This window comes from Brachypodium distachyon, chromosome 1 (genome assembly GCF_000005505.3).
Source record: "Brachypodium distachyon strain Bd21 chromosome 1, Brachypodium_distachyon_v3.0, whole genome shotgun sequence".
Taxonomy (NCBI): domain Eukaryota; kingdom Viridiplantae; phylum Streptophyta; class Magnoliopsida; order Poales; family Poaceae; genus Brachypodium; species Brachypodium distachyon.
This window is the reverse complement of record NC_016131.3, coordinates 43342168-43411818: the sequence shown is the minus strand read 5'-3', so window position 1 is coordinate 43411818 and position 69651 is coordinate 43342168. Positions and strand designations below refer to the sequence as shown.

Genomic DNA, 69651 nt, shown 5'->3' with positions numbered 1-69651 from the left:
AGGTGTGAAATCATCCTTCCATAGGTCAGAAGTGAGCTTTCTTTTCTTAGGATTGCTGCTTGAGGGGCCTACATCATGACAAAGGAAGCATATATTATCAGCAAGGTATTAGTACTAAAGTACTAGCCCAATTTATGAATATATATACATAAAAAACTAAAGAGAAATTACCTTCTGGAGCTTCAACTGAATTTTGTGGACTTGTTGGAGATATCACAGTAGATGGAGACCCCCTTTGCCTTACAGATGAAGACCCCCTTAAACCCCTTTGCCTTATAGATGAAGACACCATTTCCCTTATAGATGGAGACCCCCTCAAACCGCTTTGTCTTGTAGATGGAGACACCCTTTGCCTTATAGACGGAGACCCCCTTTGCCTTGTAGTCATAGATCTTGACAATGATGGTGACAAGTACCTTCTAATCACTGGAGAGCTAACAATTGGCAGCACCCGCGACTTGAAATGTTGGTGTGTTTGAACATCCATAGAAACATGTTCCTGAGGGTCTGACATAATTGATCCTGCAAATTAGATACTAAATAAGCAAGGCAGCAATAAGGTGGCAACAACATATCATGTGCTAATAAGTGCTTGAACAATTTACTAGAAAAAAAATTGCCGATGCTTCCATTTGTGCTCCCATGTGACGTGCTTCACTCTCCGGTCAATACTCAAAATTGTTGCACTTGTTATTGTCTTCAACTTTTGCTGTTACTCGAACTGCAATTACTCGTAAACATTTTCAATTTATTTTGAGCACGTGTTGGCTCAGAGTGACGCCTCTCTTGTGAAGTCTTGTTAGTATTCATTGGCTCGGCATACATACATGTAACTCATGAAATCTCTTTTCGCAAAAAAAGAGAGTATCTTTGGCTCCTATCACATCAAATACAACTGTAGGTACAATACTTGCGAGTGAATTGAAGTCTGCCTTGATCTCCCGTACTTCTGGGTATTAATCACTCATGGGTACGTAATTCTACGTAGAGAGGAGCAGTTGTCGCAAATCGCAATCGCCAGCAACCTCATTATTGACGCCGAGGTCGCTTGTCTCTATATGTCTTCAGCTCTGGTGGAAAGGGCAGACCGTTTTCAAACGGTCTTGTAGTGATGACAAAGCAACGACACCAAAAACTAAGTGCAGTGACAATGGATAATGCAAAAAAAAAAAATACATTGATGTCGACTTTGGACTGTCAGTATTTTCGGGTCTCTTAGGAGTTTCATAACAGCGGAAGGTCTTTCCTTGGATTGACCGAGGTTAAGAATGTGTGTTGTTATTTCCTTCTTCTCCTTCAAGAGCAATCTGGTAGAAGAATTAAGAAGAGTCTCATTGTCCCAAACAATATCAATGCAATTGTCTGTTGTAGTAGTATTGCTAGATATTGCAAGACCAATTAAAGTTTGTTGAAACTGTGAGTTTAGATTTAAAAGAAACCATGAACAAGCAAACCCCAATGCTAAGGAGACATGGACCATAACCTAGCCACCACAAGAAAACCCCAGATCTCATCTCTCCTCTCTGCCGACCATCAAGCAACGACGGGTCCCTACCTCCTCTACTTGTTGCTCCATTGGTAGGAGGGGGGTGGGGACCCTGGATCTGTGCTTGGCACTATAGTTGTTCACTAAAATTAAGGTTTTGATCAATCGGCAGCGTCGCTATGGTGGCGATGGCGGCATTGTGCGGGTTAAGAATAAGGTTTCCTCAACTCCTCTTCCACCTCGTCGACGGCAATCTATCCCGTCATGGCGTTGAGGAGTGTGGGGTGTTTGGTCGTTGTTTTTTTGGAGTGGTGAATCTAGTTTTGTCTTCGTATTTTGCAGGTAATCTGTATATCTTGATTTGTTGGTTCCTTCTCTGATCGGGGAGGCTCGATCAGCTTCGACTTTGTCACGGATTTAGTGACGCTATGTCTTCCCAAATCTGTTTGGTCGGATCTGGAATGGTCATCCAACCCTCTTTGTTGCTTTCTTTTTCGGGACGGTGGTATGTTTCTCATAGCACTATCGCCGGCGTCTTCTGGCTCTAACGGTGACTTCCTGACTGTTCAGACGTCCAAAGGTAGTATTGAACTTCGCTAACAATGTACCAACGCGAGTGCAAGAGGAAGACGACGACATTTACCCTCAAAGACTTGCGTGTAATTTTATTTTATTTTTACTTTAAAGATGATCCTTGTAAGAGTTGGTTGATCTAATATATGGCAATGGCGTTCTTGCAAGAAAAAAAAATCATATTTAAAGAAAGTATAAAATAATTACCGCATTTATTTAAAGAAAGTATAAAATAATTACCGCATTAAAGTCTTAAAAACAAGGTCATATGGATGTAAAACTAGGATTTAGTATAGCTAAAAAACAAAATTATAGGTCATGCAACCAATTTTCATCCATATTAATTCAAAACGTTGAAAGTTAGATTCGTGCTTGTAGTCCGCTTGCTAACTTCACAAATAACAAAATTTTTATTTGAGTTCCAAATTCGACATATAGTTTGTGCATTGAAGAAACGTGTATTGCACTCCGTAACAAAAAGAAAGCTGAATCTCGATACAAAACAGAACGCCCACGCCTTGACCGCCGCCGCCAGCGCTTCCAGATCGATCTCATCCCGTCCGGTCAGCAAGGAACGACATCCCTGCCTTCTCTATGCTTCGTGCTATTGTAGGTTTTCATAAATTAGGGTTTGGTCAACCGTCGGCGTCACTATGGTGGTGATGGTGGCACTGTGCGGTGCAAGAATAAGGTTTTCCCGATTCCTCGTCCACCTCGTCGACGACGATCCTGCCGGTGGCATTGAGGAGTGCAGGACAATTGATCGCTGCTCTTCTGGAGTTGTGGATCTGGTCTTGTGTTTGTGTTTTGCAGGTTGTCTGCGTGTTTCAGATTTTTGGTTTGTTTTCCGATCAGCAAGGCGAACTCATTGTGGAGTTAGTATGGCTAGATCTTCTCGGATCCGTCTGGGATGGTCATCCAACTCTCTTCATCGTTTTCTCATATCACTGTCGTCGGCATCTTCTGGTTCCGACCGGCGACTTTTCGGCTGCTAAGTCAACAACGTTTTCCTGGTTCCGACGTGGTTCGGAGATGCAGAGGCATCCTCGAGCTTTGCTCATGGCGCGCCACCAGCAAGTGTAGGAGAAAGACAACGAATTACATATAAGAATTTACGTGTAATCTTCTTTTACTTTAAAGATGGTTCTGTAAGTTTTGATTCGTTTAATATATGTCTCGGAAAAAAAAAGTTGCATGGCCGCTCGTTTTTTACGAACAGTTTTTGTTCTTCGAAAAAAAAAACTTTGTTGACATCATCGTTGTAGTTCCAAACTCGCTTTCTTTTGGAGATCGAAAGATGCAAATTCAAGTAGACACCGTGTCCGATGCTAATTCAAATCATGTCGACCCTCCAGGAATCTTCGAGACCAGACTGGGCGGCCGTGGAAGTCTCGCTTTAAAAGAAATCCCCTCATCAGATCGCCTGCCTCCAAGCCTCCAAGGCACCGCCGTCCCCAAACCCTCATCTTCTTCCCGTCCCCGTACTGCAGCCGCCTCCCATCCCGATCCAAAAGAACCGAAACCCAACCCGAAGTCGAAATCCGGCCATGGCGATCATCTCCGACATTCAGGAGGACGAGCCCACGTCGCAGCAGCCGGCAGCGTCGGCCCCGGCGGCCGTTGACGTAGACCTGGAGGTCCTGGAGGCGGTGCTCGAGCGGAAGGGAGGCGCGCTCCCTTTCCTCCATGCGGCCATCGACGTCGCGCGGCGGCGCTCCGATCTCTTCCGGGATCCCTCTGCGGTCAGCAAGGTCACCGCGATGGCCTCGGCGGCCAGGGCAGAGGTGGAGGCGGAGGAGAGGAAGACGAGGGAGGCGAAGAGGAAAGCAGAGGATTCGGCGAAGGCCGCGGCGGCCGAGAAGGAGAGGGCGGCGAAGGCTGCCGCGACCGAGAAGGAGAAGGCGGCGAAGGCTGCGGCGGCCGCGGCGGCTGAGAAGGAGAGGAGCTCGGTTGTGACGGAGGAGCGGGAGTCTGGCAGCCCGGCGGAGAAGGATAATAGCACCGAAGTGGTGGAGGAGGGGAACAAAGGGAAACGTAAGTACACTGCTGCCGTTGCTGCTCTGTTTTAAGGTTATGATTATACTTAGTTTTGTTACATCTAATAATGTCCAGTTCTAGTTCGGAGGATTTAGGATCTTGTACGGCGATGCTAACTTTGAATTAAAGCTTATAAGATCTTAGGATGGTTAACCAATGATTCACCACTTGCGTCCTAGCTTTGTTGGTTTCTTTCACATTATGTAATTAGTTGGTGTGTATAATCGATTATCGGTTAAATGACACTTGGTTAGGTTAGGACGGGTTTGGATTTATTTAATGCATTGGCCGATATATTACTTGGGGTCTGTTCCTTCCAACGGAGCTAGGATCCTGAATGAGGTGAATCTATCTGTTTCAATTGATGAGATGAATGATAGAATTAGTTAAGCTATAGCAGTTCTCTAGTTGTTTTCTGTCCTTTTTGTGGTTTGGTATATTTTGAGACAAATAGTTTTTATCATTATGTTCATGATGTTACTAGGATTGGAGTTATATATGATAAATTTAAATCTGTGGTTCCATCCTAGGTAAAGCATCTTGGCATCTTGCCATTGGAGGATGATTTTGTTGGACATTTTGCTATGCACTTAAGGAATTAATCTCATTTACTTATTGGCAGCATTGTATGTAGAAAAATAAAGCACTTGTGTTTGGAGTCTGCCTGGTTAGGATGAAATCATACTTATCATCATTTATCTGTGTATGCTAAAAATTTCTCGTCACTTTACATTGAACTCCATGTGGAAACACTTATGTCAATTGCTGACACTTGGTTTGTGCAATGCCACATCCAATGAAAATATTGCTCTTGATTTGCTATTACCCTCATCTTATTTGTGATATCCAAAATATTTCATTTCAGTTGTCTATGAAAAAGTCGCCCCAGACTCCAGTTATCCATTTCACTCATGTACCTCGAGATCAACTAATGGTGTCACATCCCATTCTTGTCTTATTGAACAGAACCAAATGCTGGAAATGGTCTTGATCTGGAGAAGTATTCTTGGACTCAGCAGTTGCCAGAGGTTAATATCACTGTTCCTGTTCCTGAAGGAACAAAGTCAAGGTTTGTTGTCTGTGAGATTAAGAAGAATCATCTCAAGGTTGGGTTGAAGGGCCAGCCTCCTATCATTGATGTAAGTAATATCAACTGTACAGTGATTTATTCTTTCCTGTGAAACATTTTCCTGAAAAGAATCATGTAGATTTTAAGGCTAAGTTTTCGGTTCCTGAACTGTGCTTCTTTCGCTATGTTTTGTAATTATGACTTGCTTTCTTGCCAGGGCGAGCTTCACAAACCAGTTAAAGTTGATGACTGCTTCTGGAGCATAGGTATAAATTACAAACCCTTTGGATTGTGTCAAGTGCCCACTTGAAATCATATCTCATTAAGCCCCTTGCTGATGAAAATATCATTTCCTTGTGATGATATCTTCAGAGGATGGAAAATCATTGTCTATATTGCTGACAAAGCATAATCAAATGGAATGGTGGAAATCTGTGATAAAAGGTGATCCTGAAGTCGATACCCAGCGGGTGGAACCAGAGAACAGCAAACTTTCTGATTTGGATCCTGAGACTAGACAAACTGTGGAGAAGATGATGGTAAGAGATATGTAAAACCTAATTTGTAAACCACATACTTCCTCTGTCCCATATTAAGTGACTTTCTATTACATGTATCTAGACGTTTTCTAGGCATAGATACATCCATATTTGGACAAATTTTTGTCACTTAATATGGGACGGAGGGAGTATTAAAATTTATCCCAACCCTACAAAACCGATACCACCTGTGGTCTAATTTTATCTCTGCACTTCATAGTTTGACCAGCGACAGAAGCAGATGGGTCTCCCAACAAGTGATGAAATGCAGAAGCAAGAAATCCTCAAGAAATTCATGTCTGAGGTATGTTACTGTTCATCCTACTGTATGCATCTGGTAACTTTCCAGTGGTGTAGTAACCGATTGAGCTTTTTCATTGCAGCACCCGGAAATGGACTTCTCAAGGGCGAAAATAGCTTGATGATTCGATCCAACAGTGGATTGGAAAGTGTTGAATGGAGAAATTTAGTACCCTGTCTGTCTCCCACCAAGCATATTTGCAGCACAGTTTTTGCAGTGAACTTTGTTTTCTTCCATGAACGAATGAGCTGCTGGAATTCGTTGAATTTGTGGGGTTTGTTGGTAATCTGATGCTTGCTAGTGACTGAGCACTTCGTCTATCTCTGTCAGTGCACTTTGTGACTACTTCTATCCATCCTGTAGTGCAGAAAGACGCATTACATATGCTTGGTGTTTTGATTTGGGCGGCTCTACGCTGCGTCGTCCGAGGGTCTTCTGATGACACGTAGTGGATTGATGGGTTCTCAAGTCTTCGCAGTGTGTGGTTAGACGGGTCCTGTAGCTGGAGGCTTGGGATCTGCCCGCCAGGCGCAGTCTCATTGTTGCCTTCTCCGGTTCTCTCCACGAGTAACATTGGATCTATCCGCTTTTATCTGAGCACAGCCCATCTAGATGCTCGGGGCTCTCGTTCCTGTCATTCCTGGATGACTTGAAAAACTCGTGCTCTTCTTCCAGCCATGAGCTTGGATGTCTTTTTAGCGAATCCGTCTGTCAACGACGGTCATTCCCTTCAAACTGTTGCCTATTTCTCCTCTAGGTTGCCGGGTCCGCAGAGTGCCTCGAGCGAGCCCTCCACATACTGCCTCCTCGCGACGTTCTTTTTGTGCTTTGCTATCGTACAAGTCAATACGTGGAGGAGTAATTCGCAGTAAGAACATTTTTTTCAACGGATATGGAATGGAGTGAGTACTTCACTAAGCTGGTTTATATCTGTTCTACTCACCAATAATCTCGACACGAACAAGTCCCGTCTTTGAAATGATGGAACCGGTTCCTGTCCCTCACAACAATCTCACGCTCGAACACGCGAGATATAAACTTGGTCGCCTCGTGGCAGTCTCGACAAACTCGCAGGTTCTTTGTGATGCGCACCGTGTCACCAGGTCTCGTGCGCAGCAGCCCAAAGGCTATGGCCAGCTTCTCGCTGTGGTACTGTAGTGGCACCTCTTTCTCTTCCTCCGTGATGTCGTGCAGGACGTCGCTTGTGTCAGGCATGTAACCCTCTAGCCTGATCTTCCTCATCATATCCTTGACTGCAGCGAATATCTCCTTCTCCTGGGCATGGCACAGGCTCCCGCACTGGAACTCGCAGACCTCGCCATCGATTTCGATCACAGAACGCCCTGCCTCCTTGCTCACGTTCCGTTCGTCCATCAATCGACGTACTTTGGCCACGTCCACCCACTGGCCAGCGCTGGCAAGGAGGTTTGCCAGCAGCACATACCGTCCACTGTTCTGGGGATCCAACTCGATGACACGCCATCCAATTGCCTCGCCTAAATCAAGGTCCCTGTGAATCTTGCATGCTCCGAAGAGTGCTCCAAGGACACCAATGTCTGGCTCCATTGGCATATCATCGATCACCTTCTTGGCTTCATCGAGTAGCCCTGCCCTCCCAAACAGGTCGACCATGCAGCCGTAATGCTCCATCTTGGGCTCAATGCCATATCTCTGCACGATGTAGTTGAAATAGTTGTGACCGTCGCTGACCATGCCGGTGTGAGCGCAAGCGGTGAGCACATTGACAAGCGTGACATCATCCGGTGCTACATCCTCCCTCTCCATTTCGTGGAACAGCTCAATTGCATCCTTGCACCTCCCATGGACCGCTAGCCCACCGATCATACAGTTCCACGACGTGAGTCCCTTTGTTGGCAGCACCTTGAAAACGTGCCATGCCTCCTCGACAGACCCACACTTGCAGTACATGTCAACCACTGCAGTCGCCAGCTTCTCATCCATCGTTATCCCGCTCTGCTCCACCCACCGGTGCACCTCCCTCCCCCGGGCCAGTACGCCAGCCCCTGTGCAAGCCACCACCGCGCTCGCTGCAACGAACCCATTCCCCTCTATTCCCAGTGCCCGCATTTGGTCAAACACCTCTAATGCGTCCAAGAATCGCCCAGCCTTGACATACCCTGAGATCATCGCGTTCCAGGAAATCAGATTCCTCTCAGGCATTCCGTCGAACAGTTTCCGGGCGTCGTCCACGAGGCCCAGCCTGCACAACCCGCCCACCATGGTGGTCCACGACACGACGTCGAGGTCTCCAGGGGAGGAGCAGCTGCCGAAGAGGCGGGAGGCGAGGTCCGCTCGGCCGTTGGCGAGGTAGGCGGCGAGGAGCGCGTTGAAGGAGTGAGCGTGGGAGTGGAAGTTGAGCTTGAGGAGGAGCGCGTGGAGCTGGGCGGCGAGCGGGAGCGGCGCCGCGGGCAGGAGGCGCGGCAAGGTAAAGTGGTCGGGGTGCAGGGGCAGGGAGAGCATGAGGGCGAGGAAGGCCGCGGCGTGGTGTGGCGGGAGGGAGGCGAAGAGCGGGTTGAAGAGGGCCGGGTGCGGGTCCGGGTGATGCGCGAGGAGGCGCGCGGCGTAGGGGACGCCGGCTGGGTCGCGCGCGAGGAAGGCCAGGAGGCGGCGTACGTGCTCAGGGCGGGAGGCGAGGCCGAGGCGGACGAGTTGCGAGTGGTGCTGCTTAAGCTCGGAGATGGTAGTGATGGGGATTGGGGTCACGCTGGGAGCGGACATGGCCGGAACTCGGATGAAGGAGGAGGGAGGAACTCCAGTTTCCGGTGTGATAAGGTCGCGGCTGCCTGACTCTCAAGAAGTATCTAGTCGATAATTCCAGAAGTGAAACGGTTGCATTCGCGCTTCACCCGCTTCAAAACGTTGTGATTTCCGGACTACATTTTTCTAGGTGTAATCATCTTGACATGATATGTACACTTGTAAAGTGTGGTCAAAGATATGTATGCATTTTCTTTTTGAAACAATGAAAGTTATGTATGCCTGTACAGAGCAGATCATCGTCATCGTCTGACAATTTGTGTTTGAGGTAATAGCACCAGTCATATAAGAACTTGTATTGCATAAGCAATTTAGTACAACATCTCGCAAAATGGGATCAAATGATACATCAACTTGTATGTGTATTCGTATCTCGTACAAGGGGTGCTCTGGTGAGGACAAGCGTCCTCTCGTGATGGAATATGACATGCACCCGTCATTTGAAATTTTGCAGAACCCCTTAGACACCAAATTCCTTTCCTTTTATTTTGTAATCCCTTCCCGTCTCAATTCCTAATTCCCCAAATCCCAATGAGCACCCAGACGACAATGGCAACGTCTGTTGCAACGACATAGATTCCTAAGCGTGATAGGTTGAGTCGACGAGTCGATGGCGGCAGATGCATCGATACCACAACTGCACCCAAACTGGGGTGACTGACGGCGAGAAGCACAAACTGACGGAGATGAAAACATACCGTACCGCAGGTAGCCTTGGTCCCATCGTCGAAGCTATGGTTCATATGGCATTGTCTCCGCCGTCGTGCTCGTGGTGAGAGAGCAGACGAAACGATCAACGAAGGAGAGACGAAGGGGGTACGAAAGAAATTTGAAATATGAAGAAAACATGGTCGCTTTTGCATATTTCCGTTTCCTGTAGTCGCTAGGGACCAAAAAAAAAGTCCAAAGGAGGAAAACACCAAAAAACACCTAAAGATGCAGTGTGGCACCCACATGACAGATTCAGACTAATCGTCATCTAATCACACAATTAACAAGTTGACGTACCACTTGAACCAATTTTGTAAGATGTATTAAACTGTTCGAGCAATACAATTTCTTGTATGGCTTGTGTTATTGTCTGTTTCTTTTTCCTCACATAAAACCATATTTTGCATCAGGGTCTACAAGTTGTTCTAGCTTTATGTAAGACAAACTTTCTCGCATAAAACCATATCGTGCACAAAAATTATCAACTTTAAGACAAAAAATGGAACATACAGATAATGTTTTTGGAAAGAACCAAAACTGGAACCATACGAATATACGATGCAGAGGAGACTAGAATGGCTTGTGGCAGTAGATATTACCATGTGCTGACAGAGCTGAAGTTAGCTTGTCTGTTGAGAGGGAGTGACCGACGACTGCTTATCAACTGCAAATCAACATAATCTTTACCAGGTACATACGGTTAATAAAACTGGGACACTGCACTGAGATCATAATGCACAGCCAGAAATTCAGATATAAGTATAACCGGTCAGCAGAACAAACATATGTCACTTTCACATCCCAACTGGGTAAGAAAAAAACATGATCCTCAGAATATCTTATGTACATGGCCGTCTTATTTCCAACGTACAAACAACATGCAAGGCTTAATTTACACTGCTATTTATTAGCTTTCTATATATCATGAGAACAGATACTTTACACAGGTATGGCGAACTGATAACTACGGAGTACATCCTAAGAAGAGAACACAGAATGAAGGTCATCTATCTACACATCTTGCCTACATACAGGGCATGAACCATGGCCAATGAGCCATTTGTCCACACAAGGTTGGTGGAAAGAGTGAGAACACTTCGGCAACCTCCTTGCGGTCTCTCCTGTCACAATATCCTAGGACAAGAGAAGACTGTCAGGGTGTTGAAAACAAAGTTAAAAATAAGAAAGAAATACAGAAGCTGATTCATCATGTAACAAATGAGCACAGATTCTGCTCCCACACATTCATAAACTAACACAGGCTTTCTAAAAAAACAGAGAGAAGGTTTCCTTAGTTACACCAAAAGGATCTATAATTTAAAAATAACATGTAATGTGAGAATGATATGGGGAGCATACAGCAACAGGTCAATGACACGTCGGTGTTATTCTTAAACTCGGATGACCTTTGTCGCGTGTTACTAATCAATTTGACCCCAAGAGCTGGTCACTAAATTTCCTAAATCTTCAGAACTAACATATAGCTGTGTGTAAGCAGAAATCAAGCAAGGAAGAGGAACTCCAACTATGACTTCCATCATGTGTTAGTTGCAGCTATCTACTGAGTTCCAACCAGATAATATATACCTTTCAGACTATATTTGTTAAGAGTTTAAGACTATAACGGGGAAATCATTTTTGGTAATTGGTTGAATGGCATAGGTAGCAAGTTTACAGCTAAGATTTTGGTGGGGGCGACCGCTCTTTGTTGGTCGATACGGCTATGCAGGAACGATATTGTTTTTAACAATCGACAATCTCCTTCTCTTATGCAGGTCATTTAACAGTGTACACATTGGCGTCATTCGTGGGCTTTGCTGCAGCAGGAGGACGACAGACCAATGAGTTTGGCTGCTTGTACGCAGGTGGAGCTGGTGGTCATGAAGGTTTTTACATGCAATGGGTGGCAGCTTAATCGCATATGCAAGCTCCATAGTGTGTGTGTTGTCTGGTTGTAATAAGCTACTATGAGTTGGTTTTTCCTTTCGTTCTTTGGTTGTGTGCGTCCCATTATGCGGAGGCGGGGTGCCAACTATATTTGGATGTATCCCCTTGACGCGATATTTCAGTTCAATAAAAGCTCTATTTACTGAAAAATAACGGGAAAATTATTTCAATACCAGGTAATTGCAAATAAAATATTTGAAGTAATGTTACACCTGTACCTGTAGGCAAATAGGGCAAGACAAGTTTTCATCAACTGGCTCTTGCTTCTGATCAGTCACCACATGGCATGGCAACTTCTTCAAGGAATCTTGTGAGAGTCCATATGATGAAGCTTCTCCAAGGATACCATGCAGATCATCATTGCCAAACTCTGCAACACCAACCTGCTGAATATCTTAAAATTCAGTACAAATATTACTTGTGCCACTAAGGGTAGAAATTTCATTTACTATACAATTAAATTTTGTTTTAGCAAGCATAAAGACAGTAACTATCAGTTGAGCACTTTCCCATATAGAATAACTGACCTGCCAGCGATATGCCATATATACTGATGGCTCATATTGCTCTTGCACAAACCGCGCATGAATGAGCTGATCCACAAAATCCCCCTGGAAACCGAACAGACAAATTTTAAGAACCTTATCCACGGATGATGGGTCAACAATTGCTAGTGTTGTCCACTGAATGACATAAACATTGGACCCCAAACTCAGTGTAGTAATAAGGGTAGTCATAGTGGGGAGTAACATAAACTAGTAACATCTATATCTTAATAGTCTATGTTACTACCTTAATAGTGGGTAGTAACATATTTGTGGTAACATAGAAAACCCTATTTATTATCTTATAGACTCATTCCACATTAAAAGGTGTGATGTGATGGTAACATATCTAGTTACTCCAAAACTCTCTCATCATTTAATAAATGCCACATCACCAAATTGCTTAGTTGGCACTCTTTGTTACCACCTGTGTTACTCCCAATATTAGTAGTCTAATATTAGGAACCTTACATTGAACATTGAAGAATATTTGATGTAATCCAGGCTAAAAAAGTCAAGCACTACTAATTTAAGACACCAACAAATTGATGAACGGTAGTAACAATATTATTATCCGAAGGTAGTATTGGAAAAGAAAAATGAAACATTATATACTACTTACTCGGTTAGATGACAATATACTTTACAAACTGAATTGTTGAACAAGCTCAGGATACGGACCATGGATGATGTACTCTGCGGGCTTGATCGGTCAGCGCACCAATAAGCACGAGAAGCCTCTAGGACTTCAATGGAGAGGACAGCGCCAGCAAATGCCCCCAATCCAGCTCCTCGTAGAACGCCGCTATCAGAAGCTCTCCCAGCCAATGCGCCGGTGATCGCCCCCGTCAAGCCTCCAGCTTCAGACATCACAGATACACATCAAAATCAGATCAGAAAAACTGAAAGCTTAGGCTGCTAAGGAAATGGAAATCAAATCTGCTATTTCTATCAAAACTTTAGGCTCGACGACTGTGTGTGTCCAAGGAAGAAATGGCAAAACCAGTCCTATCCCATCTCCACCAACCAAGAAGCGCTTGGAATCACCAACAAGAACTCAGGAGGCAGGGCACGTACCAACAGCGAAGAGGCCGGTGAGCACGCCGGAGAGTACGCCGGCGACGAGCCTGGGGAGACACGTCGCGGCCCGGTGCTCCTCCTCCGACGCCGCCCCCGGGGATCGCGGCGAGACCCCCTCTGCTGACGCCACTTCCATCCCGGTCCAAGGGGGCACCTCACCGCACCGCAGCTTAGCGCGGTGCCGGGAGTTGCGTGCGTGGTAGTTGGCGCATAGAGAAGGAGGCTCGCCGGTGGTAGAGAGGGGAAGGGAATGAAGCGTGACGCAACCTCAGAAACGAGTCGCCGCTTGGGTGGTGCCTGCTGCTTAAAGATCCAGTTTTCTGCGCTTTACTTCCATCCGGAGTAGTATTTTGATCGCGAATAATCATTCATGGATTCGGTCCAATTTAGGGCTGCCCAGCAGGCAGCAGTAACGTGCAGGCAGATAGCCCCTCCTTTCTCTTCGGACGCGGTTTGTCTGCTCCGGATTTGCGCGTGTAGAAAAAAACTGTTATTTTCTTCAAAGACATACGGAGCATGTGTAATTTTCTTTTCTGCAAAAAATGGTTATATAAGGGATGGTTGATTTAATACTTGCGCTGCCCTTCTCAAGAGGACAATATGAGAACGAACGGAAGGCGCGAGGACCGTCGCGTCTATGAGAACCGAAGAGATGTGCCGTAGGTGATCCGAAGGATCCGAAATCTTAACCGATTAATAAGAGCAAGCACAGATGGGAGCAATAAGCTGGAGCGGGACGGGTCTCCAGTGAACATCCAAGAGGAAGCACAGAACGGAATCACGTTTCAGACAATCCAGTCAACAGTGGCACCATCTGAAGCATACAAACAAGGTATAACGCAGTTCTTTTGGTCCAATTGAAATATATAAACCACACCCACAAGGACAAGTACATTAAAGAGGAATGATCCAGTGTCCGGAAGGGAAAGAGATCATCCTTATTCATGCAGTAGCTGGATATGGGGGCGATCGCAGCAGATCAAGACCGCGCTGCATGCTTAATCATCATAGTCGTGGTGGCGACGGTTGTGGTGCTTCTCATATCGTTTCTTCTTTTCATCATCAGAGTCGTCGTCGTCATCCTGTAGAATAGCAGCAGGAATTTAGTAGGGTTGACGAGAAAGATCTAATTTTAATACAGCACTTCTACGGTATTTGTCAGCATAGGAAACAGAATGTTTGGATGCTTCAAGAAATGCAGTAAAATTGCTCTTGCAAAAAAGAGAGAACTATACAGGAAAAACAAATGATACGAGAAAAATACTAACGGTACAAGAGAATAGAGGGAACATATTCCTGTTGCCATTGTTTTTGGCACCCTAATTTACTTGGTTCAACATTTACAGACCTTAATATACTCAGAATACGGGGAGGACAAATTATCAAATGTAAAACAATAGTAGATGATGATTGTATCACTCGTTCTTAAGACTGCATTCTTCTAACCGAGTATTCAATCTAGTGGAACTACCATTACACCTCATTTGGCACCCATCATTTGGGAAACCAACTTGTTTGGTTGGCACAGAATTGACCAAAGGATTCAATCTCAAATTCCATGGAATCATATTATAACTAAACCCAATTCCTCTCTAGAAGCCATCATTTCTCTGGAATTGTCTCTCACTCTACAAATCCATGTGGTAGACAAACATCATTTTTGAATCCGAAATTCAAATTCAACCAAATGAAGTCCAATCCAAAATTGGATTCAATTTTTATTTCTATCAAATGAAATTAAAAGATGGATGGCAAACGACCTGTTAACTGTAATTTTCCCTGTTTTGTTAAGCTACACTGTTCTCACAAATTATCGAGGGTGAGACTATGCCACATGTCTAACTGTTTAAAAGTATGCCAGTATTCAAGTGCATTTGCACAACACAGAAGCATCTATAGATGATCAGTATTTCAAATAACCAAAATAAATGCTATGTAATTATGTTGTCAATACTCAAAAGAAACATAAGCATTGCATATAATAAATCAGTTTCATTAAACTCATATTGATATAGAACAGAAACACGTTTATGTGGTAATAGATTGTATTCCAGTGAACTAAGCAATAAGTACTCCACTAACCAGCTGAATAGAACATGTAACTAACAGTCTACTATTTAGCTAGTGAGGTTTTCAACATCTAAACCTACATTATATCAGCAACTATCTTTTTCTTAACCAGGCATGATTTTTGAAATTTGCTTGGCATGCAAACTCTATGCTCTACTAAATTCTACTCCAAGGCCTAACGATTATCAGCTAGGTACCATCAGCTAACGATCATGTATCCATCAGCTAGAGTATAAGATACCATCATCTAACGATCATCAGCTAGGTACCATCAGCTAGAGGATAAGATACCATCAGCTGAGGATCATATATAATCGAAATGGCAAAAATGTCCATATCCATCACACCCCTCCTATGCCAAGGCTGCTTCAACCTTTCCTCAGCCCATTCACTAAAGCAAGTTAATCACTAGAACATCCATAGGCACAAAGTAAACAAACACAGTGAGGAACTTACATGCTTCTTACGGCCGTGGCTCCCCTGGTACTCCTCACCCCCGCCATAGCTCGGCTTCTCATACCCACCACTCTGATATCTGGGCTTCTCCTCTCCATAGCCATATGAACCCTGAGTCTCCTCTCCATACGGCTTCGGCTTCTGGTACCCAGAGCCATATGCACCTTCGTCCTCCACTTGCGCCTTCTTCCCGTATCCATACCCAGAACCACCGTAGCTGTCATCCTCAGTCTTCCTGCCATAGCCATGCTCCGAGGAACCATAGCTGTCTTCCTGCTTCTTTCTTCCACCATACCCACCACTACCGTACTCCTCTCCCCCCTGCGGCCTGTTTCCGTACCCCGACCCATAGCTCTCCTCCCCCTGTGGCTTCCTTCCGTACCCAGAACCATACTCCGATCCGTAGCTCTGCTCCACCTGCGGCTTAGATCCGTACCCAGAGCCGTAGCTCTCCTCCTGCTGCGGCCTGGTCCCGTACCCAGATCCATAGCTCTCCTCCGCCTGCGGCTTGCTGCCGTACCCAGAGCCGTAGCTCACCTCCTCCTGCGGCTTCCTGCCATATCCAGATCCGTAGGTGTCCTCCTCCGTGCGCTGGGGCTTGGATCCATAGCCGGATCCGTAGGACTGCTCCTCCTCTTGCTGTGGGCGGAAGCCATAGGCGGGCTGGGGCTTGGATCCATAACCGGAGCCGTAGGACTGCTGCTCCTCCTCCTGGGGGCGGAAGCCATAGGCGGCCTGGGGCTTGGATCCGTAACCGGAGTCGTCACCGTAGGACGGCTGCTGATGCTGCTGCTTCTGCTCTTGCTGGGGGCGGAAGCCGTAGGCGGGCTGGGGCTTCTGGTGGTGCGCGTAGGGGGATGGATCCTCGGAGGCGTAGTGGGGCGCGTCGTAGGAGGTGGAGGGCGCGGAGCAGGGGTAGCAGGTCTCGTCGGAGGGCGGGAGCGGGCGGCCGAAGGTGACGAAGAGGTCGTAGCCGCCGCCGTAGGGCGTGGAGTCGAACTCGTCGAAGTCGTCCGGCTCGTCGGTCGGGGCGTCGCGGGACCTGGAGCTGCCATAGTACGCGGTCGCCATGGCGGTGGTTCTCGTGAGGCGATCGGGGAGAGGGGAAAGGGGGAGCAAGATCAAGAGTGGTGTGACTTGGGAGGAGAGAATCAAGGAGGAGGCGCGTGCTTAATACTCTGCGATTAAACGCGTCGAGGTCGTGTGGGGATGGATGGATGCCAGATCTGGCGGGAGGAGACGCGGGGGTGCACGTGGTGGCAGATCCGTGGCTGGGCGGCTCCGGAAAGACAGACAGCCGACAAGCGATACGGAGATGCTGGATGCGCGGCGCTGGCAACGGGTGAACGGACCAGGTAGGACGAAAAGATCGAGTTCGATGTTATCGGACGTTTGCTAACTCGAGATTCGTTAATCGTTTGGTTGGTTAACTAAAAAACATAACCAAACTTCTTTCGATCTCAAACAGCGTAAGCTCGCTAACGAGCTCGTCTCGTACATCACTTGTGAGTGTTCATTAAAAATTATTTTGCTGCTTGAAGTGTGTTGTTATTTCTCTTTTATTGTGTTATTTTCAATTTTTATAGACCGTTCATTTTCTGACATATTTTGTTTGCTATAAAAATTTATCCTAAACGACTCTGGTGCTTGGTCCTAGCGTTGGCTAACGAGCGCGCTTGGTTCGTTAAGATCGTTATTGTTAAGAGACCATTGTTCGGTTCGGTTCATTAAGAGCTCGCGAGCGTTCGTTAAGTCGTCGCTCGGCTGCCGTGGAGGGTAAACAATGCGACTCTGTGTACGGGAGTTTTTGGAAAAAATTCTTCCATCCGTTACATACTAGGTGACGAAATATTACATGTATTTAGAACATTTTATTACATGTATCTAGCACATTTTGAGTCAATTAATACGGAAGCATGTGGTTTGTTGGCGCATGTTGCGGCGTTTACTGTGATTTTTACTGCATGATTTGGCTAAACACGGAAATGTTAAGCTGGAGCAAGTGTGTACTGTGTAGTGTACAGCGGCGCATTCGCTATCCCGCGGTTGCCGCCATGAATCATGACAAAGACATGCTTCCCTGCCTTTATTTCTCCTGTGCCCCCTCTCCCTGTAACTCAATGTCGGAGTACAGTTTTCTTCAAGAAAATCATGACAAAGACATGACAAGAGGAGCAACTCAACTAGAACGACTCAAATTGCGATAGAGAAAGGGGAAATATGGGAACTTGTTCAACTGTTCCTAGGGCGTGTACATTTGAAGGGGTTAGTTTCATGTGAAGCAAACAGTCAATTACTCCCTCCGTTCCATATTAAGTGACAAAATATTACATGTATCTAGACGTTTTTTAGATACAGATACATTCATATTCACTTAATATGGGACGGAGGAAGTACCATTCTAATCTCTCAGGATATTTCTTGTACACATGTACACCCACAAATAAATAAGGAATAAAAGAACGAACGCTGTCAAAAAAAAAGAAATAAAAGAACGAACAGTCAAAACTGCTGCAGCAAAAAATGGCCATCAAGTACAACGAACAGATTTTCTTTTGCAATCTAACTGCCAATTCTGACAAATTTGCCCAGGTGTGATATACATAAGGAGCTGCCACAGTGGTTCAAGCCTGATGCAAAAGGTGAAACGACATTTCTGTTGAATAACATCAAAACTGATGATCCTAAACATGAATACTCCACCTTTGGGTGGAGGACTGAAAAACAGAAAACATGACTAGAGAAAGGAGGATCCCATTCTACCTGACACGCCGAGTTCCAAGTCTGAACTCAGACGTGTTATTGCCCAATATCGTTGTGCAGTAATTTTCCTTCAAAATTCTTCTTTGCTTGATGCATGGATTTATACTTGGATTGTCTTCCATCCGACTGACCAAAGCAGTAATGCTATGCAGATCTTTGCCAGCTTCAGTGGAAACTTTACAGCTGTACTTGGAGAACAGAAAGAACAAAATCTCATCTCAGCTGTTCTATCCCTGACATCCATTTGATGTTGCTATACAAAATAATGGTATAGTTACAGATGGGCAGCTGCTGGAAGGCATGAAAGACCAATCCACCATTGTTTTTTTCCGTATGTTGTCAGCTGATGTTGATCTACAGTTTTTCTTAGTCGTCTGTTTGCTGTACCCGCTGTCTTCTTGGTTGGTTGGCAGACAAATTTTTCAATACCCGTTTTAAGGCAGCCATGATCTCAGAAAATGATGGCCGCATCTTTGGGTCTCTACAATAACACAAGATACAAAATACAACTGAGGCCCTAAGCATATATAAGTTGGACATATAAAAGATTGATGGAGGCAGAGAAGAAAAGGTCCTTTAAGACATAAAAAGGTAATGCATATAAGAGTACGACTAATCTATACCTAGGTATGGTAACACATCTCACTAGTTTTGTACATGAAACTGCAGCATACTAATTTCCACTTTGTTAAAAGCATGAATATGGTAACCTGTTACGATTTTAGTATCAACCATCAGATGGTGATCAATGGTAATAAGTGTATGCGTTAAAAGTAATTACTAGCACATCAATTGTGTTATAGAGTAAGGTAATCCATATTTAGGCATCGGTAATATGTTTAATCCTTTTGTATAAAGCAAATTAATTACTTTCTCATGTTCACGCACAATGAGACAACAAGTTCTTTGCTCAAATGCCAAGACATAGAAATGAAAGACAAATTCAGAGAAATTGCCTTTACTTTCACCTTTATGAAAAATAGAAATATGATAAGAACTTTAACAAATTATCATTCAAGTAAAATAACTACTAATCTGATATCTGAACAACAAACAAGATTTTGACTTCGAAGCAGGACACTAGCAACTTCTCCTATAACGGAATTGAAAATACAAATATCCCGGTAAAAATGTCATCGAGAACTCTGATATATGTAAATAATAGAGAAAAACATAATGTAGTAAGAGATTAGTCATAACATGCCCTCTTTCTCCAGCATAAAAAAGACGACGAGATTTTCGCTAGATGGTGCCCTTTCTAGAAATTAAAAGGTTAAGTAAAGTTGGTCAGATTCAAAATTCTGACTTCTCCTTGTATCGTGTGAAAAATGGGACTTTATAACTAGGATTTGATGTTGACTAGTAAAATGCAGAAGGCCTTCAAACAGAACAGCATCTCGCAGCAAAATACTCCATAAAAAGGTTTTGCATAGTAGAGAAAATAACATAAAAATTTCAGATAATGATGTACTGTATATGTTTATAAAACAACCAATTGACCAGCACAAAGTTAAAGCATACTAACGTCTGCCAGCATCTCTGTATTATCTCTGCTACAGCAGGATCCACGTCCGCCGGAATGTCAAGGCGCCGTTGCTGAAAACCAACAGCTCCAACAACTTGCATGGGATTCATACCTTCCCATGGCTGCAGTAATGTACACAGTTCCCATAATATAACCCCATAGCTGAAAACATCACATCTGCCAAAATGCATAACTTAGTAAGTATTATATTGAAACATTTGTCAAAGAAAATAAGGTAAAACAAACAAATGGGATTAACACGAAAAACTACTTCTCATCTGATGGTTCATTTCGAAGTACTTCTGGCGCCATCCACTCCGCCTGCAATTTATGCAGGTGGTCAGTATTATCTTAGAACCAACTGCACAACACAAATAAGTTTTTGACTAACATTCGATAGCTCACGAGTTAAAAAGGAGTACACAGATATGAGATCGCCAAACTTCTATGTTTCTACAAGACACAATGCTAACTTGACTATACTACGACAAACACACAGCCAGGACAACTCAGGAACAAGCTAAATCAGTCGTGCCTAAGTACTTATTTGAAATGGTCACATCAAGTCTACTGTTAATATGCTGATATTCAACCATCCTTTCAATCTGCAGGAGCTCCAAGATAGGATGTAGACTAACTATGCATGATCAAAAGATAAATCAATATGCAAGTTCACAGAAGACACAAGTATGAGCTGTAAATATTCTTATGGGTCTGACCAAACAACCTTCTCAAAACCCCTCAGGCCTTGTTTTGGCACTAGTATTTTTCTAGGGTTTGTAGTGTATTATCCCCTCCAAATGCAGAAACGCTAAAACCCCGAATGAGCTGTTTGTTACTTGGTAGGCTTGGATTAGAGGGGAGGATTTCGAGATATCCCCCACAAAACACCTCATTTTTTTGACAATTAAATACACTACACCATACTAGTGTTTTTGGGTGGAAGGGGGTTTGAGAGTATTGGGTGAACATCCAATCCCCTCAGATACCCAATCCACTTGGGGCTAAAAATACACCCGTACCAAACAAGGACCCAAGCTACTTGCACCAATCATCCTCGCAAATTAAAATCAAGGCGGCTAGCATCTCAACTTTTCCTACACAATGGAGTCATGCATGGCATTATCCCCTACGTATCCATATCATAGTGAGCATAAGTTGCATATATTCTCGCTGTTCTTCAAACAAAAAGGTTTCTCATATACAAGTGAAAATGTTTGATTAAACACAACCATAAGAAGGCTTACTGTTCCAGCTGTAGATCTTGAGGAGAGGAAGGTACTATGCTTTATACGTGATAAACCAAAATCACAGACCTAAATAATAACAAGACAAGTGAAAATGGTTATACAGCTAGAAATGCCACACGAAAATCCAAAGCATGTCACTGCTGATGGGACCTGTTTTGTTACCTTCACAACCCAGTTCTTGTCAACAAGTAGATTTGGAGACTTCAAATCTCGATGGACTACAACAGGGGTGCAATTATGCAAATAGTTCATACCACGGGCCTGTGACAAACAAGAACCAAGTAGGCAAGTATAAAAATAAATTCTCAAATTTAGTCCGATGTTCTACACATAAGTTAACTAAGAGAACAATAACTTTCAGGCATACCACATCAAGTGCCATCCTTATACGTTTTCTTTCATCCAACTGGTTGTTTGGCCGACGGATCAGCCGAAACAAACTACCTCTGCATTGCCAATATCACAGTGAGTTATTATGCTAGCCAGTGAGTCTAGAAATTTACTTAGATAAAACATTGAGACCACGACAATATAAACCAGAAGAAAGTTTAAATACACCCTCAGATACATAATACAAGTCCTTTTGGACACTGAACAGTCTTCAAAATGGCACTTTGACCATAAAATTATATGTTCTTAAATATGCTGCCTCGCATAAAATAGCATATCATTATGAAAGTATTTCACAGCAATCTAGCCATATGAATTTGACATTGTCGATGGTAGTAATTATTTCTTTTGAGATTCAAAGATAAAATTGTTTGACTGGTGCATATTCTGATCGCATATATTGTGGCTCAGAGGGAATATATATATGCAGCTATATGGCTATATCTTGTTGTCTCACCCAGGTCATGTGACATACTCTTCAGATTATGGGGTATATCATTCTTCAGATTATTATTTTCTAGCATCTTCTGTATTTGTTGTTACCTACTTTGAATTTACTGCTCCTATGGGCACATATCCCCATTTTTCAAAGCACATAATGTACGGTCCCCAAAAAACACAAATTTAGTAAATTAACACTATGCACACATGCAAATTTTAAATATCCAATTCATTCATGCGATAGAGAAAAAATTAAAAGGCAGTGATAGTGCAAGATGCAGTCCATGTCTTTTTTGGGGGGGGTCTCCACTACATGGATGCAATATTGAAAATTGGCATGTCTATAGAACATTAAATGTACTACACCAACGGGTTTTTTTTTAGAAAGTGTGTCTTGCACTCTACACAAACAGCACACATGATCAGTTCAATTTACAGAGGAGCCATAAACATTTTGTGCAATTTGAATCCAAAGGGTGTCCAGACTCCAGAGTATGTTACCTTGTGCACCAATAGGATATAAAAAAGACCTGAATTAGTTGCTGCCTATCCATATGTGAGATTTTTCTATACAAACCAAACAGATAAAAAAAATGCACAACAATATTGTAGAAGTGGGTTGGGGATAATGCGTGTTATATCTCAGGACTAGACCTGGGCATGGGCGGCCTGGCTCGGCCTGAAGCCCAGTGTCCCAAAAAAAGCCCAGGATGGGTTAAAAATAGTTTTACCCGAAATATAGGTACAAGAAATCATATTTTATCCCGAAAATGATTATGTTAATATTTTTTAATACTCCCTCCGTCCAACAAAGGATGTCTCAACTTTAACTAAATTTGAATGCATCTATACACTAAGTCATGTCTAGATACATCCAAATTTTGACAAACTTGAGACATCCTTTGTTGGACGGAGGGAGTATGTAAAAAGAACTTTTTCCAGGTTTTCGGCCGGGCTTGGGGTTTTTCTAGCGGACTTTACTAAGCCCAGACCAGCCTGGGCTTTGCCCAGGTCTACTCAGGACCACCAGGTGCAGAATCAAACCCAGACTCCAATAAAGACACAACTGGACTCTTACTAGACAGTGAACTTAAAAGGATACTTTTATTGGACCCAAATACTCTCCAACTATTATCTATGTGACGTAGTGGGTGTTTGATTTTCCATGTGTTTAAAAGAAACTGACAGTGATTGCATCTATACAGGTTCTCAGGTGGCAATCGGTTCGGAGTCCCAAAGTCATTGTTAGTCTGCTACCTTGATCCTGTATTCCCAGCTAGTTGGTTTTCCATTCCCAGATTATACAGTTGCAAAAATTGAATAACCCTGCAGATAAGATCTTCACGAGATTGATCTGTATCAAGAATTACGTAAGAGAACAACCCCTCAGCTTGAGAAATTCTTGGAACAGCACATGAACCCACCAGGTAATTTCTGAATACCTATACTCATTCCACTCTATCTCCCAATGTTAGCTCCCGTTGAGCCTAATTCAACATTCTTTTTTTAAAGAAATGAGATATAGTCTGAACTAATCACCCTTTCATTTTGTAAGACAGAAAACAAAAGGCTAAAGATACTGGATTAAGAAAAATATTGAATTATGTGAAATGATGTGCAAAATAAGGCAAGTATTATTCAATTTATAAGTATCTTTACTAAAATAAAAGGACAAAAAATACAAGGGAGTAAATAGTACCTTGGAAGAAACTCAGTCAAGATAGAAAGATTAGGTACACGAGTGACAGCACCCATAAAAAGAACAACATTTGGATGCCGCAATCTCTTCATTATTCGCACCTATATTATTAGTAAGAAGAATGTGACAAACATGTTAAGTGTTATATATCTGTATATGTGAGCAGGTTGGCAAGGCCCAAGTGGCCCCCATGATGTATTGTATTTATACATAGCGTTGCAATGAGTAAAGTGTGCAGTAACTAGAGAGGGTGTCTATTTGGGTAGAACGAAACCAGAATAGGGAGGGGAACTTGAGAACAATTCATTCTTAATAAAAACTAAAACGGGTAAACAAGGCCTCCAGCCACCCTATCTATAAGGTGCCCACAACATATACATATAAAGGTAAACCAACTTGAACCATCCAAAGAGAAGATGCATGCACTAGTCACTACAACTAAAACTAATTTTCACTAAGTAACTCATCCCAAGTAATGCAACTACTGCAAAATCATCTAAAAGCCATGTGCTTACTGGGACTGGGGTTATCATTCACACTACTGCAATCACATGAACGGCACCTCACAAAACATGCCTTTTAGTAACATCCAGTGGAGCATTTGTTTCTTACTAGTGCCTAGGTGTGTAATTCAGGTTACTCCCTGGATTAAAACTATCATATACTATTTCTTTTCTTCTCTCTTCCGCATCACCCAAAACCCTAGTGTCTTTTATCGCATGCAAGCGACTTGTCTCTTTTCGGCTTTTTATCCGCTGTGTATCCTGATATGCAGAGGCTGGGTGTTGAACTCTACGGTTGTATTGGCTTAATGCGACAATGAGATCAATAAAGCGTCCGTTTTCAAAACGATCATGCAAAAGCCTATATGGATGCTCTTATCAATCCAGACATATGTATTTGTCAGATGTACAATGCAAGAAATTACCACCAACCAAATGGAAGATATGTGAAGGTTTGCATCCCTATGACTGCCTCAGGGGCATAACTTAACTGGTTCATTCACATTTAAAATCAGCGACACTTAATATGGATCGGAGGGAGTACTAAAACTATTAAAAAATACATTCCATAGTCTGCTGACATAATTGCAGAAAGTTATATACCTCAGCTTTTAATTCTTCCAGAATATCACTTGAAATATCTTGTTGCAAGAATTTCTTGACTGCAACTTCCTACAGGATGATCAAAATATAATGATGCAGAAAAAAGTTAAAAAAACGTAATAGGAGATATCATTAGGATTCACAGAGAATAGAGTAAAAAAAAGGAATGACATTTAAGTTAATGAAATCAACTAATGTCTTGCATGTTTTCTTTTTTACTTTCAATGAATAACTCCAAAACATTTTATAGTTCAGGTGGGCACAAGCAGTAACTGATCAAGGAAATGTTACCTAGAACATATATAACGATGTATGAGAAAAAGTAGCTGTCCCAGATAATTTTCATGCCTACAACTTCGTGGAATAGAATCGGAGCTGACAAAATGAATGATGTAACTCAAAAAAATATTTGAATTTATCCTTAGAACACTGAAGGCAATCTTTTTAAGAGCACCACCAAATGAAACTCTTAGTGTAGTGAAGGTAATACGGGTCCAGGATGATGGTGATTAATTGATCATGTATTGTTATTTGGCACAAAAGGTAGAGGAGTATCTACCTTACCATTATATTGAAAACAAAAGTTACAGAGCAGAGAGAATCGAAAGAGGAAGCCAAGGGAAAAACAGGCTGCTGCTGAAGCGAAAAAACAAATGAAAGCATCAAAATTGTGGAGTTGTCACAAGTTTGATCAAGCAGGACGGCCCAAATTTGCATGGACAGGCAGCAGCACTTGTTCTTGAAGTTCAGAGCTGCAACTCATCATATATTAACCACACGATAGTTGCTGGGGATAGGGTAATGACCGGTTGTTGAAGATCAGCATATATTACCACAGATGCAGGTCACAGGCAGCAAAAGAGACAGGACAGACATTTTGCACAGTGCAGCCGCTAGCTTGTGCAGCATGCTCCCACAGTTACATCGATGGTGGCTTTGTGTGAAACCAACTGGTTGGAGGGTAGTTGCTTCCAGACTCTTTGTGCACCTCAAGTGAAGCACAAGGTGGTGGCTAGATTCAACTGCAGGACAATGATCATATCTAGCGTGAGGAACACAAGTCTTGGCTACCATGTTATCGCAAGTGTTGAGGTGGCTCTTGAAAGCAAGACAGAGGAACAGTCTCGACAGAATGGCATGTACCCAAATATAATCTTACGTGCCAACATAGGATGGAATCAGTGAACAAATGAAAGAAACCTGAAGTGGCTGTAACAGTTTCATGCACGATGTCTTCATGATTACATTATCAGCAATTATGATTTAATGCCAGAGATTACAGTCAGTTGTTTCAGTGCAATCTGTAACAAGAGTGCGCACTGTTGAAGTGACGAAGATGAAGCATCGTTGCTAATCTCTGCCAAGGGCGAAAGTTCAGAGTTCATTTTCATCTTTAGCAATATGTTGACTATGATTTAAGAACCTCATACTTCTTGATTGCAGTTCTACTAAACAGACCAAAAGTTTAAGCTTATTATTTCAATCTGGTGACAAATAAGAAATACGGCAACCGGTTTTTTAAATAAAAGAACTTACCGTTCCATGCCATTCCCCTCTGTACACTTCTCCAAATGATCCTGAGGCACAAAAGAAGTTGTAAGTTGGAAAGAATGAAATACGATACACCATAATTTCAGTGTGAGTTTTCTGATATCTCATGAGAAAGTCATGTCAAATATCCTGAGGCACAAAAGAATAGAAAGTGGAAAAGAATACAATAAAACATTATTCTATTGTTTGCATTTTGCAAGCATAATACAACATTATTGCAGGGCATTTTTTATGTTATTTCATGGGAAAGCCATGTCTGGTGAATCTGAAAATTAGCTCAGTAATACTGCAAAGAAGCTGATGGTTAAAATTAGGGATGCAAGCAGGATCCCGCTTAAGTCCCACTTCTAGTTCATGAGGGATTTGCTAGTTCAAATTTTTGGCTCAATATTTGAACTAAAATTTATAAATTGGCCTACAAGTGGGTTGTTGGTGGGATCCCACTTGACACCCTAGTTAAAATATTAGCAGACCTATGAAGGGAAATATATAGATCAAGATAACAGTACCTAGCCCAACACGTTCTCCCAGAGTAATTTCTTCCCATTGGATTTCAAACTCCGCAACATCATCCAGAGCTATATCAGATCTTACACTCTCTGTTCCAATTGACTTGTCAGATATCCTTTCAGCTTCCTGAGGCACATCAACCAAAGCATTTCCTTGCTCAAGGGCATTGTTATCTTGTCCATGATCAATTTCCAACTGATCTTTATCCCAGAAGTCATGTCTACCTCTCCGGACAGATTCACTTGCCTCTGAAGAACTTGGCAAGCTAAGCAGACAACCGGGATCCAAGTATTCGTATTGCTTGTTAACAGCAGCGGTTGTAGCAACAACTGCAGCAGCAGTGGCAGCAGCAGCAACAGGCACATCTAGTTTAATATCACTGTTAGATTTAGCTGCAGCGACGACCATTGAAGATGCAACCACTGCAGCAGTTGCAACGGCAGCAGCTGTAACAGGCATTTGCGTTAAAAGTTGAAATGGATATTCCCGGGTAACTGCGGATGGTTCATACAGAGGTAAAGAGGGATTGCTGTTATCCCGGAAGTCTGAGGAATGATGAATACCCAACCCCTGGACAGGTTTAAGATCCAGAGGCATCCGGTGCGGAACACCCTTCTTTTGGAGTTCATGTCCATGATGATGTTGCAAGGAAGGATCATGACCACGGTGGTCGTGTGTTGTGGATTCAAGCTCATTCATCCTCTTTATCATTTCACCTTTCGTTTGAAACAGAGATGTGTCATACACAATAAGGTCTTTTGGCTGTTCCCTAGATTCTTCTGAAAACAGATCAGGTGGTGGCACAACTCCATTTTCAAGTAATACAGCATGGATCTTCTCGGCTAACTGGGGGTTATCTTTCGCAGCACTAATCATATACTCCGAGACATCTTTTACTTTTGTTCTCCGTACAGCTGGATCATTGCCTACCTCAGAAGATGACGGGGAACTTGATGATGAATTATTTGCTGCAATTGACTTTTCTTTGTTCTTCACAGTCACAGTATGGTCTATATTTCTCGATTCATGAATAATAGGTAAACTTTCACTTGCATGTGAGCTAACAGACAGTTCACCAAGCGAACTTGATTGCAAAGACCCTTGGTTGCCAGTCTGGCCAGATGTTGTGCCATAGGGACCTGAGTGCCCACCATTGTTAGGTGTGGATCCTTTTTCAAGTGTGTCGTTCTCAAAAGAACCAAACACAGAACTCGAAGCTTCACTAAAGGAAGAACCCAGCTGTGTGTTTCCATCATCTTTGCTACCATGGTGATTATCTGCAAAGAAACTTTCTTCAAATTCTCTACCCAAGTCTGCACCATCCGAAGGAATGAGAGTACCAGGATCTGACATGAGATCAACAATGTACTCCCTGCAAAAATGAGCAAGTACAGATGGTACCATGATAATGTATTAGTATAATGTAACTTGCATTCTCTCATTGTTAACGTAGGTTACAAAAAAAAGATATCCAGAAACACTCAATCCCATACTTAGTCCTGAAAGAACCAGTTTTGCGATCAAGGAATTGATAAGTACCTTCCATCATTGAATTTCACAATGTTCAAGGCTTCATCGTCTGATCCAGTGTACTGCCTTCCTTTAACTAGTCGACAAGGAACAGCAAGGTTGTCGGCCAACACCTAGGTTCAAGTTTGCAGAGAAGTAGATATTAGAGTCTAGATATTAACATATTAGAACAATCAAAGAACAAGTCTTGTCCAATTGATGCTTATGTGTTAGACCTATTATGTATGCCAAGGACTAGGAAGCTCAGAACAAGAATATAGTCAGGTTCTGTGCTACTACTAGAACAAGGAGAGCAAGAATGCGCCTGTGTCAAATTATGTCCCAAACATAAAATTGTGACAACAGAGCTTAGCACCAACTTTGCATTTAGAAAAAGAATGATGGCTCAGATGGCGATGCAATAGGTTACTGACCTTGAAAAGCAGTGCACGGTGACGAGCCAGACCAATTGTTAGCCGGCCCAGAGGCATAACTGCACTTCTTATAGTAGCTCTCAGCGAACTGCTCATATTCTGGTACTTCAACAGCACGTTTCCTGGATCAAACACTGGTCCACCCATGTAATTTGCAACTAAAACAGCTAACCTCTGAACCAAAATACGGTCAACAGAATGTGAAGTTTTTGAGCGAAATTCCGCAGCCATGATGAATGCCTTCTGCCCAAGTTCTGCAAGCTCAGAGTCTTCTGCTCTGTTGACCAATACAGCTTCTGTTTTGGCTCCATGCGAAAAAGGTTGCTGATGCAGTTCCATCAGAGAGGGTATGGTTGACAATGGAGGCTTGTCACCAATGACCCAAATGTCATAGAAACCATCCAAGATTTTGTCATCGTAGCTAAGGGCGTTGAAACTCTGTGAAGCACGAACAAATCTACCATATAAGGCAAGTAACGAAATGTATGAGTAGCAAATATGTAGTACTTCTTAACAATCTCTACCTAAGGAAAAGATAGTGGTCATTTTAGGACTATCAGTTCAGTGTTCATGTATCCAATTGTGGTTAGCACTATCTTCTACAAAGCAGCTGGTTTGTTCATAATTGCATTCGGATTTGCAAATGTTCAGTCCAGTAAGACATTGTTAACTCAGTTGACCGAACTTGGCCATTCAATTAGCGTGAAGATGTCTCTCTTTTTTTCTTAATGAATGTACAGATCCTAGGGCTCACTGCATCAACTGGGAATTAAGCAACTGAGCCTACTCACTCTCATTGTACTGAAAAACTATAACTCAATAAGGCCCGCTATGGACTTTCTGCCCTCATGCCAAAATGAGAACTCAATTCCAACTGGTAACAAACAATTGCCGAACACTGGGTGTATTATTCCTCAAAATTATAACCACAGAGCAACCAGGAAAGGAAACAAGCATATACCATTTCCAGCTAAGTTACATAACTACACTAGCACATATTCGACCCTCCATTTGTTGATTGAATTGAACAGTTATCAATAGAACGACACCATGATGAGCACGCCCTAACACACATCTCACCAAACAAATGTGTGATATATACATCTTAGTTCCATTAACCAACTGGATGGCCAGGTTGTGTCATCAAAGCACGCGTGAGATCCCATGGCAGTTACAATGCGGAACGCGTACTATAGGAACAAGTAAAGGCATATAGGATCGCCCGATGGAGGAAGGGATGAGAGAGTATCTACCCAATAGCGGAAGGCGACGACCTCGGCGGCGGAGCTCTGGAGCGGGCAGGAACCGAGGCTGATCTGCTTGGCCACCTCGATCTGCATCGCCTCGGGGTCCTCCCGCGCGCTCATCTCCAGCGCCAGCTGCATGTGGTACTCCTCCAGCTCCACCTCCTGCTTCTCCATCGCCCTCTTCCTCCCCTCGTCCCGTGTATCCCTCTTCGCCATCTCCTCCTCCTCCACCATCCTTTCCTCGACCGACGACGCCAACGCCAACTCCTCTGCTTCCGTCTCCAGCGCCGCCGCCGCAGCCGCAGCCGTCGGCAAAGGCGGCGGCGGCGGCGGCGGCCGTCCAGCTACGGAACTGAGCCAGCTCGAGATTCCAGACGCATGCTTATGCTCGTGGTGTCCCCCAGCTCCCCCGCCGCCTCCACCCTTTTTGGAGGACGGTGCGGGAGGGGCGGGCGACGAGGCGCCGTCGCTGGCGGAGTCGCCGATGTGGAGCTTCCTGAGGAAGTTTTTCATCACGCCACCGCCGACCCCGCCGCCGCCGACGCTATCTGTGGTAGTGGGGCGGTGGATCCAACATCGCTGCGGATGCAGAGGAGGCGGCAGGCGGAGGAGGATGGAGGCGAAGGAGTATTGACCTGCTGATTGCGAGCAGCCCAAGCCGCATTAACTTATTGTTTCCTCCGCTGCAACTGGCTGGTTGCTTGTTGCGGCTGCCTGCGCAATGCAAACAGTACTACTTGCTCCTCCTATTCTATTCTCCCGCTCCTACAGGCTACAGCTAGCTTAGCTTACTGTTCCCTCTCTCTCTCGCTATTCCTGACGAATTCACGATGCGATTAGGTGTTCTTAGCTTAATTCCATTTGGATTAATCATTATTAAATCGGCGCGCTTTGGTGTGATTGGTGGGCACTGACGCACTGTGTACAATTAATAAAGAAAGTTTTCCTTCTAGACATAATAATCAAGGAAAGGTCTCCTGCAGTGCGGAGGAAGGGACACGGCAGGTTAGGCCGCACCTACTACGCATGACAGGTGGGTCCCCACGTGGTGTGCGCCCACACGGCAGGGAACGAGCGTGGGTTCGCCGGACGTGACGTTCGCGTGACTACTCGGAGACGAGCAGACGCGATGCGACGAAGGAAGAAGCGGAAAACAACTTGTGGGAGGCGACATGCAGGAAAAGGGAGCCCGGAAAGCGAAGGCAGGCGAAGCGGGGCAGCTGCGTGGACCCGCCGGGGCCGATCTTCCCCGTCGTGCCTGGACTGGCTCGCCATTTTGGGCCGCTGGGTCTCTGTCCGTGGGACCATCGCTCGCGCTTGTGACAAGTGGGGCCCATTGGGGACCGTGTCTGGCGTCCCACTTGCCGCCGGGGGTGCCGCGGCGCTGCGAGCAGGGAGGCCAAGTTGGGCTGCTCCTCGTAAACCGCGCGCCCACAACCGCCACCATCTGGGGCCTAGGATCCCGGTTCTCCCGCAGCGGGCCTGCATGGCATTGGGCGTACCGAGCACCCACTGACCCACTCGCCCGTATTGGTAGGGTCGATCGCTCACTCGACAAATCCGACGCGGGTGGGAAGGACAGTACTGTTTGCCTACTGGGCAGGGTGGTGCGCCTTGCGGGCCCCGAGGAACAGCCACTAGGCAGTGGACCCGAGGTCCTGGTGGAATTTGTGGCCGTGTCGCTGGCCCTAGTGGCGAAATCTTTCTCTTGAGGGTGCGATTTGAGAGTACGTTTGATCGAGCTAATTTTTTTATAATAATATATATTTTTAATCATTTTTGAAAATGATACGTGTTTTGAAAAATTTTAAAAATAATACGGCCTCGGCCTGTCCCGGACCGATTGGATCCTGTCGGCCTAGCCGAAACTGATTTGGTCCAGTCGGCCTGCCAGGCCGACTGGAGGCCGGATGCTCAGAACATGGTGCCCACATGAGGCACTCGGTCTGGCCCAAGCCAACTAGCCAGTCGGCCTTGCTGTGGCCGATTGGGGCTGGGTGGGTCGCGGGCCCATCCTTTCTTTCTTTTTTCCTTTCCCCTCACTTCACTTCCCTTCTTCCTCCCATGCCCGAGCAGCCCAGACCAGCCATGCTCGTGCCCCCCTGCCTTCCTGCTTGTTCTTCATTTTCTCCTCAAATCTCAGTTTCCAGATTTGTGTTTGCATTCCCCTGATCCCGTCCTCGTCTCAAGCCGCACGCCCCAAACTTCCGGCGGGTCTGCGCATCCGCCGTTGCTGCAACCTGGGCCTCAGTACGACAGGGAAGGAGCAGAGAAGAGAGAGAAGAGGGAGGGGATCGGGTCAACCATGGAAGAAAAAACATGTAGGAGGTTGGGGGCATGGGGTCGGCAAGAGGAGGAAGAAGGGCTGGACGGGCCCAGAGGAGGAAGAAGGAAGGGAAAGGGTTACCTTCGTCCGTCGCCGCGACTGTCGCATGCGCAGGCCGCCGGCCATCACCGTGACTGCGTCACACGCAGGCCGCTGCCCGCCGGCACCGCCGCCTCGCAAGTAGTCGCCGCACTCAGCAGGGCGCCACCGCCTCGCAAGGCCCTCCACCGGCGGCTTGCCTCGCGGAGGTGGGTGCGACCACTTGCCATGCCTCCTCGCTGGCTTCACGGAGGTGGCTGCGACCACCGGCCATACCTCCTTACAGGCCTCCCTAGCACGAGAAGGATGGACATCGGCGGCAAGGGGAGGAGCTCCGGCGGCGAGGGCACGGGCTGCAGTTGCGATGGGAGGAGATCCGGCGGCGAGGGGCGGGCTCCAGCGGCGAGGGAACGAGATCCGGCGGCCTTCTAGATCCGGCGGCCTGGGGATGGGCTCCGGCGAGGAGTACGAGAGGTGCGAGAGAGAGAGAGAGAGAGAGAGAGAGAGAGAGAGAGAGAGACTAACGAGAGCAGGCAGAGAGACACACCCTAACTGGTCCATTCGGCCTGAGCGAAACCAACTAGGTTTCCCTCGCCCTGGGCCAGGCCGAGTGCCTCATGTGGGCCCCATGTTTGATATGGACATGATCACCATGGATACGACCATTAGAACCCTAATTGTTGGTGTATCTAATAACAATTATAATCAGGTGAATTCAATTACAAAATGTTTTCAATATGTTACTTGCAATGAGGCGGAGCTACTATCTTGTGTAATCTTATTATGTAGGCGTCTTAATGAACTTTACAAATCCAAAGTGAAGATGAAGTGTGATAGCCTGCAAAAGGAGATTCAAAGTGAAGCCTATCAAGTCTACTTTCCAACAAATCAAACGGCACATGATTCGGAGCTTGCTAGAGAAAGATATCACGAATTAAAGTTGAATCCGATTCGGGTCCGAGCTGCCAGGAGACCCGAATTTGTTTTAATCACCCAGGCCGCATTCGGAGTCCAAATCAAGACCTTTCCAACGGATCTGGCCCCATCAAGAGATTCCACTCGTGCTGACCGTGGCGGACAAAACAAGCTGACGGATCTGTTTTCTGTTTCCTAAAGAGTTGTAGTTTGTTAGGGAAGTTAGAGATAGAGTTGGATTTCGGCCTCCTTACTCAAGGTGGACGAAAATATCTCTCCCTCCTCCTATTTATACCCCATGAGCCCCCCTATGGAGCTTTGGGTTTTGATTAGATAAAGTTTAGCCATCTTTGCTACTTTCGTGTAATCGTGTGTGTCGGTTAGACCACCTGTTTTACCGTCGTCAAGACTCCAACTTATCGTCTCGTTAAGACATTGGTTTGATATAGTATACTCGCAATTTTAGATTGCATCTGCTATTTATCTTGTTCTTGCCTGTTCTTCGATTGCTTGCAGGAACAAAGACCTTCGTGGTCAGGTTGATCGTGCCCCCGCGTGATCAATAACCCTCTGGAGTTGGTGTATCGATTGCTAAGGCGCTGCCTCCTAGGCCGTAGTCGAATCGTCAACGTCAACTCCTACCCAAATCGAGAGTTATCAATCTCATCGAAAGATCGGGCCACCCCGACCCGCATCAATGTTCTGAGCAGCCGGCCTCCAGTGGGCCTGGCCAAGGCCGACTGGCCCAAATCGGCCTAGGCCAGGCCGAGGCCGTATTATTTTTGAAATTTCTAAAAAACACGTATTATTTTTAAAAGTAATTAAAAAAATGTATTATTTTAAAAAAATAGCTTTGATCGAAGGTCGAGTAAAAATGGATAGAAATCGTACAATAGGAATATTCTTTGGTCTCGAGTAATTCGTAGGATTTTTAGAGGACTTGAATCTTTAGGAAAAATTCTTTGTTGCTCTTTTGATACATGTGGATAGAATTTTTAAGAAATTTCTATGGGTTTCACTGCACTCAACTAATTTAGAGGAAACTTTCCATCCGGTAAAACCTTTTAGTAGTATTCTTTTGTTTTACCTATGGTGTATCAAAGACAGTTTTACGTAATTCCTTTTTTCAGTCTTGTAGGATATCGATTCAAGATTACATGTCACTCTAATTCTATTTCTATTTTTATTTTCATTTTCATTTTCATTTTCCTATGCTTTTAATTCTGCAAATCAGAAAGACTCTTATTGTTTGGTTGTCTAATTTGCATGTGTCTGGTTTTTGTTATGTTAGAAGGCTGGGAGATGAATAGGACGAGTCTAGTTTGTGTTTGGTTGACGGGATAGTGTGGATAGAGTGGTACAGTACCTTCTTGTGATAGAATTGTTAGAAACACCTTCTCATTTCATGATTTTAACAATATCAAAATAAATAACATCACTAGTAATAACACGTGGACCAACAAAGCCAGTATATTGTTCGTTCGATTCCATCACTATAATTCGATATGAACCATTGGATCATCATGAATGTATGGCCGATATTTGTCTCAGGGTACCATAAAAGAGCTCTAATCTATAAACTCTATAAAGTTGAAGCCCACTAACTGCAGTTAATTTAGCAAGCTGGACATGCAAGCTATCCACGTCATCATCCATTAATTTCCAATCTCAATCTGATTCCTGTTCTAATTTCTAAATTTATTTTCTGTCTAATTCGTTGGCCCATCACGTCCAGCCCACTGTCATTGGAACAGCCCACAAAATGCAGCCCGCCTTGCATCCTCCAGCCAGCCACAAACATCGCACCAGGCCACCAGCCGTGAGATTTCTTCCGCCGCCGCTCCACCTTCGCCTTGCCAAGTAACCGCAGCCTTGATTTCGGTCTTAATGGGAGCCATTCCAAGTTAATCAAGAGAAACCAAATCATGTTTCCATCATTTCCCCTTCACCTTCCTCCATTTCTCCTTTTTCTTGTCCAAGTTAATTTCTCCTCCTTTCCCTTCACGTACGCAACCACACCTTACATTTTCCTGTCCCTGAACTCCAGCGCCGACGGGCACACCGGCTTGTTGAAGCCGTGCACCAAGCTCGCGTCGTAAAGTGCACAGGCGACTTGGGCGTCCTAGCGTCATCTGCACCACCCGGCGTGCAATCACCGCGGAGGTCACCGCAGTCGCCTAGCTGCGCTTGCCGTGAGCGTCGAAGGCCCTGCTGCACGCAGCCTGACCAGCGACCACTGTCTTTTAGAATCAGGGAGATGAATTTGAATCGCTTGAAAAGCATTTGAATGCTCTGCTTTTTTTTCTTCTCATATTAGTTCTACTATGTTGTTGTATAACTGATTCGAGCTAATACATTTGAGATTGAGTTGCTTCTCAGGTTTGTGCACTTGAATTTTGATGCAATACCTTAATTGAATTTAATTGTTATCTCTTATCTGCTTTGTATCGTCACCCAATTTTTTCCACTGAATCGAGTTGTTCTCCCTCTCATTGTATCTTTCTCTGTGTGCTAAGATGATTTGTCTTTTTAGGTTACGGCTCTTTGGTGTATGACTATGCTAGGTGAATCATATGAACCAAAAATTGTGCTAAGGTGAATTTCCACTTATTGATGTTTTTTTTTCCATTTGTATGTGTCCTGCATATTCACTTGAATTGTGAAAAAAATATCAGGTTATTAGATGATAATAAACTATTGTCCCTTCCATCTTCCACCACCCCAAGTACTCAGAGGTTCAAAAATTTAATCCAGGAAAATTATTCACAAAACTTTACTTTTGGATTTTCTAACGAATCTTATTTTCCAGCGCAATGGTCCATATCACAGAGGCCTCATATGAGACCACACCTCTAAGTGATACACAAATAAGTTTTCACAAACAACATAAAGAAACAAGGTAGTGCTTTACTGGTGTACATGCTTACTGAATTGCTCTGTTAAAAATATTGACTCCAATAATCACTTTCTACATCGAGTGCAAAACGAAACATTGATTTTAGCAACGATGATACCAAGATATCAAGCAGGTACAATAACACTTCCAACACCATGCATTTAATAACAATTTTGCTAATGCAGGCAAATCCTACCATTCTCGCATGGATACTACTTCAAAGAACATTTTAGTAGTTATTCTTGTTGGGAATATGCCCTAGAGGCAATCATGTATGATGTAATTCCCAATGTATTCATAAATATTATTAAGTTGTCCTTGTTTGAACATCTGATATGTATCATTGAATATGTGATTTGATTGTGGAACTATGTATTCATGTTGTTCATACTAAATTGTCCTTAGTCATTGAGGTTGTGCTGGACACATAACCTAGACTAATGTGAAAGTTGGCTGATGACTCGGTTCCACTTGTCATGGGCATGGTGATGTCATTCCAGCTTACACGGACTCGGCTAAAGAGTTTAGCGAGTCGGACTGACCCATATTGAGATGCAACGAGTAGGTCGTCATTTGCATGTCTCAATCAATGTAATCCTTAGACCTGAGGTTATCGCACAATCCGAGTTGTGGATCACCAACTTAGGTTCTGTCAAACGTTGTTCCGTAACAGGGCAGTTATAAAGGCAGAGTTCGGGTTGACTGAGAATCAAGCTGTGTGATGTGGATAACCAAGATGGGATTTTGCCCCTCCGACTGGAGAGATATTCTCTGGGCCCTCTCGAGTGATATGATTCGGGAAGCATGGCCATGCGCGACTTGGTTAACTGTTAACCGGGTCGATCGACTAAGAGTTAGTCGGATGAATCGTATATCACGGATCGAGAAGAGAGTTGAACTATTAAAGGGATGACGATTAATCGCCTATAGTTCGACAAGGTATATCGTGAGGCAAAAGGGACTAAGACGTATGTCACATTGGAAGGTACGTCGTCATGACTCGATGGTACTTGGGAGTCGGCACGTTCTGCTAGGAGCCGCTACCGATTGATCGATTGTGAGTCGGACTCCAATCGTGTCCAAGTCGCCATGAGCCTGCGGGGTCACACACTTAAGAGCGGGAGCAAATATTTGGTCGGGTTGGACCCGAACTGGAATTGGGCTGACAATGCGAGTTGGACTCGCAGGGTGGATGGGCCACAAGGCTTGGAGCCCACTTCCACTCGATATATAAGCAGGGGCGTGGGATGCCTAAGGGGCACGGTTTTTCCACTCTCATGCGTTGAGAACCCTAGCCCGATTCAGTTCAACCGTCGCACCGGACCTAGCAGTCCGCCGCCGGAGCTCCTCCTCGCACGTGTGGATACCGGCAGAGGTGCTGTACGTTCAGCACTTCGACGATCGCGGGATTGGATCGGCTGGATCGGATCGAGGGACTGCACTGCATCAAGGCGCCACATCGATAATCCGCAACTGCGCGTCTAGTGGTAATCCTCGTGGCCTTCTACCTCGGCTAGATCTTGGGAGTTCGCGTAGGAAAAGGTTTTTGTTTATCTCTACGCGCCCCTTCAATTCTTACTACAGTTTCTTGCATGCTTCATATGAGAAATGCTCTCCTCATGTCCAGCTCAACAGAACTTGATCTTACTCCTCCCAAGTGACACAAGCAAGCGTATTTACTATTTATCACATCCAATATCAATTATTCTTATCAATAGAACTAACTTTTCTCTCTCCAAAATACACTGTTCGGCTACCGTACTTATGCAGCAATGCAGCCAAGACCACCGGGACAGAAAATTGAGAAAAATCCAGCATTCTGGTAATATATCAGGTAATGTATATTAACATATTTACCCCAAGTTCTGCATTATCTTCCTTGCCTTTATACCAAATTATTTCCGTTTTGACAATATTGCATTTTCCAAAACATATAGGAGAACTTTCAATATGCTAGCAGTAAAGCTCGGCGGCCTTCAACCTTACAGTATAGTATTACTTATTTTCATAATAATTGATCACTAATTTGTAACCGAGACACCTCAATGTTTGCTACACTTGAATATATCTTGTAGCTTTCCTATAATCTTGATTTGATATTTATCAATAATATGAAGAGTTCCATGCAAGAAGAATGGATTTCTTTATAGTTTTTGGATTTGCACTGTTCTTTGTTTTCCTTCTTTATAGCCGGTGATACAAAATACAGTGATGTCTCAGATCTTCCAATTTCTGAATGACTGAATTAAAAAATATTCAATTAACTTGGGAAGAGCAGTGTATGATTTTATCTTCACAAGTATGCATGTGTGCATTGCAATATTTTAGCAATGAACAATTTAGCATCTTTTTTTCTTCTTTTGTGCAAATGTTTTCTAACAAAAAATTTGGTAAATGTTCCGCAGCAACGCGCGGGGGATCATCTAGTATTGCCATAAAGTGTGGCCATCTCAGCCATAAGTTGTATGCATTTGAGAATAATTATAATAATAGCTTTGACAAGAAAATAACTCTTTACATCAAGTTCTAGGCACCGCAATGTATTTCCAGGAACATATAGGAAAATAGCAAACTCATTCCAACAAGTTTTAGGCATCCAAAAATAATGCCAGCACCTATTTGGATCAGAACATACTCACTACATGAAGTTTTGGGCATAAAAAACTAATTCCAACAATATTTGGACAAGAGCAAACTCAGTCCAGCAAGCTTTAGGCATTAGAAACAAACCTCCAGCAACATTTTTCACAAAAGGAACACATTTCACCAACAATATTTTTTGTTGTTCCGAGGTTTTTGGCATTTAAGACAAACATAAACTAAATACTCGCTAGTACATTTCATAAACAACTCATATAAATTTGTGCACTTCAATCAAGATAAGCTCTCATTTCTAGTGTCCGCCAAACCAAGTTGATTTAGGAATAAATGAGCATGAACACTTATTGGCTGATAGCGGGAATATATGAGGGAACAAATAGAAAAAAATATGAGTTGTTTAATGGAACGGAGGGAGTACCAAAAAAATATAAGAAAAATACCCATCTTCCAAAAAGTTATCAAAAGTATATATATCTGAAGGCAGTTTATACCAAACGCAAGTAAAAAGGTTTATTAGTCTATTAGATGTCTAGATTGACACTATCTACACTTGCAGGCAGGTTTCATAGGTTGCCGCTTGCATGTCAATTATGGTTTGTTGTATTTCAACCTGTCACTCATTGACTGCATACATTTTTCTTATGGTGTGAGGGCCATATTTGATAGTCAAACTAACATGTTGGAGGGAAACCTTGTGTCTTGTCTAGAACATGATGGTTATGAATTTGTGGTTTCACAAACATGACAAAATTTCAAAGTAACAAGTTTGGGAACGAGGCATCTTGCAGGGATGGTGCTTAGCAAGTTTATTTTTTTGGCCATACTATTCTTGTGAGAGCAATAAATCGTTGGTCATTTCACATGGTAATTACCACATACTTTGTCTTTCTTTCAATACTTTACCACCTCATAAATATTATTCAGTCTCTTCCGAAATTGGATTATTGGTTTAATGGGGTCATGTAGCCAAAATCTTAGCGGGAGCAAGTGCAGGTCAACAGATTTGTGTCAAGATAATATTACATTTAACAAAAGAGACTCCTCAATTCCGTAGGTTATATCATTCCGTAGTCACGGTCTTTGCTACACAAATATGACAAGGAACAGATGGTACCAGATGCTCGATGGTTGAAGAAAAGAATTCCGAAATTAATGCCTCGACTCACATGTCAATTGCACAATAGATTATGTTGGACTTGAGATGTTAGTTATCTTTCAGTCTATTTTTCTCCCATCATCTTCAGTGTTGTAAATGACTCAGATTTAGTGATTTTGTAATCGTTCGTAGATTGTGGCTGCGTGTATCCTATGCCTTGAAAAAACTCTTTTGAGTGTCATAGCATGATTTAAGGCGTGTGTCTCCAACGGTAACTAGATGACCTAACGCGCTTTGCCGCGTTGCTGGCCGTGAGCCCTAACGGACGAGCGGCAGGCTGCAGACCCTCCACGCAACCATCTCCAGCGCGGCTCCATTCGGCAGCCCTATTTAGGCGGCGTATCCCCCTCCGGCTCCACTTCCAGGCGGCGCGAGGCCCCTCCGCCGCACCACTTCCTGGCAACATGGTGATCTAGCGCTGCCCTCCGATGGGCAACTCCCTCCTGCAATTTCTGCAGCATCCTCTGGCGCCGTTCGTCGCGGTGATTTCCCTGTTGTGATTTCCCTCCTATGATTTCTGCAGCTCCCTACCTTGCTGCATGTCTCAATCTCTCTCTACCTCTCCCGATATCTATCCTTCCTTGTTTCTTTCCCCGTCACTCATTCTCTCTGCTTCTCCCGATCTAAACTCCAATTTGCCTCTTGATACCTGTCTAATCTCAGGTCTGTGAGGAGCAGCTACGGGATAAAGTGATTGGTTGCTTCATTCCTCTCGAAGTTTTCCAAAACACCACGTCGGCCCACCGGGAAATAGAAAATCCATGAACGGCGAGGATAAAACCACAAGAACGGCTAAGATATAGACACGTAAAGCCATCAGCAGGGCGTCAATCCTCCCGTCTATAGAGGTTGTACTTTCTCCGACCTATATTACTTGTCTCAAATTTGTCAAATATGAATGTATTAATGTTTAAAAAACGTCTAGATATATATAATATTTTGAAAAGTAATTCCGGCCGAAGTGAGCAGTATATTTCGCCTTTTTCTACGTTCTAGCAAAGCCGCTGTAGCAATCTAGCGCTGCCCGTTCGGCACTTCGCAGTGTACCGCGACCGTCAGACGGCCAAAGAGTCTCACGGGAACACCCGCACCAAAGCTGCCAGCCTGCTGCCTGCCACTCCACTCGCCAGTCGCGACGGCTATTCGCCAACGCAGCAGGCCAGCAGCAAAGATCAATCCCCCCCGGGTGGCCGGCACCGCTCGCTTGCCTCGCCTCCTCCGCCGCATTCTTCCAGGGCTCCGTCCGCCGCCACTGCACGATCCGCCGGCCCGACGACGCGCTCGCTCACCTCGCGTCGTTCACTTTCTTCCCGTACCCATAACCATAAGGCCAGACTCGCACCTGCACCCGCACCCGCATGGCTCTCCGCGCGGCGCCTCCGCTCTGCGCTGCGGGCCGCCTCCCCTCCCCCCGTCTGCCTCGCGCCGGCGGCAGCCGCGTCTTCCGATCCCTCTCCTCCGCCGCACCCGCGCCGCTACGGACGTCCGCAGGTAGCTACTCGATGCACGTGCTTCAATTCTATGCTTTCTGTTACGAGTGTACGATACTCTTACGGTTACAGGTAGTTGCTACCTGTCTATGGTCGGGTACTTGATGCCGTTGTTTAGGTAGTTCCGGGAGCTAGGTGTAGTTCAAGGAGTTGTGTAGTTCAAGAGATTGGGGAAATGTGACACTGCTCACTGCTGTGTAGTTCAAGGAGTTGTGAGCTAGGTGTAGCACACATATGTTCCCCCCTTGTGGATGGATCTCCGGACATGGGCATGAAAGTTGTACGGTTTAAACAGTTCGTTTGTCTTTCGGTTTTTGGAGTAGCATACTCTGGTTGAGGGACAGAAAAGAAAAACAGAATTGAGTATGCCTAACTTGTGAAGTTGTGAGACATGAATGGCTGAACCTTTGATTTTCGTCCTATATTTGGAAGTCCGTGAAATGAGACAATCATGCATGCTCAGGCAGGGGAGAGAGAGTTGATGCAGCTTGGTGCAACATACACATACGAAAGTCATGTAAATATACATATGTACCTAGATCGATTGATGTGATCTAGGCTCTTACAACATGTTTATACCTATCCTTCTTACACCAGGACTAGACACTGGTAGAGATACCATTAGTTTCTAACTGCCTAACAACCGGAACTGCAGAACAACCTGATATACTTTAACAGTTTGTTGCATGTTTCCCTAAAGAATTGTGGGTCAGTTGCTGCTAGAATGGTTGGGAAGCATGAAGTGTGCTCTTGATAAGTTGGTTTCCATATCTGTGCTGTATGAAAATTGTGTACTAGTGGCTGTGAGTGTAGGTAGGGACATCATGCATGGGAAGTGTTTTGTAATTATGTGGATGGCAAAATTGTGCCTGCTCTGGAAGATTGAGGCCGGTTTGGTGTGTCTAGACTGTTTAACGAATTTGCAGAGTCGAATTGGGTTGGACATGCATATTCTGTTAACCAGGGTAGCAAGTCCTTTTGTTGTTTGTGGTTTTAAGGAAGTCTTTTTGTTGGGATGATGTTTCCAGATAAGAGACCTCCAGATAAATATAGCAGTATAGTAGTATACCACTAATGTTATAGTCCGGCTGGCCTGTAGTGATCATTCCGAGAATTTTTGTGACGAAGTGGGTTCACATGTGCAGTGGTTGTGGTTGGTTGCTCACACCAATCTACTTTTTTTTTAAACAAAGGACGATTAGTTTCCAAGTTAATGTTTTGTTACTTAATATATTATGCTGTCGAAGCCAGTGAATTTGATATCATCCTGTTTGGTTCAATTTTCAACCATAGTTTGTACCAGAGCACTTTTAAACAGTGATGGCACCCCTGGGGCGAGCGATTCTCCACATGTGGTGTGTTTTGGGGAACTGCTGATCGACTTCGTCCCGACGATCAGTGGCGTGTCATTGGCAGATGCACCAGCCTTTAAGAAGGCTCCAGGGGGCGCTCCTGCCAATGTTGCAGTCGGAATAGCTCGTCTTGGTGGATCATCAGCTTTCATTGGAAAGGTATTTTGTACTAGTATTTTCTTCCTGTTTCTGCCTGGAATCTAGAAAGGGAAAATACACGCAGATCAGTTTGGGCCAACTTATCATTTTGGTATACAGTCTTTTTAACACTGGCATATGCCCCTCAATCAGCATTGAATAAATTACATTATTGAATCCTAAACTTGTAGCTTTGTGCCTTTGTCTCAGTTAGGTCCTTGTGGGGGGATTTCCTAAACTTGCAAAACTGTCAGAAAACTCATCTACTACTTCCATTACTCATATGAAGAATTTGAATGACTCGCAGTAAGTTCTGAGCATTTATGGATTGCTGTTAATATGGGATCCGAATTCTTATGATGAGAGGCCTGGTTCTGTCGGAGCGGATTAGGTTTCTGCTTCGACTAGAGTCAGAATACATGCCGCTTATTTATACCTCGAGTAAGCCGCACGAGATGAGTTGACGACTCGTTATAAATACCTGTGTTTTATAAACACTCCTGATATAGTGATATAGTGAAGTTCAGTGCTGTGTGCCTGTGGTTTTTCATGCAAGGGTTTTCCACGTAAAAATTTGTTGTCCCTGTTCTCCATCTTTACTTCTAATATACCTGTCAATTTTAACAGTTACACTGATTTCATACTCCCATCTACAATAAATGCCAGGAGGATATGCATCTTTTGACCTTTCAGGAAGATGATTTATATTTAGATATAGAGACCTAAAGTGTGATGTGCGCTCAGTATCATTACCATGTAGAGTTGCATTCACCTCACGATGCATTCTTTTGTTTTCTATGCCTTGTGTTCTTACAGATCAAAATTAAAATGATCATTAAACACATGCAGGTTGGTGATGATGAATTTGGTTACATGCTAGCCGATATACTGAAGGAGAATAACGTGAACAATCAAGGATTGCTGTTTGATCCTCATGCTAGAACAGCTTTGGCATTTGTGACACTTCGAAGTGATGGTGAACGTGAATTTATGTTTTATCGCAATCCAAGTGCAGATATGCTGCTTGAAGAGAAAGAACTTGACCTCGACCTTATACGGAAGGTAGGAGGAAATGACACGGTGTTTGATATTATGGCAATGATATGCTTCTTTACTACTGTACCATTTGCTTTGTTTAATCATGTAATATGTTTGTGACAAGTTGACACTAACCATGCTAGGCAAAAATCTTCCACCATGGGTCAATAAGTCTGATAACTGAGCCATGTAAAACTGCACATATTGCAGCTTCAAAAGTTGCTAAAGATGCCGGGGCATTAATTTCATACGATCCAAATTTGAGGCTCCCACTGTGGGCATCAGCTGAAAGTGCTAGAGATGGTATCCTGAGCATATGGGAAACTGCTGATATCATCAAGGTAACAGTTAGTAGGCTGCCTGCATGCTATTTGAGTTCACAGAACACTTATTTATCTTGGTTGTGTATCTGCTTTGTAAATAGGTAAGTGAAGATGAGGTTTCCTTTTTGACAAATGGGGAGGATCCATATGATGATTCTGTTGTGAAGAAACTTATCCATCCGAACCTGAAGTTGCTCCTTGTCACTGAAGGTGCAGATGGATGTAGATATTATTCCAAGGTAACTTTTCTATACTCATCACTACCTCCTCTCTTTGGTAATTTGCTGCAATTATGCAACAGCTTGCGTTTGTAAGAGAATAGTGGGATGCAGCCTCTCTTTTTCCTCATATCTCCTAGGGACTTACTTTTTTTTAGAGAAAGGAGCCGCGCTCCCGTTTCATTCATGAAACCGCTTGTCCACAGGGTATCGAGGTTTTCAACAGAAAATTAAAGCACAACCAGGACCCAGCCCAGTCTGTGAAGTTACAAAACATCTAGATAGCAAATAGAAGAACTGGAAGTCCTCACCAACCAACTAGTGCTAAAAAATGTCTACAACCACGATCATCCTTCAAGGCGATGCAACACACCCCAGCCATGAGTTCTGTCAATAGCTTCGGCTGCCACCATCCTCAGAAGCGATGCCGCGTCAAATAGCTGTTGTCGAGCCTTAGACTTTGTAAGCCCACCCAGTATTCCAGCCAATGACAAATAGAAAAAATCAAGCTAGATGGATCACTAGGGAAAATACGTTGAAAGCAGGCAGCATTTCGAGCTTTCCATATAGACCAACACAGTGCATCAGCTCCTATTGCCACAGCAGGACGAATAGGAGCATGAAAATTTAAAACCCATTTCTCCAGCTGTTGCATAGACTTAGGCCGGTGGCTTATCCCAAAAGCACAGCTAACCACAGTCCATACAAACCTAGCTAAAGCACATTCTAGGAACAGATGATCAATACTTTCATTCTGCACACAAAAAACACATTCTTTTGGACCCTTCCATCTTCTATTCAAAAGTACATCTCTAGTCAATATACTCTTCTTAGGCTCCGTTTGGCATTGTGGGGGATTATCATAATCCCGTTTTTTTCACCCACTTTTCACTATTTTCGTGTTTGGCTAACCAACTTTTCTCTACTTCCTTGTGTATTTTCCAAAGCAGATTATAAAATAAGTTCAGCGCAGCACAGTTCAGCAATGCCAATCTGAGCCTTATGCACTAGCCACATGAAAACTTACTTAAGGGGAAGCTTAAGCTTCCAGAAATGCTTAAAGGGGAACCTTACTCTATGAGTAATAAGTGCATTTTAAAAGGATTTGACAGAAAACTGGCCATCTTTCTCTAGAATCCATTTACATCTATAATTCTCACTATTTAGATGTACTGAAGAGCAAAAGGTTAACAAATCTTGTCACATAGGAAAAGTTTCAGAACTGAAATTCCTTCTAAATGACAGGTTCTGCAACCCCGGACTAAACACCTCATGTACAGTAATATTTTGGTTGACAAAAATACAGCACAATCTGGGGTATCTATCTTGTAAGGGAAGATCACCTAGCCATAGATCCTCCCAAAATCTGGTTCTCCTACCATTCCCCAACCATCCTAATACAAAACTTAGAGAAAATATCCTTAACCTGCATAAGGCCATTCCAAAACTGGGATTGGCCCTGTTTCTTCTCACAGTGCCCTAAAGTACCTTTCCTTATGTATTTAGCTCTTAATAATTGCTGCCATAAACCTTCCTCATTTTCTAATCTCCATAAGCACTTGCCCAGAAAACCAATATTCTTAATTGTCAGATCAACCACACCTAAACCCCCTTGTTCTTTGGGTTGGCACACTGTTGGCCAGCCCACAAGGTGATACTTTTTAACCCCTTGGTCCTCCTGCCATAAAAGTCTAGCCTGGAAAAAATCACTACGTTTCTTAACACCCTTAGGTAAAATATACAAGGACATCATGTAAGAAGTCACATGACTTAAAATAGAATTCAACAGCACTAAACTACCACCTGAGGAAAGCAGCTTCCCTTTCCAAAATTCCAACAACTAAGTTTACCCTCTACCTTGTCCTCAGTTGCTTTCCAATCTGAGTTGCTAAGCTTTCTATTATGAACCGGAATGCCTAAATATTTAAAAGGAACAGTCCCAATTTTACAGGTAAAAATCTGAGCTAGCTCACTACTCTGGTCTATTGCATCACCAACACAGTAAATTTCACTCTTATGAAAGTTAATCTTCAAGCCAGTCAAGTGCTCAATATACATAATATAAACTTTAAATTTCTGGCTCCACCTAAATCCCCATCAAACAAGAAGATGGTGTCATCAGCATACTGCAACATTGTAAGCCCATCATCAACTAAATTAGGTACTAAGCCTTTATCAAGCCCTTGAGCTTGAGCAATCTTAATCAAAACATTAAGGGTATCTACTACAATATTAAAAATCATGGGAGAGAAAGGATCCCCTTTGCCGCAGCCCTAGGAACTTACTTGGCTGTGTGACAAATGCCATAGTCATACAGCATTTAATACCATTCTTTCCTTCAGTAGAAAAATGTGGCATGGAGCAGATATTGCTCCCCTCCTACATCGTAGTAGAAGGGAGGATACGAACCCAATTTGCTTAGTCGAGTGGTCCTAGCTAATTTGCCTCGGGAGACTCCTCTTTTTCTCAAGTAATATAACTATGTATCTGTTATGAACATGTTCAGACCTTTAGGGTGGAGATTACCATACCCATTATTTCCTGCACCACTTGCTGATCTTGTGAAGTAAGGCTATGTAATAAGAATTATTGTTAATGTAAACAACAGGAACTTAGTGGGAGAGTTGGTGGATTAAAGGTAGCAGCTGTTGACACGACTGGTGCTGGGGATGCGTTTGTTGCTGGAATACTGTCCCAGCTAGCGGTGGATTTTTCAATCCTTCAGGTATATGATTAGTACTGCCAGAATATGGAATTGCATTCTTTTTGTCTTCATTTCAGGTTGTAGAGTGGTATAGTGAGTGAGAAATGCAAAATTATTCCTGAATGTTTAATTGTTTATTATACTCCCTCCGTTCCTTAAATATTGGCATATTAGGTTTCATTAAGACAAGGCTTTGACCACAAATTACTATATCAAGATGTGTTTTATATGACATAAAATTAGTATCGCTAGATTCGTTATCGAAAGTACTTCATGATACTTGTGGTTTCATGACATATAAACCACATTTTAATATAGTAATTTGTGGTCAAAGCCTTGTCTTAATGAAACCTAATATGCCAATCTTTAAGGAATGGAGGGAGTAGATGGGAGTATCGAATGATTTTCAAACGACGAGGCGATGGATATTTTTGTTACTTTTACAGAATATGTAGTACTCCCTCCGATCCATAACAAGTGTCTTTGGTTTAGTACAATGTTAAACGGAGGGAGTAGTAAATAACTATAGAGAAAGGTATGCATAATATGCTGAAGGCTGAGCAGCTGAACAGGCAACCATAAAGTTGACAATCCCAATCAATCTCGATATTCTGTATCTGTTTTTCTCGATGACTTACAATACTGAAACTGTAAATGTCACAACTCCCAACAAACCGAGTGAGGAAAAAAAATGTTTGTCCATGCCTAGTGGGCTAGTGGGTAGTGCATACTTTTCAAAAGGGTATCATAAAAAACTCTTCAAGAAAATGCAAAAAGCTTTTCGCCTCAATGATAAAAGAAAAGTGTTTACAAGCCCAAAGAAGGGCAACCCCCATATTTACGACGCTAGCACCTAAGCACTAAGCACTGCTGGGAGCAACGGTTCTAGCCCCATCGGTCTGCCCTCACCCACAATCGGGTGTCGACCTTGATCGTGTTGAACAGTGCTATGCAATCCAGCGCCATGTTGTGGAAGACGGCAGCGTTTCGCTGCTTCCAGATCCATCAGGTCATGAGAATGATCAATGAAGGTGCCCTTCCGTGGTTCGGTAGGGGTGGAATGGACAGCCAAAAGCTACCATGCCAGCACAGTAGGGGTGGCTAGTGCATCTGTATGCTAATAATTCCAGCACTAACAGATTGCGATCCTTCACAATTTCCTCGAACATTTCATCTTTGAAGATTTTTAACAACAGATGCTGTCTACATAAACCGCCCAAAACATCTGAATAGCAAATTACTCATTAGTGACATACTCCCTCCGTCCCATAATTCTTGTCGCTGTTTTAGTACAAAACTGAACTAAAACAGGGACAAGAATTATGGAACGGAGAGAGTACATGCAAATGCAAATATGAGCATAAAAGCAATTGTTGAATCAAAATCTCTGCAGTGTCACTATGACCTTGGAACTAATAGCTACTCCTAGAAAAAAAACTGTCCTTGATTTCAAAATATAAGGCATACATTTTTGCGATCTTGAAAATAGAAGGTGTGCATGCAACTTTAAAGATGTGGATAACATTGTCATTTCTCTTGGTTTCACGCCGTCCTTAGTTCCTGTGCTTGATCAATCAAGCCTTATAAAAGGAAATGGAGGAGAGCTACTTATATTGTAAACATAGTGATCTACAAGTATTTGCGCCAATTGTGTGACACATCCATACTACTCACTCCAGACATGGTACAGTTTGATGGTTAAATATCGAGGCACCCCAAGTCCCCAATGTCTGAGACAATAGTCACACAAAACCACAACGTTTGGAAAAATTATCACATAACCACAGGAGCCAAGTTGTTTATGTGGTTCTCTTATTTACTCACAACTCAGCTTCTACACTGGAAGTCTGGAACGCTTCTTAGTTTTCCAAGCAATGAGAGAACCACCATGTTTTCTAACCTCTTATCAATTTTATTAATTGTTTGAAAGTGCATTTATATTGCTAATCATATTTTACTGTCGTGGCCTAAACAGGATGAAGATCGACTGAGAGAAGCCCTGAAGTTTGCAAATGTCTGTGGAGCTCTCACTGTGACAGAGAGAGGAGCAATCCCTGCAATGCCCACCCGACAGCAAGTGGCTGATGCCCTGATCGATGTTGTTGCTTAAGTAAGTCACGCACGCTGTTCGGATCTTGGTTGTTGTATAAATAAACGTGAACTGGCATTAGCCTGTAGAAGTGTAGAGCATCATGTTAGAATAGGTTTATTCGGCCGTGAGATTTTGTTCACACTGTTTGGCGCTTTGCCGGTGTATTCCAGGCCAACGGCCAAAGCAGATAATTTGGTGCAAGATGCGATTTGCAGTCCTGTTGCGCTTGTAAATTCGGGGGGGGGGGGGGGGGGGGGGGCGGTGTGGGGGTCGAGCCATGGAGAGTTACTACTTGATGCGTAATCCTTGTATTAGTATATTTTACCAGCCATCTGCTGGTGTTGTAAAGAAGCTGAATGTTCTGCTTCCACATGTTTTTCGACATGGCAATAATTTAGTGCCTACTTAACGACTAGGAGCATATGCAATGCTACCGGTCATGTACCTGCCAAAAAAAAAAAGCTACCGGTCATGCACAAAACCATGATAGCCTGCTATGGTTGCTCGGTTTCAAAATATAAGGAGCATAACTTTTCTTCATTCAAATTAAATTCGATCAACATATTCTGATACATCCAACCTGATTTCGATTAGGTCATGACGAGGTGATATTATTGTGGTGGACGACCCGGGCCGTCTCCTTCCGCCGCAGCTAACGCGTTGATGGGCTTGTCGCAATACTGTTGGCCCAAGTTCTTCTCAACAAATGCTGCTGTTGTTGTCGGGGAAGGGTTCCCGTGGGCCTTGCATACTGACATTTCCTATTTTACTTGTCCCAAACATCGTAGGTAGTAGGCAGTACGTGTACATTGCACACATTGGTACATTTTTTTTTGCAAGATTATTCATACATCTCTGTCGAGAAAAAAAAAGGACAGTACGTGTAGTTTGACCCTTTTTGTTCCCGGCCTTTGTTTCTAATACTCTGCCCCTTCTCATTTGTTTCGTAGTTTAACTGTACTTTTCTCTTAGCAATAAATAGTTCACTATGGGTGTTTCGTACGCTTTTGGAAAAATAAGATGTGTGTAGTGTAAACAGTATGGAGATCAAGTACTCCTCCTCACTTATTTCAGAACGGAGGGAGTATTATCTTAATCAAAAGGGACGTGTGCAAGAGAAGTGAAGACTGAGGCAAGTGGCCGTGGATTCTCCTATGAAGTCAAATCCGGAAGAAATGGGAGAAAAGATTTGCTTCCCTCTCGTGGAGTTACGTACGTGTGAAACAGAAGCATTTCATTCCCAGACTACAAATGAATAAATACTTTGATCCATTTATTGGACACGACCTGATAAACGGACGTATGTGTTCGAAACATTCTCTTCTTCACACTAAACTACTATACGAGTACTACCACATGACTGGTTTGTCTAGATCTCGTCTATCTCTCAGGTCAGGTGGTACGCATAGTCCCCGCTGCATGTGCTGTTGCAGGTACTAGTAGAGTGCAAGGCTTGCGACAAGGATATTGTATTAGATTCCTCAAGCTGAAGAAGGGAGGCTCACTTTCCCCCACCTCTATTCTCGTCTCCTCTCTCCTGCTACAGCTCCGAGTCTCCTCGCCGCATCCTCTCCCCTTGCTCTCCGGCGGCCTCGGAAGGGGAGGGGAGGGTTGGACTGCCTTCTCCACCTATATGTATATTACTTTAGCTGCCTTAGGGGCTTTTGGCTTAGGGCGTCTTCTAGAAGCATCTCCCTGCTGCTCGCGAGCAGTCGCATGGGAGGGCCAGCAAGCTTCTCCGTTCGTTCTCCATGGTGGAGGAGGAAGGAGATGTTCAGATCTGGTGTTAGCTTCGTCAATAAGCTCGGTGGTGCTTCGTTTTGCAGCGATTTGGCTCGCACTGGCCGTCATGGTGGCGGTGGAGGGGCTGATTTGTCTGGATCCGAAGCTCCTTGGGAAGATGGTGAAACTGCGTCTGCATCTCTTCGTTGGAGCTCATCCCCAGTGGTGCCAAGACGGTGGTCGCCGTCTAGCCGCTGTATCTATTGGCCGTTTGAGCGGTTGCTCCAAGACCTGTTGCTGCTCTGCATCAGCTCTCTCTTCCTCCCGGCTGATGTGCCTAAAGGGAGGATCTTCGACTTTAGTACGGGTCCACACCTGCGTCATCCCAAGTGGTGGTGTCCCCGGCGACGGTGCGGGTGGCTGTGCTCGGAAGTCTCAGCGGAAGAATGGTGGAGAAGGACCCGATTGTAATCTAAATTCTTCTCTTTGGGTCTTTTTCGTAAACATTGAGGGCTATGTTGTAGTTTCTGTTTATCTTAGGGTCCTCTCTGTAAAATGTAATCCCACCGTTCTTATCTAATGCAATTTCCGGGTCCTTCGGGACCCTTCCCCTGTTAAAAAAAAAAGGGTATAAGATTCCTCGTTGTTTATACGTTGACTGTACGCGCGGAAGCATTCCAGAGGACTGGACTGGATCTGAACACATCACTCTCTACACTGTAGTAGACGCCATTCCTGAACTCAAGGGGCGAAGCTTGAGTAGACGTTAACCCACACCAAAGAATGTTGGCCCGGATCGTGCGATCTTGTCTGCCTAGCCGCTCACGCTTAGGTCCACCTTCCTTCCATAACCTATGTCTTCTCCTCCGGTTGCTCCACTCGGCAGTCGGCACTCCCAACAGTCAAATTAACCCGGCCCACTGAAACTTGCACGTTCCAGCAACGAGCAAACCATGCTTAAATCGCCGGAAAGGAAATGCCGAAATGGCTCACAAGAGCAGCGATCAGAGTGTACAGGCGACCCGAGCCAACGCAGGCCGGGTCGCCCAGCTTTCAAGGGATCACGCATGATTTCCGACATGAGAATCGGCATCCAGAGACCCAAGTCCAAGGCGTTTCATCAAAAAAGAAGTTAAACAGCAGCGTTTGCTCGGCCCCATTCCAACATCCCGATCTCATCCCAAATCTTGCAAATATACGTACGTAGCCGGTCCGTCGTCGGCCGTCCGATCTAGCTAGCACCTCCGGCTAATCACACGCCATTCCGCCGCGACAGCCCCTATACACGATCAGTCCATTTCACCCTGGTCCCAAGAACTCGATGCACTCCATTAATCTGCGTTATCGTGATGCAGTTCGGCTGCTGGCAAACGGTGAAAAAAAAAATCCTCGGGTCGATGAGCGACGACCGAGGCTTGACCGGTCAAAGCCGTCGGGTCAAACTGGTCAAAGCTACTAGGATGTGCAACAATGAAGATTTTCTCCAGGACGAAGGAGGAGCACGAGCACATGCCATTGGCCATGGGGAACCGAAGATACTACATGTGACTTGATTAAGCAGATCTCGAGCCAAGAGGATAATGATGCAATAAGGGGAGTTGGCCTCACGAGTGCATACGCCCAAGCGGAGATACGGCGGGCTGGTGGCCAGTGCCAATGGAATGTGGTCACCTTGTCGACATGAGACGCATAACCATGCAGCTCGCTTGGTCCCGGATCAATAGATTAGCTCTCCCCGCGGCATCGAATTGCATAATTCTTGCCCCAAGCTACGAAGACCCGGAGGCCGCCTCCTTTCGCTGCGCCCAGCGCGTCGATGGGCTCTTTTCGCTGTACCGCTGGGCCACGTTCTTCTCCACCCTGTGGCCTCCTCACTTTGTTTTCGGATAGGTCCATGCGGGCCTTGCGTAGCTACATTTTTCTATTTTACTTGTCCCAAAGGACCCAAACATCAAGGCAGTACGTGTACATTGCACACATTGATGCATAGAAAAAAAAAGGGGTGTCTATTGTAAACAGAACGGGCATTAAAAGAAAGGAGATCTTGTCAAAACGGACGCGTGCAAGAGAAGTGTAAGACTGAGGCAAGTGGCAGGCAGCGAATTCCGAAGTCAAATCCGAGAGGAAATGGAAAAAAAGATTTGCTACCCGCTCGTGGGGTTACGTACACGTGACAAAGAAGTATTTCATTCCCAGATTTAAAATTTAGGACATACTACTTGGATCCATTTGAGTGATCGACGATGGGGGAAAGATACGTGTTTTGAAAATAATAATCCGGAAATCTATATATCTGCAACGCGATGGAGAATCATCTGAATCTTCATCCTTCGGTCACAGGCGCGTCACGCAGAATATATCATCATGTGATATTTTTGTTGACATATGATCCTACCTATAGTAGTAGCCAAAGACCCCATTGAATGACCTATGTATAGCTCCTAGCGAATTTTCTCTCCAAGGAGTTGAAACAATTAATTTGATTCCGGGAAACAGGCGCATTGATAATTCCTTATGCTGATCGGGAGCCAAATCCCTCATTTCATGGATCAGTTGGCAATGCACCAAGAAGACCAGTAGGCAACTAGGCATTGCTTAATTTCTTTGTACAGAGGCGTGTTATACCAACCTACTTAAAGAAAGAACATGGCTTAATGATCTGTTGCCACCATAAAGCTAGGCGAGGAGGAGAACATTTGGAATCTTGAGCAGGAGTACTCTTTTTTTTTCTGGTCGTTTTCCTAGAAAAGTGCCTAGCTAGCCAGCCAGGTTGAACAAGGCAGCCTTTTCTCCAAGCCTGTTCTCTCTTTAACTTTTTGCATCCCCTACTTTAATCTAGAGGCCCCCACGAATGAGTACATTTCCTAAACCACAATTCGGCTATCATCCTTCTAATATTTCGGAAAATTTGGGCAGAACGCAACTCCAAAATTTTAAGAAATGTCGATAAACTGACTGATGTGTCATGGTTTCTAACATTGTTTCAGATTTAACTATTTGGTCGCAGGCAGCCAGGCACAACCAAATATTTGAGACAAAATACAATATGAGAAACTATATGTTCCGTTCACATGATTTTTTTTCCTAATTTCAAAACATGTAAGGTTTGAACTCAGTTGTCAAATTGTACGTCCACTCATCCATTCAAGTAAGCTAGGCTTAGCTTACCTCATTATTTGGATAAACCGCATGTTCTGTAATCATGTCGTAAATGCAAAGACGTCAGAAGAGGATCATGATGATCTTTACAATCGACAAGGCTTATGCTTGCTATGAGCATGTCGCAACTTTATTCAACGTTATTCTCATGCGCGAAGGGACACCACAAGAAAGGTTAACAATGCGATTCACGGAAACAAAACGTTACAAAAAGCCTGGCACGGTATGCATACTTTTGTGAATATATTCTTCTCGCCTTTTATGATACCACAGTATTTATTTTTATTTTTTTCTTCGGAAAAGGGGAGGATTTATCCTAGCTTACTCATCCTTAGAAGAACATTTTTTTAAGAAATATCAATTATAACGTAGACGCACACACACTCACACGACGCCTACAGAAGACTGCACTTGCGGAGCATCTGAAGATTGACAAAGTCTCCATCAACGCTTCACTTTCGATGGGTACCTCGCCTACAGCCAGAAAAATCTGCCTGAATTAGACACATAAAGTGTCAAACCTGGAGTTTGATCCCGGTTTCAAATATAACCATCCAACCAATGGTTAGTTCTCACATAAAAATAATCTTATTAAAAAGATGCCAAACATAGAAACCGATTCATTGACTTAAAGTAAACAAAAAGACAAAAAATTGAGATCAACATATGGTCTCTTGGTAGTTAACATCACCAAACTTTGTCAAAATGGCGAGACAATCCACACACTACATTATGCATGGATCTACACACATTGTCAATGGTGGTCGTTGAAAAAGTGTCGTAGCCACAACTATAACGTTTCTGAACTCGCGAGTCGTCACGAAATGCCTCGCGAATCCAAAGCCACAACTATAACGTTCCTAAACTCGTGAGTCGTCACGAAATGTCTCGCAATCCACCACCACAACTACCAGCAAAGTCGAAAAGTGACATTGAGGAAGGTAGGAGAAGGTGTGCCAGTACCTTCATCTGCCATGTGTGTCTCATCTCCTTTGAGTTGGATCCGAAGCAGTCTTAGAACCACAAGGTGCATCCACAATCCGCTACTCCGATCCTAGACGCCAACTAGAGAGACACTTCCATCACCATCTGCCATGCGCTTCTGTCTGGAGGCCTTATCCGGCGTCATTGAGGAGGAAGAGAAGGCTAGCGACGGGGGGCTAGGTGGCCGTCCGAGCCGCTCGGGAGAGCGATAGAGGAATGACTGCAAGTGTTCATCAAATAAATTGTGAAATACTTAGAACATAAAGAAAACTAGGAAAGCAATATGGTTACTATACGGAAATAAACCACTCTACAAAATATGACTCGAGTTCTTTTCTATAGTTAATAATATCGTGAATATTGATGTATTCCATCCGTCCAACAAAAGATGTCTCAAGTTTGTCAAAATTTAGATGTATCTAGATATGACTTAGTATATAGATGCATTCAAATTTAGTTAAAGTTGAAACATACTTTGTTGGACGGAGAAATACCATGTATTCTATATCAATCATCGTGCACACGAAGGTATGAGTTGTGTTGTGTGCACACTTGCGATGGTGCCCGTCTCACATGTAACGTAAATCGGGTAATTAACGAACAGGACTCGCATGAGCTCGATCAGTACCAGTTTGGGGGCAGGGCCATCGGCTCCGGCAAAACGACGACAAGTGGCAGCACCGACGGACCAGATACGCCCGGCACGTGCTCCTGCTAATTTCCATTTCTCTCGACGCGCCGTCGTACGTAGCAGGGGACGATGATGGCGGGGAAGCGCACGCGGCATGCCGGTGATATCCCGTCCCAGGCGTACGTACCAGGGAATACCGAGCCCGGCCCGGCTGGGTGTGCAAGGCCATCGAGCAGCGTCGATGTAAAAATGAAAAGCGGGGTTTGGAGAGTGTGATTAACCTCTCTCCGCTTTTGGGCCAACCTTTTGTAAGTCACTGCTTCCGATCCTCCTGTTCCCCGGCGCCTTTCACCGCCCGGGGCGCGCTTAGAAAATTCGCTCGTCGCAGCTCCCCACGCCGGCCGGGAGGGGGGCCAGTTTGGGCTGGCGCTTCTTTGGAATTGTTTCGCAGCTTTTTGGTTGCCCTGTCGGCATGGTTGGCCTCGTGTGCGTGCGTTGGAGTGTGTAAATGCCGTGCGTGACTTGTGCTTCTTCCTGCCAACATCCCCTGTGCGGATATCACTGCGGGGAGTAAATAGCTTTACTGAAGTTACGGTACTAATTATACCTATAGACACCTTGCAATCAGAAATATTGCAACCTACCCCTTCCGTTCCAACGTGTACGTGATTTTTTTTTTGTCAACAAGTTGTCTAACCGAGCATAGATCAGTTTATACAAATTGATACCAATGAGAAGTTTCTTTTTGAAATACGAATCCATCAATGTTCAATTTATTTCACGCCTTTATGTGCAAATAGGTGGTTCAATCGAGTTGGTCGAAATTAATTTTGGAATTTTTTTATAACAGAGAGAGTGCTTGTGTTCGATGCTTCTTTTGAGAGAACCATCGTGTATCCATAAAACCATTATATCTGGAAAATCGAACAACATACATTGAAGGGTCACTCTATACCAGAGTTCCGATAAATTTTAAGTTATTTGCGTAGTATCTTTGTAAGCCAGCTGATCGGATGGTGTGTTGCATTTTGCCTCACGTATGAACGGTCTGATCTGCTGTGTCGGACATGAATCATACGAGAAGTGTCGTACGCATGGCACTGCTGCCGAAGATAATTGCACGAAATTTCTTCAACTAGTAGGGTGGTGTACCAACATTAGGTACGATACATGAGTGTTACCATGTATTAGGCATATAAGACCCATCATCAGCATCCAAGATCACAAATGCATGGGATCCTATGATTTATGGTGTGCAGACGAAGAATAGTCAAGGAAGCAGACAGTAAGGCTGCAGTGTGTCGTAGACACTATCATTAAAACACAAAACTACTCCCAAGATGAAGGAAGCCACGTTCGTATGCAACCAAAGAGAAGTGGCAGGCCAAAAGACCCCTTATCACCATGCATGCATGCATCCAAAGGCTATAAAAGAAGCCTAGGACCTATAAAGACCTATAAAGGAGATGCATCATGGACATGGAGAAAGGTGAGGTAAATAATGCAAGGGAGCACTATTTGAGCCAGCCATGGTGCCTATATAAGGAGGCTCTTTGCAGCATTGGAGGAGACACAACCATCGAGCACAACACAAGCCTTCAGAATAGCAAGTAGTTCAGGGCAGTTAGTCAGAAAACTATCTGCTTTCTAGTAGTAGTAGTACCACTTCCCACTGTAATAAAGCCTGTATAATCAAGGCATTTGTAACATAAGACTGGGAAGGTAGTAAGGTAATTTCTTTATCTTTGTGTGAACCCTTCGGGGGTTCCCGAAAGGGAAAACCGTATGTAAGCTATATTGTGAAATGAAGTAGTTTTGTTTTTCCCTCGGTCTTTTTAGCGTGTTTATACGGGTGGGTGCTTATGCTAGGGATCCTATAGGAGAAACCTCTGCGTGTAGTTCTCTGTTAAGCCGTGTGTGTGTGGCGTTGAAATGAGAACCTTGTAACCGTAGAGAAGTGTTCCCTTCGGGTGGAACTGCCTGGGAAGACGATAAGAAATCACCCATATAAACCTGACTAAAGACGCTTAGGGAAATAAACTTAGCTACTCCTGAAGCAATATAGTAATAAATACGATGAGTACTGAGTAGGATTATTACATCACTGCGAAAACCGTCGGTAGTTCCGTTGGCCTCACCAGCCTTATAAGATCCTGCAAAAGATAATCATAATTTACCATATAACCTAATATTAGCCGAAATAATTTGAATATTAACGTATCTAATATCTATTTATACATAATAAATCACCCATATAAACCTGACTAAAGACGCTTAGGGAAATAAACTTAGCTACTCCTGAAGCAATATAGTAATAAATACGGTGAGTACTGAGTAGGATTATTACATCACTGCGAAAACCGTCGGTAGTTCCGTTGGCCTCACCAGCCTTATAAGATCCTGCAAAAGATAATCATAATTTACCATATAACAACGTGCATAGGAGTATCGTGAATACAATGTGTGCCCAACAGAGCCTAAACATCATTAGGATTGGTTGCAGCTTTGTTTGTTATTTAATAAGTATCGTGGATAATTTAAAGTTTAGGACAGCGTGAGGTATTAGAGACTGACACGTTAGGAGGCTACTCCACTCCATTTCCAGGCTGCATCTCAAATCTGGATACCGTGACACGTCAGTGTGTAACCGTAATATCTGGAGTATATACCATAGAGACTACGGCTTAGTCTGACATTGTTGAACTTATTTTATAATTTGTTATGAAAAAATACACACGAAAACAGTGAGAAGTTGTTACACAAAAAAGACAAAAACTGGTTGGAAAAGTTAGATTATCAAAATTCACCTCAATGCCAAACTCATCCTATGACTGACCCCCTCCCCTTCCGTGGTGCCGTGGAAAATTTCTTCAAACTAGAGTTTATAGGTATTGTTTTTTTTAGAACGCAAAAGGTCGATCCCCGTGATTCGATTAGAAGAATAGAATTGGCCCTGTTTAGGAGAAAAACCGGGCCCGAAAACCGATACAAATGCACAGCTTATTTAAGAAAAGCCATACGAGAACCCTAACAAAGAGCATACACAGGAACTGAATAAACAAGCCGCTACCGCAAAGGCGAAGACCTCCCCGGCTCCAACGACGCCGAACAAGGAACGGCTCCTTGCGCCAAAGAAGGTAGGCAGAGCGGAGCTTCTTCGACGACCAGAGACAGAAGAGGTTGCACCGACGGAAGCGGCCCGCACATCGGCAAGCCCCACGAAGTCGCCCTCCCTGGCAAGGACTCATGCCAAGCCCACCGCAGCGAGTAAACTCCGCCGCCAAACGAGGGCTCCAAGGCAACGCCTCCAAGGAGGATACGGCGTCTGAGGACGTGGTCGTTACTCGACCCGGACATCGGGTCAGAGCTTTTGCTCGGAGGCACCTCGCTTGTGAAGGGTGAGGGGGCGGAGCTACACAACGACGCCTTCAAGAAGAAAAACGACATCCATGGATGCCGTCGTCGTCTGCACCGACAACGTCGATGCAGAGCTTTCACCTGCAACCGCCACCCCCACCGCGGACAGGAGCGGACATATGTCATAACCAGGGGCCACCGACCAATGCGAGCGCCAGCGAAGCTCGCTGAACGCCACACGCCAAAGCCACCACGGACACCGGCTAGGACGCCGCAACCACCCCACGCACCGGATCTGGCCACGCCAACCCCATGGGCCAGCATGGCCGTGGCCCGACAGGCCCCCGGCAGCACCAGGGACGCCGCCGCGTGCCAACTCCTCGGATCCCACCGGATCCGGCACCACCAACCCCTGATCCAGCGCCTCCAACACCGGGTCCGGTCGTGCACGCCGAAAGGACCAGCCCCCACCTCGCAGGGCCGCAGCAAGCACCGGCAGGATCCCTTCAAGCTCCGGATCCGGCACTTCCATCCCTGGATCCGGCGCCTCCACCGCCGGATCTGGCCCCGCCGGCCACGGACCCTCCGTCACCGCTCCTAAAGCACCCGACGACGAACCGCGCCCCAGACCTCCGCGCGGCGCCGCACCTCCCCACGCCAGCGCCAACCCAAGAGCGCTGCCACGCCTGCAGAAGCTCCACGCGTCGCCTCGCCTGCAGCCCGCCACCACGCGCCGCCTCGCCTGCAGAAGCTCCACGGCCAACCTCCGCGAGGGAGAGCCGCGAGAGATGCACGAGAGAGGAGAAACCGCCCCGCCGCCACCTTCCTTGGGCATGGGCGGCTTCGCCGTCCTCCCCTCCGGCGGCGGCGTTGCGGGGGAGGGAGGGAGGAGGGCCTGAGGCGGCCGGCGGCTAGGCCTGGCAACCCGAGGGTCGCTTGAGTCCGTATGAGGCGCAATTCTTTATTTCAAATCTTATATATATAGGTATTGTGCCCAGCCGTCTACCTAGCTTTACTACTGTAGCCTTTTCATTTCTTGTTGACACTATTATAGATTTTGTGCTCCGTTTGTTGTTTTTAATGGAATGCGGCCGCATTTTGTGGATGGGTGAAAAAAAAAATTTGTGCCCTTAACTACTGCCAAAACATTTCAATTTTGTTCAATAAAACACTAGAAATAGCCCCCCACCCCCTCCCTCCCAGCTTCCTAAGAAGCCGCAGCTACTTCTTCAGGAAGCTCAGAAATGATAGCTTTCTCAAAAAGCACACAAAAGGAACTGGGACTATAACTGGGCCTAGATACTTTACACTAACCGTTGGATAAAAAACAAGCATATAGAGGATCAGTTCTTGTGAGGTGTTGATTTATGGAGGCAAAATTATGCTCATAAACTTGATACTGTGCAAGTGTGATTTAATAGGACATAAATTTACTTATTTTTGGGGAAAAAGAGAGAAAATAAGAGAGAAATAGTGTAGCACTTTCGTCGAAGCAAAATAAATGGAAGGGAGACGGAACTTTTGTAGAAGCAAAATAAGTTTAGCATTTGACGGGTACTTAGATATACTATGCAACTGAGTATATAATATATGGATGCGTGTGATGCAAGTGTTTTTTTTCCAACGAAAAAGGTAATTCGAGAAGCTTATTATTTTCGATGGTCCGAGAGGACGACTCTTATATTTCTTTTCGTAGAAGTCGGGATTTTTTACTCCATCCGTCTCAAAATAAGTGACTTGTATTTATAGGCTGAGGAGTACATCGTTCGTATTTGCTTGTTGCTGCATTTCCCATTCCTTTCTCAGAGTGTTGTCGGGGTGTATGTGCAGTGCCCACCCACATGATGTGTATAAATAATCCCCAGCACATACGCCCACACTCCCCCTCCCACCTCCCCTCATAGGCTCCCCCTCCTCCACGCTCCACCTACCGACTCGCCCGCCCGCAACACTCTCCCGTCGCCCGGCCACCGCGCCATAAAGCAAGCAGCACTTGCACACCCCAACTCTCCTCACTTGGTTATACGCTTCTGCTCGGCTAGCTGGTGGTACGTAACCGGTAACTCGCCGTGCGCGTGCGGACGTCGAAAAGCTAGCAGCAGCAAAACAAGCGTTTCTTGCTTTGCTTTGCTCGCGGCCGGAGGCGAAGATGATCACGGGGACGGACTTCTACCACGTGATGACGGCGATGGTGCCTCTGTACGTGGCCATGATGCTGGCCTACGGGTCCGTCAAGTGGTGGCGCATCTTCACCCCGGACCAGTGCTCCGGGATCAACCGCTTCGTGGCGCTCTTCGCCGTCCCGCTGCTCTCCTTCCACTTCATCTCCACCAACAACCCTTACGCCATGAACCTCCGCTTCATCGCCGCCGACACGCTCCAGAAGCTCATCGTCCTCGCCCTCCTCACCCTCTGGAGCCACCTCTCCCGCAACGGCTCCCTCGAGTGGACCATCACGCTCTTCTCCCTCTCCACGCTCCCCAACACGCTCGTCATGGGGATCCCGCTCCTCAAGGGCATGTACGGCGACGAGTCCGGGTCGCTCATGGTCCAGATCGTCGTCCTGCAGTGCATCATCTGGTACACGCTCATGCTCTTCATGTTCGAGTACCGGGGCGCCAGGATCCTCATCACGGAGCAGTTCCCGGACACGGCGGGCGCCATCGCCTCCATCGTGGTCGACCCGGACGTGGTGTCCTTGGACGGGCGGAGGGACATGATCGAGACGGAGGCCGAGGTGAAGGAGGATGGGAAGATACACGTCACCGTGCGCCGCTCTAACGCGTCCCGGTCGGACATCTACTCCCGGCGGTCCATGGGCTTCTCCAGCACCACGCCGCGGCCCAGCAACCTGACCAACGCCGAGATCTACTCGCTGCAGTCGTCCCGGAACCCGACGCCCCGGGGGTCCAGCTTCAACCATACGGACTTCTACTCCATGGTGGGCCGGAGCTCGAACTTCGCTGCCGGGGACGTGTTCGGCGGGCCGGGGCCCGTGGTACGCACGGGGGCCACGCCGCGCCCGTCCAACTACGAGGAGGACAAGGCGGCCGCTGCCGGGGGGAACAAGTACCCGGCGCCCAACCCTGCCATGGCCGCGGCGCCGCCGAAGCCGGGGAAGAAGCAGCAGCAGCAGGGCAAGGGCGAGGACGGCAAGGACCTGCACATGTTCGTGTGGAGCTCCAGCGCGTCCCCCGTGTCCGACGTCTTCGGCAACGGCGCCGAGTACAACGTCGACGCCGCCGCCGTCAAGGACGTCCGCGTCGCCGTCGCCTCGCCGCGCAAAGGTACTTGCCACTTTTCCCACTTCTACCGAGTCGATCTTCTCGGTAACTTCATTAATTAGTTATTAGTGACTGTGTTAATAATCTGTTGGTTATTAATCGATCGAAGGGGACGGGAGGAAGGAGAAGGGGGAGGACTACGTGGAGCGGGACGAGTTCAGCTTCGGGAACAAGGGGATGGCTGGAGAGAGGGACGCGGAGGCCGGCGACGAGAAGGATCAGGGGAACGCGGGCGGCGTGGTGGCGGCCACGGCGATGCCGCCGACGAGCGTGATGACGCGCCTCATCCTCATCATGGTCTGGCGCAAGCTCATCCGCAACCCAAACACCTACTCCAGCCTCATCGGCCTCGTCTGGTCGCTCGTCTGCTTCCGGTAACCGCTCATCCCATCGCCGGCAATCGAGATTAAGAACCGGCCGATCGATCATCGTTAACTAATATGTTCATTGTTCTTGACAGGTGGAACTTTGAGATGCCGGCGATCATCATGAAGTCAATCGCCATCCTGTCCGACGCCGGTCTCGGCATGGCCATGTTCAGCCTCGGTAGGCTGTTCTTGCTCTTGCTCTTGCTCTTGCTTTGCATGCAAATGAATACAGTATCCTCTAAAACGAGCTGTAGTAATTCGTGGTACACTGGTACTGATGTATATATATGAGCGTGTTCGTTGCGCAGGGCTGTTCATGGCGCTGCAGCCGCGGATCATCGCGTGCGGGAACAAGAGGGCGTCGTTCGCCATGGCCGTGCGCTTCCTGACCGGGCCGGCAGTCATGGCCGCCGCATCCATCGCCGTCGGCCTCCGCGGCAAGCTCCTCCACGTCGCCATCGTGCAGGTAATTAACAGATCGACGACCCAGGCACCAACCTAATTCACCAACTAACCAAACCGGGGCACAGGCTAGCTTTGCCATGTCCACTGACAAGAAGCGCCTTTTGAGAAACAACGGAAACACACACGCACAGCAAGAATAGTGGTTGCTCAAGTGGCCGGCCGGCCGGCCGGGCATGCCGATATATTGGTATGAATGCCCCCATCGATCGGTTCAGTTCGTGTGCCGGTAAAGCGCGGCAACGCTGGCTTTCGCTTTAGACTTTGGCACGCACGCACACACACACAAAGCCTCCTCGCCTTTTTCCCCTCCTCGCTCTCTGGGACTCTGCAGGCTGGCTCCTCGTTTGCTTAACTTTAAACTGCTTGTTTTCGTTTTTCGCAGGCAGCACTGCCCCAGGGCATTGTCCCCTTCGTCTTCGCCAAGGAGTACAGCGTGCACCCCGACATCCTCAGCACGGCGTAAGTGAAAACTCCCATGCCCATGTCCCCCCCTCTCTCCAAAGCCCACCATCTTTTTCTTTAGTACTAATATTATCTCTGCATCATCCCGGCGTCTTTTGTCTCACCTGCCGTTCCTTCTCGCTTGCCTGCAGGGTTATCTTTGGCATGCTCATCGCGCTGCCCATCACGCTGGTGTACTACATCCTGCTGGGGCTGTAGATCGAGCAACAAGAAAACAAGCTAGCTAGCTGCATGTTACGGCTTACAACCATGCCGGAGTAGGAGACAGGGGAGGGGACACCGGGACAGACAAGGGATCGAGCTTGCAGCGGTCATGCATGGAGGGGGGGCAATTAGCCAATTAGGACTCTTAGGTGTAGAGATGGAGGAGGGGGTGCATGGCGGAAATGTTTAGAGCAAGAGCTCGGGTTCGGCTAAAGGGGACGGAATCAGGATCCAGTTTGGGTTTTAGGAGGGTTTCTCTCAAGGGCGTTATGGCTGCTTGGACTGGCCTTGTAAAATGGGTTTCAAATTGATGAAATGCTATAGCTCTTGTTCATCTTAGGCTATAATACTTTGCATTGGCCCGATTTGAAAAATGATGTTTCAGCGTCATCTAGTAGTCATATGGCTGTGTGCAATATCAGTCGATGCAGATGCCCGGGGTTATCCTCCTTTTCGAAAGAAAAAAAAAGTGATCTAGTCATGGCATCAATAACGCACCCATTGTGAATTACTAGGCTTGTAATGCTTCATGAAGGCTTCTTTTGAAAAACAAAGGATAATTCATCATGAGAAAAACCATATCCTTCTCAATTCTAGCTTGCGTGTTGGATGTAGCCACTTGGTTTAAGAGGGTTTTTTGTGAACCTTATAAGGATTGTAGTTTCAGAGGAATTTTATTTAGACTCTTTTCTATTCTATTATCTCGACAAAAATAGATGACATGCTAGAAAAGGTGTAGCCAAACCTTTTGAACTTTCCTCAATAATATGTAAGAAAAATATATAGATTTTTCATGTGAAAATTGTTATCACTAGGTTGACAACAACAAATATTTTTATATTATTTTTTAGTTATACTAACACGTTCATATGAAAAGTCATTAGCAATTAAAATTATATGTTAGAGACTCTGTCCATGTCCAAAACAAAAAGTATTTACAGAGAAGGAGCGTTCATTAGAAAATTTCCATTGAGAATCATATTTGTTACAAAAAAAGATCGCATTATTATACGATCAGTCATGTACTCATGTAGGATTTATGAGGATGTGATATTGCAATCGTGTATCCTTTGTTGTTGAACTTTTTAGAACAAAGCAGATTAAAGAGTGTGTTTATACCCTTATAGGCTATATGGCACTCCTTCCATGTTTGACCACAAGTCATCTTACGTTCCAAATTTGTTTTCAAATACTCCCTCGTTCTAAATTAGAGATTTGACCGTTAATTTTAAATATAAAATCAAGAGATATTTGTATGACCATTTTGATAACATTAATCATTTATATTTGACCAATCTCAATAAAGTTTTACATGACTATAGTCAAATGTAGAGAAGTTTGACCAGATACCTTTAGAATTATCTATTTTGAAGGGAAATGGTGAATTCAGTGTCCAAGAGGACAAAACAAATACTCCATGAAATTAGCCATCTTCGTTGCGGTAACTCGCATCCCTTGATCAAGCTGAGCCTATTAACAGGGCTCACGCCATCTTATTGTTTCTCCCGTAATTACTCACTTAACAAGGCACATTGGGTGTAAATATGCAGTAGCTGCCTTCTTGGTGACTCGACTTGTGTTGGGTGCGGTGGGTTTGCAAACTTAACTTGTGCCCTTAAAAAAACTAGTGTGGGCTGCGGTGGATTCAGAAACTTATTAAGAACCGAGGGATCATGGACCCACATCTTGTTAACTGAAATACTAATCATTCAATAAGTTCATCGCTATCTCCAAACATAATTTCACTAGTACAATAATAATCACCACCACCACACCCAAATTGCTGGCAGGTACATCAGTGATGGGTAAAAAATCACAGACGGGATTTCCCGGGTAGACAGAGCAGCTTAACGGAGTGTTAGGCAAAAGCTGATGTGGACAAAAAACGGTTCGACCCGTCCAACCTGGCATCCGACATGTGGGTCCCACTTGTCAGAAACACCATCAAACGCTCTTAATTACCTGATTTGGGTTCTGTGAGAAGATCTGCCCGAAAAAGTGTGGTTTTGTGAGACTATTAGTCATAACTGTGACCCGTTGAAACCCTAACCCCAAGAAGTGTGGTTTTGTGAAATGTACTCTAGAAAAAAAGTTGAGTAATCCTGAGCACATTGGAGCTCCTTTTCTTTTCCCTGTTGCGGGGAGAGGCATTCGGTTTGATCCCGGGCCTGTAATGTGGGATTTGACGTGGACCGGTCAGGCATATATGAGGCCCTGTAGGCTGTAGCATCACTACCTTTTTTTTCGAAAAGGAGGACATCCTCCGGCCTCTGCATCGATTGATGCACACATCCATAAATTATTAAAAGTATTCAAAATACATGTCTCAGAGTTGCAAAAGATAATGAAAAAAAGAAGAAAGGAAAACATCAACATCCTTCCAGCACAAGACATGCGCGCCATCCAAACCGGCTGAATAACTCCCGTGCTACCGTCTTCAAACGGTTGCACCCAGATTCCATACACCCCTGTGCCTCCGTCCAAAGCAGTATGGACCACGTATGGAGCCAATGGGACGCCTGAAGAACAACCTGCAAGAAATTAGCCACTTTCTTGTTATGAAAAACCAAATCATTTCTGCAATTCCATATAGACCAACATATCTCACAAGTCCCTACAAGGATGAGCGAAGCAAAAAAAAGTTGAACACCCCAAAGCCACCGACCAAACATATTAGTAACACATGATGGAGGAGGTAAATTAAATGTCACAAAGACGGTTCACCAGACCAAACGCGCCATCGGACACTGAAAAAATAGATGTTGAATGATCTCATCTTGATCACAAAAAACACATTTCTTGGTACCACCCCAATTTATTTTGGCCACATTATCCTTAGTAAGCACCACCCCACGACATAAATACCAAGCAAATTTTTTAATTTTAAGAGGAACCTTAAGCTTCTAAACAACTTTATGTCGAAATTGGCAATCATTATTAATAAGTGATTTGTACAGAGACTTCACCGAATACGACCCAGAGGAGTTCAGATTTCAGGTAAAGGAGTCAGCCTGATCCACAAGATTCACTGACTCAATTTTGTGACACAACTCTAACCATGCCACCAGACGATTCCCAACAATTGCTCTACGAAAAGCAATGTTAGGAGGATCCGCCCCTAGCACATCGGCAACCGAAGCCTTACGATTAAGTGCAATCCTATAAAGGGATGGAAACTGCTGTCTGAGAGGAGAGGTACCAATCCATGTGTCTTCCCAAAAACAAACATCATCCCACAATTAACCAAAAAGGAGATATGAGGAAAGAAGAACTGTCGTACCGGCAACAATCCCTTCCAAAAAGGCGAATCTAAAGCCCTCATACGAACTTGGGACAAGGAGCTTGCTTAGAGATATTTATTACGCAACAAATCCACCCACAGCCCCTCGCCCTCGAGAATTTTAAAGAGCCATTTGCTCAGCAAACAAATATTTTTAAGCTCGAAATTCTCAATCCCCAAATCTCCTTGATCGCAAGGCCGACATAAGATATCCCACTTAGCCAATCTATATTTTCTTTTTTGTTCATCGCAATGCCAAAAGAATCTCGAACGATAAAATCCAATCTTTTAGCTACCCCTTTTGGAATTTCAAAGAAGGACATCATAAACATGGGCAAACTAGTTAACACCGAATTAATAAGCGTTAGACGGCCACCACTAGACAAAAGATTCTCCTTCCAACAGCTAAGTTTTTTCTCAAAATGGTCCTCGACCCCTTTTCATTCTTTATTCAGCAACTTACGGTAATGAATCGGAATCCCTAGATAACGAAAAGGGAACGATCCCACCCCACACCCAAACAGTTGAGTATACTGAGCCTCAAACTCCTTCGCTTGCCCAAAGCAAAAGATTTCACTTTTATGAAAATTAATCTTAAGCCCCGAAGCTGCTCAAAAACACATAAGAGCATCTTTAAATATTTAGCTTGTTGGAGGTCATGCTCAAGGAAAATCACCGTATCATCTGCGTATTGGAGAATCGACACACCTCCTTCCACAAAATGCGGAATAACCCCATTTAAACGACCATTTTCCTTGGCCCGCTCCACCAGCACCGCCAACATATCAGCCGCAATGTTAAAAAGCACTGGCGACAACGGGTCACCCTGCCTAACACCCTTCATAGTCTGAAAATAATGCCCAATCTTGTCATTAAATTTGATACCGACACTTCCACCTTTCACAAAATTATTGATCCAAGCACACTACTGCTCATCAAAGCCTTTCATTCTGAGAGCCTGTTGAAGAAATGACCATCTAACCTTATCGTAAGCCTTTTCAAAATCAATTTTTAAAATCAACCCATCTAATTTTCTAGTATGCATCTCATGAACCGTTTCATGTAAAACGACCACACCCTCTAAGATATGACGTTCAGACATGAAGGCAGACTAAGTAAGCTTAATCACCGAACTAGCCACCGCATTGATTCTGTTAGTACATACTTTCGTAAAAAATTTATAGCACACATTCAACAAACAGATAGGCCTATATTGCTGAATCTGAGAAGCATCTCTTAGGCAACAAAGTAATTATCCCAAAATTTAACCGATAAATTGGGGGGATCCAGCATGAAAGTCAGCAAAAAGGGCCATCAAATCCTCCTTAATCACAGACCAAAACTTTTGATAAAATTCAGCCGGGAGACCATGAGGGCCCGAATCCTTATTGAGCTTCATCTGAAAAACCGCCTCTCCCACCACATCCTCTGTAAAGAAACCTGCAGATGTGATCGCTCAAATCGCCTATCGGGCTACCCCTCGTAAAGAAACCTATATGTTCTCCTAATCCTCCTGTGGTGGTTTAACACCAGAAAAGCCACAATATTCTAAGAGCTACTCTATTATACAGACATGAGTCAAACAATAGACTGCTTAGTACTCCAGGGAATAATTTAGAGGTCTCCACGATCCCGCTGTACATGTACGTAGTGTGATTAATCCTTCTTGATTTATTGATACCGTTCAGACCAAATCTGCAATTAGAGGACGGTTGGTATAACAGACTTACACAGACCGTTTTAGTTTTCTTGGACTTATTGTGTTTAGCCGTCACACTCCGTGTTTATCTACTACGAGTATTAATTTGTTAGGTCGAGATACGGTACGAGCAGAGTAGTATATTTTGCGAAGCTAGAACCCCAGCAAGTCATGGAGCATTGTCGGGCGCCGGCACGATAAGGAGACATGTATCTGGCATAACCACATCAACAACTGACCGGCCTAATCATTCCAAGGAATTCTCCAAAAGAGAAAAGGGAAAAGAAAAGCGCAATGATTTATCATGAGACCGGAAAAAGCTCAGCACTCGCAAGTCGTGGCGAAAGCACCCGCGGCCCGCCAGATCGAAACGCCGGTTTTTTTCTACACAGATATCAAATCAGGCTCATTCCTTCGTTGATCCATGTAAAAGCAACGTCCGGTTTCGCATGGATGACGACATGTGGTGGTAGTATGTATCTATCCGCCTTCTCGATCTCGATCGCCAGCCGGAAAGGTGAGTAGAGCGTGTGCTGTATAAATTAATTAACACACTTGATAATAGGTTGATATCCACTAATCAGTTCTGGCCAATTAATGAATCCCCGGATCGAATTCGAATTAAGCAGATCGAGCCGACATTGAGTTCAGTCTTTTTACGCGAGTGGAATAACTTGAGGAACGTGAACAGTAGCAAAAAGTTAAGCTGGGGACCGTTCTCCGGCGAGAAC

At 44.8% G+C, this 69651-nt stretch overlaps 7 protein-coding genes and 1 long non-coding RNA gene across 9 annotated transcripts; 3 read left to right on the top strand and 5 right to left on the bottom strand.

The window, feature by feature from the left end:
• Positions 1-3453: 3453 nt before the first annotated feature.
• Positions 3454-6325, top strand: LOC100832845 (protein BOBBER 1). Its single transcript, XM_003563997.4, has 6 exons — positions 3454-4093; positions 5063-5235; positions 5383-5431; positions 5538-5704; positions 5925-6008; positions 6088-6325. Exons 1-6 carry the CDS (start codon positions 3607-3609, stop codon positions 6124-6126), a joined length of 999 nt encoding a protein of 332 aa, XP_003564045.1. The 5' UTR covers positions 3454-3606; the 3' UTR covers positions 6127-6325.
• LOC100832227 (pentatricopeptide repeat-containing protein At3g62890) lies at positions 6242-9054 on the bottom strand. The gene has a single exon (XM_003563995.4). It carries the CDS (start codon positions 8742-8744, stop codon positions 6945-6947), a length of 1800 nt encoding a protein of 599 aa, XP_003564043.1. The 5' UTR covers positions 8745-9054; the 3' UTR covers positions 6242-6944.
• A 1202-nt stretch (positions 9055-10256) lies between these two features.
• On the bottom strand, positions 10257-13493 carry LOC100833537 (NEP1-interacting protein-like 2). 2 transcript variants are annotated; one of them, XM_010229516.3, is made up of 5 exons: positions 13064-13493; positions 12668-12846; positions 11969-12052; positions 11660-11827; positions 10257-10628 (listed from the first exon to the last, which is right to left on the bottom strand). In XM_010229516.3, the coding sequence occupies exons 1-5, from the start codon at positions 13200-13202 to the stop codon at positions 10506-10508; spliced, it is 693 nt and encodes a 230-aa protein (XP_010227818.1). In that variant the 5' UTR covers positions 13203-13493; the 3' UTR covers positions 10257-10505. The 2 variants fall into 2 exon arrangements, with proteins under 2 accessions (XP_010227818.1, XP_003560881.1); XM_003560833.4 differs by having other exon boundaries at positions 11660-11824; positions 13064-13488.
• A 335-nt stretch (positions 13494-13828) lies between these two features.
• On the bottom strand, positions 13829-16786 carry LOC100831623 (uncharacterized protein At5g39570). The gene is made up of 2 exons (XM_003563993.4): positions 15593-16786; positions 13829-14148 (listed from the first exon to the last, which is right to left on the bottom strand). Exons 1-2 carry the CDS (start codon positions 16661-16663, stop codon positions 14065-14067), a joined length of 1155 nt encoding a protein of 384 aa, XP_003564041.1. The 5' UTR covers positions 16664-16786; the 3' UTR covers positions 13829-14064.
• A 1336-nt stretch (positions 16787-18122) lies between these two features.
• On the bottom strand, positions 18123-30767 carry LOC100831321 (probable serine/threonine-protein kinase SIS8). Its single transcript, XM_003563992.4, has 13 exons — positions 30024-30767; positions 28771-29208; positions 28367-28470; positions 26827-28199; positions 26303-26343; positions 24767-24835; positions 23661-23761; positions 21498-21576; positions 21293-21391; positions 21128-21196; positions 20152-20201; positions 19881-20057; positions 18123-18836 (listed from the first exon to the last, which is right to left on the bottom strand). Exons 1-13 carry the CDS (start codon positions 30528-30530, stop codon positions 18722-18724), a joined length of 3222 nt encoding a protein of 1073 aa, XP_003564040.1. The 5' UTR covers positions 30531-30767; the 3' UTR covers positions 18123-18721.
• Positions 30768-41056: 10289 nt separating this feature from the next.
• Positions 41057-49523, top strand: LOC100831015 (probable fructokinase-6, chloroplastic). Its single transcript, XM_003563991.4, has 7 exons — positions 41057-41441; positions 42734-42951; positions 43780-43992; positions 44112-44309; positions 44393-44530; positions 47118-47234; positions 49189-49523. Exons 1-7 carry the CDS (start codon positions 41309-41311, stop codon positions 49321-49323), a joined length of 1152 nt encoding a protein of 383 aa, XP_003564039.1. The 5' UTR covers positions 41057-41308; the 3' UTR covers positions 49324-49523.
• Positions 49524-54847: 5324 nt separating this feature from the next.
• Positions 54848-56319, bottom strand: LOC112270095. The gene is made up of 2 exons (XR_002962422.1): positions 55799-56319; positions 54848-55390 (listed from the first exon to the last, which is right to left on the bottom strand). It is a non-coding gene; the product is annotated as an uncharacterized LOC112270095 (long non-coding RNA).
• Positions 56320-61029: 4710 nt separating this feature from the next.
• LOC100830708 (probable auxin efflux carrier component 1c) lies at positions 61030-64329 on the top strand. Its single transcript, XM_003563990.4, has 6 exons — positions 61030-62445; positions 62552-62816; positions 62903-62988; positions 63119-63276; positions 63658-63734; positions 63869-64329. Exons 1-6 carry the CDS (start codon positions 61308-61310, stop codon positions 63933-63935), a joined length of 1791 nt encoding a protein of 596 aa, XP_003564038.1. The 5' UTR covers positions 61030-61307; the 3' UTR covers positions 63936-64329.
• The last annotated feature ends 5322 nt before the right edge of the window (positions 64330-69651 follow it).

Excerpts from the sequence above, each read along its gene's own strand:
- LOC100832227 (XM_003563995.4), bottom strand. The coding sequence starts at position 8,744 with ATGTCCGCTCCCAGCGTGACCCCAATCCCCATCACTACCATCTCCGAG.
- LOC100830708 (XM_003563990.4), top strand. The coding sequence starts at position 61,308 with ATGATCACGGGGACGGACTTCTACCACGTGATGACGGCGATGGTGCCT. Across the intron at positions 62,989-63,118 it reads CATGGCCATGTTCAGCCTCG|GGCTGTTCATGGCGCTGCAG; the intron begins GTAGGCTGTTCT and ends TTCGTTGCGCAG. Across the intron at positions 63,277-63,657 it reads TCCACGTCGCCATCGTGCAG|GCAGCACTGCCCCAGGGCAT; the intron begins GTAATTAACAGA and ends CGTTTTTCGCAG.
- LOC100833537 (XM_010229516.3), bottom strand. The coding sequence starts at position 13,202 with ATGGAAGTGGCGTCAGCAGAGGGGGTCTCGCCGCGATCCCCGGGGGCG. Across the intron at positions 12,847-13,063 it reads CACCGGCCTCTTCGCTGTTG|CTGGAGGCTTGACGGGGGCG; the intron begins GTACGTGCCCTG and ends TGATGTCTGAAG. Across the intron at positions 12,053-12,667 it reads CGCAGAGTACATCATCCATG|GGGGATTTTGTGGATCAGCT; the intron begins GTCCGTATCCTG and ends TTCGGTTTCCAG.
- LOC100831015 (XM_003563991.4), top strand. The coding sequence starts at position 41,309 with ATGGCTCTCCGCGCGGCGCCTCCGCTCTGCGCTGCGGGCCGCCTCCCC. Across the intron at positions 42,952-43,779 it reads CATCAGCTTTCATTGGAAAG|GTTGGTGATGATGAATTTGG; the intron begins GTATTTTGTACT and ends AAACACATGCAG. Across the intron at positions 43,993-44,111 it reads ACCTCGACCTTATACGGAAG|GCAAAAATCTTCCACCATGG; the intron begins GTAGGAGGAAAT and ends TAACCATGCTAG.
- LOC100831623 (XM_003563993.4), bottom strand. The coding sequence starts at position 16,663 with ATGGCGACCGCGTACTATGGCAGCTCCAGGTCCCGCGACGCCCCGACC. Across the intron at positions 14,149-15,592 it reads GCCACGGCCGTAAGAAGCAT|GATGACGACGACGACTCTGA; the intron begins GTAAGTTCCTCA and ends GCTATTCTACAG.
- LOC100831321 (XM_003563992.4), bottom strand. The coding sequence starts at position 30,530 with ATGAAAAACTTCCTCAGGAAGCTCCACATCGGCGACTCCGCCAGCGAC. Across the intron at positions 24,836-26,302 it reads GAGGGGAATGGCATGGAACG|GAAGTTGCAGTCAAGAAATT; the intron begins GTAAGTTCTTTT and ends ATCATCCTGTAG. Across the intron at positions 23,762-24,766 it reads TGGAAGAATTAAAAGCTGAG|GTGCGAATAATGAAGAGATT; the intron begins GTATATAACTTT and ends CTAATAATATAG.
- LOC100832845 (XM_003563997.4), top strand. The coding sequence starts at position 3,607 with ATGGCGATCATCTCCGACATTCAGGAGGACGAGCCCACGTCGCAGCAG. Across the intron at positions 4,094-5,062 it reads GGAGGGGAACAAAGGGAAAC|AACCAAATGCTGGAAATGGT; the intron begins GTAAGTACACTG and ends CTTATTGAACAG. Across the intron at positions 5,236-5,382 it reads GCCAGCCTCCTATCATTGAT|GGCGAGCTTCACAAACCAGT; the intron begins GTAAGTAATATC and ends CTTTCTTGCCAG.